The following is a 72,089-nucleotide window of genomic DNA, read 5'->3' as shown; positions in this document are numbered from 1 at the left end:
TTGATTTTAAACAAGGATAAGAGCCACTGCTCTGATACCACTTGTAGGTCCCGAAATCGGAGGATCGATTTTCACTACCAAAGCCTTGTTTATAGCAAACAAAGTTAAGTGTGCGGAATCCACTTAACTAAGCAAATCAAACACAGAACAAAGTAACACACAATGGTTAACCAAAGAAACACACTCGTTTGATTAACTGGATGAGAACAAACTGATACAAACACAGTTTACAGACTTGCAGGGTATTCTCTCATCTCTAACTCTAAACTGTGACTATCTGTGCCTATATATAACAGCTGGGCTAATGTTATCGACGAATCAGGAGATGGGCCGACGAAACAGAATTAAGCCCAAAACAAAGCCCAACAGACGACGAATCACACTTGATTCGTTGTTGACTTTGACGAAACAGGAACAACTTATCAAGGGTCTGTTTCGTCGACATGTGTTCAACGAAACAGACCTATTTCGTCGAAGGCTGCACACAGTTAACTGTTTGCTGCATAACAAACAGCAAAACAACAGGCAACAGATAGTATATACATAATGACAGAATTACCCTTCATATGCGACATGCATTGTTTTACGACCATTACATTACAAAGGAGACAGCTAAGTCAGACACAAGCGGATAGGAGGATATCCGACTTGGTCGACTGCGAATACAGACTCGATAAACTATAAACGACCGTACAAAATACAACGTTAAGTACAAGACTAGTGACAGACACCAAAAATGCATCAACAGTAGCCGGGTTAAAGTTTTAATAGTAGTTTAACTTATGAGGGGATTAAAGAGTTTGGACCCCCGTCATCCAATACCGGTGGGTATTGAAGGAGGTCCTACTAAATTTGACCCAGGTCCTTTGCAGGATCTATACACTGAACAATGGCAAGACTCTTACCAAACCGTTCCCTTCACCCCCGACCAGGTAGCCAACATACCTCCATATAGACCGTGGAGATATGAATGGTGAAAATCTTTTATTTTATATAGACAGTAAAATAATGCCAAGACACCACGGACAAACGATAAGGAAGAATCACCTTCAACATAAGAAACTAGTTATTAAAGTCATTAAGATATAACCAATTAAAAAGTGCAAAAGATTAAAAATAAAAAGTATTACACTAAACACTTATCTTCACCAAGTGATGTAAGAGACTTAGGCAAACATGGCCTTTGATTGTCAAGAACTCTTACGATCAATCTTGGATCCCGAGACGACTCACACACTCTATGATGGACAATGGATGATGGTGGTGGATGATGGTGTTGTGATGGTGGTGGGTGGTGGGTGAAGTGTGAGAGAGGTGGTGTGCCAAGGGATGAGTTGCAAGAGTTCCAAGCACTCCTATTTATAGGCTGAACAGAAGCTCGGGCACGGCCCCGTGTCCATCCTCCTCTCTTTCTTCATTAAATGCAGTTTGTCTGCATTAGTTGACCACGCCCCCGTGTCCGCTGAGCACGACCCCGTGTGCAGAAGCGTTTCTGTACTATCAAGATTTGCCTGGATTCTGCGAATCTTATAGTTGACCACGGCCCCGTGTCCACTGAGCACGACCCCATGGTGGGCAATTGAAGCTTCTACAACTTTGTCTTTTCTGCTGACACTTGGGCACGCCCCCGTGCTCATTGAGCACGGGGCGTGTTCAGCCCTCTGTTTCCTTGTTTTGCTTGGGAAGATGCTGTCGGGAGGCCGGGCATGCCACATTTGTTCCTTTTCTTGTATTTATGTTAGATTTAGCTGCCTTTTTGCTTCTTTTGTTTATTTGAGCTCATTTAATCCTGAAAATACAAAAGGAAGACAAAAGCACACTTTTTCCAACATTAGTACTAAAAAGGGTTAGTTTTATGCCACAATTGATGTAATTTATATGTTGCATTTTGTGCACATCAAATACCCCCACACTTGAATCTTTGCTTGTCCTCAAGCAAAACTCCTTATAATGTGGCTTTTTCACTCCCAAATTGTCACACCCCAACCGATGGCGGAATCATCAGGGCGCGGCACTAAGCGAAACAGATTGTTCAGAAGTTTCCATAACAATTATCATTACTATTCAATTTAAATAATACGTCCCATACCGTATCTCAAACAGTAAACAAATTATTACAGACAAAATCCAGGCAAATGTTTCTGTTCCGATAACTCAGATTTTAAATACAGCAATTGTTTATTTGCTTCTAGAGACCCATAATTTGACCACTACAGACAACTATTTGTTGGGCTCTAGAGCTTTATTCTAGCCTCGCTTTCCTAGTAGATAAGCATCTTAAACACCTGTCACATACGTTAAAATAAAGTCAATACATAAAATGTAAAGGTGAGCATACAAGTTTGATAATAGCATATTGGGTTCGAAATAGTTTACGCATAACCAGCACGTACACAGAGGAAAATGATGCATGTTATTTATCGACACGGATCAATCGATACCAATGACTGCGGGTTGACTGCCCGAGGCAGTTCGTAATACATGATCACCGCTGTAATCCATGCAAATAATTGTCCTTAACAACCCCCGCATGAGCGGGTGCTGAGTCCAAACTATAGTACTATCGTTGTTAAAGCAGGTAGGCAACATTCCATGTGTAAACATAACAAACAAGCATTCATTAAGTCACGTAATACATGCGGTAACGGTTAGCGTTTTTAAAATATTGCGTAGTGTGTTCGATGTGATTTCATATATGTAACGTATGTAACACCCAAAATTGCATAAAGCAAAAAGGGATCGAGTATACTCACAGCGGTTGATGGATTGAAGGGAGCGCTTGAGAGTAAGGTTAGCCTGAACAGTTCGCTAGCATAATGATAAGCAACGCGTAAAATGAAAACAATTGTTGGAGGATCGGACAGCGGGTCGATCGGACGGTAGTCCGATCGGACGGCTGACCGTTCGGTTGACAGTCCGTTCGGACAGCTGTCCGGTCGGACGGGAGTCCGATCGGATGGCTGTTCGAGTGGATTGTTTCTTCCCTTGAGTAGGATGTGTTTGTGTATGATGGTGACTTTTGAAGTTTTCGTTGTAGCATTTGAAAACCTTGAAGTATTCTTTGCCTTTCAGGTCGGTCGATCGAATGGTCGTTCGATCGGCCGGCAACCCAATCGGCTAGGTACCTCACTAAAACAAGTTCTCAGCAAGGTGTCACCTGGCCGGACGACTGTTCCATCGGGTGGCACTCCTAGTGCATCGAACAAGCGAAAAATCGATTAAGTGTTGAAGTCAAGTATCTCATGATCCAAAGAGTAATTCAAGCGGACGGTAGTCCGATCGGTTACCCATTCGTTCAATACCCAACTTCAAACAAGTTGATTCAGTGTGGAACCATGTGCTATCTGATCGGCTGGCCAGTCGATCGGCTGACTGTCCGATCGGCTGGCTGTCCGTTCGGACATCAGTCCGATCGGTCAGCACCCTGACCTGGTCGGCCTGTTCGTCTAACACTTGGTTGTTTTGATTGTTTGTCGTTTTATCGAGGTATTTTGACAACGAGTCAAACCATAGAACCTCGTCTTTACTGGGTTCTCCTGATCGGACAGGAATCACCCAAATCCGATTGATGAACGGTTCGAGACGGTGTTTAACGTCTAACCCTAAATCGGTGAACCTCATGGATAGATTCCGGATCTTGAGTCACACAACCACCGAAATGGTTAGTAAGTCGGCACAAGCTCCGTTTCTATCGGTTTTGGAGGTATTGAGTGTAAAAGAGTTGAAAGAAAGTTGGAAAACCATCTTTCAATCCCTTTTTACCGTGAATATGTTTAGATCCGTGAAGGATCTTTGTTTGTTTATGTGGAAATCGGTTAGATCCAAGTTATTCTTGGTGGATTGAGGCCAAAACATGAAGTTCTTCAAGAACCCATGATGACATCATCCTAGAACACTTGAATCTTGATGATTTCACGGTTAAAAGTTAAGATTTGAAAGATAGAAAGGTGTAGGAGTGCGTGTAGATCAGGAAAGTACAAGATTTAGGACGAAATCTTACCGGAATCGAGAGAAATCTGAGAAAAAGTGAGCTGAGCGTGCTGGTCGGATAGAGGTTTCCAAAAGTAGAAAGTTTGACAATAACAGGGGTATTTATAGGATGCTAAAAGGGGTAAAGGCTGGCCGATCGGTCGGTCAGCACGATCGGACAGCCAGTCTGATCGGACAGCAGTCCGATCGGCTGGCTGTTCGATCGGCTCGTAGCCTGATCGATCAGCTGCCTGATTCGAGTGTTTGGTGCGACGATTTTTGATATTTCGATTTCGATTGCGAGTGATGCGAATGCGATAGAATTTCCTATTCAAATTACTTTTAATCCCAACTACTATATCAACATACAAGTATCCCTATTTCGTATTCGGTTTGCGATTGCGATTCGATTGCGATTGAGTTCGATTGCGATTCGATTGATTACCACACATAACTTAAATAAACACGCACAAGTAACACATAAGGCGCACACACACGTATAACAGTAACCCAAATTGCGTATATTCGAGTTTGCGAGCGCGATGATGATTAAATTAGTTTGATTTGCGTTTAATTAACTTTATCGCATTGTTACTTCCTATTATTCACACTCGTAAAGCGGTTCGTATTGAGAATATACTTCGATTACTTTGATTGTAATTAAATACTCCACATAATACAACTAACGTAAAAACATAAAACAGACTAACTACAGTAAAAGAAGTCACAATAGTAATTGAGCAAGGGGTGACAGATCGCAATTAGCGATCTTTTCTTCCCTTGACTTCAGTCTTGACTTTGACTTTGACTTTCGGGAACACGGGGTGTTACAGCCTCCCCTTGTTTAGAGAATTTCGTCCCGATATTAGGTCGAAGCCGTATTAAACAACTGCGGATACTTCGCCTTCATGTCGCTTTCGAGTTCCCAAGTGAACTCCGCGCCTCGTTTGCCTTCCCATCGGACTTTCACAATAGGAATGTGCGAGCGTCTGAGTTGCCTGGTTTGGCGGTCCATGATTTCGACAGGCTTTTCCATGAGGTGCAGTGTTTTGTTTATTTGGAGTTCATCGAGCGGTACAATTAAATCATGCTCAGCCAGGCACTTTCGGAGGTTTGACACATGGAAAGTCGGGTGGACGTTACTAAGTTCCTCCGGTAGTTCGAGTCTGTAGGCGACTTTTCTGATCCTTTCCAGAATCTTAAAAGGTCCAACATATCGAGGCGCTAGTTTCCCTTTCTTGCTGAATCTGACCACACCCTTCCAAGGTGATACCTTTAGGAGTACGTAGTCTCCAACGTCAAATTCAAGGGGCTTGCATCGTTTATCGGCATAACTTTTCTGTCTACTCCGAGCTTTCAACAAGTTGTCTCGAATTTGGAGGACTTTGTCAGTCGTTTCTTGCAATAGCTCAGGACCGGTTAATTGCGAGTGACCGATCTCGTGCCACACAATAGGCGATCGACATCTTCTTCCATATAAAGCCTCGAATGATGCCATTTGGATGCTGGTATGATAACTGTTGTTATACGAGAATTCGACTAACGGCAGGTATTTGTCCCAATTACCACCGAAGTCTATGACACATGAATGGAGCATGTCTTCAAGAGTACGAATCGTTCTCTCAGTCTGGCCGTCAGTTTGAGGATGGAATGCGGTACTCAGATTAGGCGTAGTTCCAAGAGCAGCTTGAAACGTTTCCCACAATCGAGAGGTAAACCGAGCATCACGGTCATAGATGATGTCACGAGGCGTTCCATGATTACAAATGATCTCGTCAATGTAGATTCGGGCTAATCGTTCTACCTTGTAGTCTTCCCGTATTGGCAAAAAGTGAGCTGATTTGGTCAAATGATCAACGACAACCCAAATGTTGTCGTGGCCTGATGACGTGTGCGGAAGTTTTGTTATGAAGTCCATAGCTATACTCTCCCATTTCCATATAGGGATTGGGGGTTTCTCGAGTAAGTCAGAGGGCCTTTGATATTCAGCCTTGACTCTTGCACAAGTCAGGCACTTCCCAAGATAGAGAGCGATATCCATTTTCATTCCCGGCCACCAGTACTTGTAACGAAGATCCTGGTACATTTTATCGGCACCGGGGTGAATAGAATACCGAGATTTGTGGGCTTCGTCCATCAAGATCTTTCGTAGTTCGGTCCGCTTAGGGATCCGAATTCGGTCCAGAAAATAGAAAATCCCATTCGATTTGCATACAAGCTGAGCTCCATCGTGATAGATTATTTCCCTCTTCAAGGTGCGTTCATTAAAACAGGAGTGCTGGGCTTCGCGGATGAGAGTCTTGAGATCGTATTGGGTTTGGGTATTACGAATGCTGAGCAAATAACTCCGTCTGCTGAGCGCGTCGGCAACGACATTTGCTTTTCCTGGGTGATAACGAATCTCACAGTCGTAATCGTTAAGAAGTTCTACCCATCGGCGTTGACGCATATTAAGTTCTTTCTGATCAAAGATATGTTGCAGGCTCCTATGATCGGTGAAGATCGTACACTTGGTACCATACAGGTAGTGTCGCTAAATCTTTAATGCAAAAACAACTGCGCCTAGCTCGAGATCATGGGTTGTATAGTTCTTCTCGTGGATTTTGAGCTGTCGAGAAGCGTAAGCTATAACCTTGTCTCGTTGCATGAGAACACAACCGAGGCTGAGGTTGGAAGCATCACAATAGACAATGAAACCGTCGTTTCCATCGGGCAATGTGAGAGTAGGAGCATTGCAAAGCTTATGCTTGAGGGTTTGGAAAGCAGACTCTTGTTCAGTTCCCCAAACAAAAAGCTTATCTTTATGCGTAAGGGCGGTACGCGGCACAACGATCTTTGAGAATCCTTCGATAAATCGTCGATAATAGCCCGCTAGTCTGAGAAAAGAACGGACTTCAGACGGGTTCTTTGGCGTAATCCAACTCTTAACTGCTTCAATCTTCGCAGGATTGACATGAATACCCTGACTATTAACTATGTGACCCAAAAACTGAACCTTCTCCAACCAGAATTCACACTTTGAGAACTTGGCATAGAATTGATTCCCCTGGAGTAGTTCGAGAACCAAACGTAGATGTTGCGCGTGTTCGGCTTTCGATTTGGAATAGATCAAGACATCGTCGATGAACACGATGACGAAACGGTCAAGATATGGTTTACACACGCGATTCATTAGATCCATGAAGACCGCGGGTGCGTTGGTTAAGCTAAAAGGCATAACAATGAATTCGTAGTGGCGGTAGCGAGTGCGAAAAGCGGTTTTGGGTATATCCTCCTCTTGAATACGTAGGTGGTGATAGCCTGAACAGAGATCGATCTTCGAGAAACACGTAGCACCTTGTAGCTGGTCAAACAAATCGTCAATGCGAGGCAGGGGATAGCGGTTCTTGATGGTTAGCTTATTCAATTCCCGGTAGTCGATGCACATCCTGAACGACCCATCCTTCTTTTTAACGAAGAGGGCTGGCGCGCCCCAAGGAGAGGTGCTTGGGCGAATAAAGCCTTTCTCAAGTAATTCCTGGAGTTGATTCGAGAGTTCACGCATTTCGGACGGCGCGACTCGGTAAGGAGCTTTGGCAACAGGGTTGGCTCCAGGAATGAGGTCGATATGGAAGTCGATATCACGACTTGGCGGTAGTCCAGGAAGATCATCAGGGAACACCTGAGGAAATTCACGGACCACTGGAACGTCTTTGACTTCTGTCTTCCTTTTCTTTTCCTTCTCCGCTACTACAACATTGGCCAAGAAAGCTCTGTATTCCTTGCGGAGATACTTGCTAGCTTGGCCGCAGGACATGAGTTTGAGACCTTTCGAAGCAGTTTCACCATAGACACATAGTAAATCCCTATTCACGAGCGAGAATCGAATCATCTTATCGAAGCACACAACTTCGGCATGGTTCTCCCGAAGAAAGTCCATGCCTATTATGACGTCGAAACTTCCGAGCTGCATCGGAATAAGGTCGATTGGGAAGATGTGATTGTTGAGCTCAAGGGTACAATCACGTAGAACAGAATTGACGGCGACGGTTCTTCCAGTAGCGACTTCAACATCGAATGACGAAGGCAGATAAGAGCGCTTACGACTAAGGAGCTTTTCAAATTCGAACGATACAAAGCAGTTATCGGCTCCAGTATCAAACAAACACGATGCATAAATACCATTCACAAGGAACGTACCATTAACCACGTTGTTGTCAGCCTGGGCTTGACGAGCATTGATGTTGAAGGTTCTGGCGCGTGCTGCTTGTTGCTGCTGGTGGTGTTGCTGGGGCTCCTGCTTCACGACCCTATTGGGGCACATGTTCGCAAAGTGGTTGGGGTCACCACATGCGAAGCAAACTCGGACGATGACCGCGGGTGCCTGAGTTGCTTGATGGCCTTGCGGAGCCGGGAGCAGAGCTTGATGAGCAGTGGCTTGAGCTGGGGTGTTGCGAGGATCAGTACAGCAGTTGATAGTGAAGTGGCCGTACATGTTGCAGTGAGCGTAGAAACGACAGGCAAAACCCACCGGATGGTGATAAGAGCATGTTGGGCAAACTGGGTGGGGGCCTGTGTATGCACGCTTTCCTGGTGGTGCATAAGTAGTTGGAGCTGGACGGTGATGGGGCTGCTGCTGGGCCGGTACAACTTGGAGAGGAGCAACAGTGGTAGTGACTGCGCAGTTCTTGTTGCTGGAGCTGCTGTTGTTGTTCTTGTTCTTCTTCCTTCGGCGTGAGGACTTTGATGACTGAGATGCGGTGGTGGTGGAGTCAGCAGTTGGTGTGGCGGTAGATTGATGCAGGTGCTTCGAGGTTTTATCCCAGACACCGGCCTTGACTTGCTTGTCGTTGATTTCAGCGGCCAGCAACTAGGTTTCCTCGATCGTCTTAGTCTTAACCGCTTGCACGAAATCTGCCATACAGTCAGGCAGGGCTCGGATATACTTCTTGATTGCCATGTCAGAAGTCTTCACCTGATCAGGGCAGATGATACTGAGCTGCTTAAATCGAGCAGTTAAAGCAGCGTTTTCACCATCCGTCTGCTTAATGTGCCAGAATTCATCTTCCAACTTCTGGCGTTCATGAGGAGGACAGAATTCTTCCAGCATGACCTCATTGAGTTCGTCCCACGATAGACCGTATGCTGCATCGTTTCCTCGCTTGTTTCTCTCAGCTGTCCACCAGTCTAGTGCGCGGGACTAGAAGACGCCAGTAGCGTTGAGAGTACGAAGATCGTCGGGGCAACCGCTCTGTCCTAGAGTAACCTCAATGGAATCAAACCATTGGAACAACGCTGTAGGGCCTCCCTCGCCAGTGAATTCTTTTGGCCCACAAGCTTTGAACTGCTTGAAACTGAAGGCAGTTTTGGGAGTAGCTTTAGGAGCTTCGGTTCTCGACTCCTCAGATGATTTGTTGACGTTCTCGTAGACATCACTGACAACGTTTGCTACTTGTTTGGCGATAATAGCAGCAAGACTTTTGTCTCTCTTTTCTTGGCGAGTAAGTGGGTGGCGGGATCCAGATGACATTGTCTGCAACAGACATCGTCACAGGACTCAACACAATGTATTCGAATCTCACCTCACACGTCTACTACTTACTAAAGCTCTGGAACACAGTCACCCAATCACATATCACAGAAACACGTAGACACATAAGCACATAATCACATAAGCACATAAGCACATAAGCACGTAAGCACGTAGGGCACAAAAGCACGTACATATTTAGTCATAGAGGCAGTTAGAATACAGAAACCTATCATTCAAGTCTGCGATTGTTCGATCATAGCGGTCGCGTTTAGCATAGCGAGTAGTATAGCGAGCATCATAGCGTACGGTGTTTCCTTATGGCAGTAACGATTTGCTAGCGTTTTGAGATAGAGAAGCAATGCAGGTTGTGTGTGTCGATCGAAGTGTGATAAAAAATCGAATAAATCTCAAAATTTTAAACACATAAACAGTTAAACACATATAAATACATAAAATCAACGAGTCATCAGAGTCAGTAGTTGCGGGCTCAGAATCGAAACACATAAAAAATCGAGAGATAGATTGTCGGTGGCTATTAGACATTGACTACCCAAAGCGATTCGACCTCAAGGATCTGTCGTACACATTTTGACTTTCAGGATAGGGCCTCTGCCTCGATTCTTGGGCATCCGGCGCACATCCCTCTTGTCCTACTGTGAGTTCAGGTCGTTGGAGTCCGTCGAGACTTTGGTGAGAGTTTTGGTAAAACCATGGACAAGCCGTCAAGGTTAGGGTTTCACCGCTGTCTTGACAACTTCCCCTTGATTTTAGTAAAATAGAGGAGGTTATTCATCAAAATATGGATTTCACTCCTGGTTTGGTATAATTCTCCTTGTTAAACAAGCGTTCGTTATTGAAAAAGAATTTGATTCGCTTGCTTGTATGAAAGGTGAAACTGTTCCACAAATGATTGAAAGATTTTTCCTCCTCAAACTTGAAATGGAGAGAGTTGGTGTGTCAAAAATAATGAAGAGATCATTGATAAGTTGATAAAACAGCATTGATCAAGCAATTTAGTCAAGAGTTTGCGGTTTTCACACCTAATCTTGACTAAATCGCTTGCTCATTATTGAAAATTCGAGTGCGGTGATAGTGTGGCGTAGGCGAGAATGGAGAAAATTAGCAATAAGCTCATACAAAATCCCTAAATGGACATGCACGAGTCGGTCTATTGGGTCCTAACTATAGTCTAGGTCTCTAAGACATCGACCCGGACTAGGTCGAGTCTTGCCTAATTCCCTATAGTTATGGCTCTGATACCAATCTGTCACACCCCAGCCAATGGCGGAATCATCGGGGCGCGGCACTGAGCGAAACAGATTGTCCAGAAGTTTCCATAACAATTATCATTACTATTCAATTTAAATAATACGTCCCATACCGTATCTCAAACAGTAAACAAATTATTACAGACAAAATCTAGGCAAATGTTTCTGTTCCGACAACTCAGATTTTAAATACAGCAATTGTTTATCTGCTTCTAGAGACCCATAATTTGACCACTACAGACAAATATTTGTTGGGCTCTAGAGCTTTATTCTAGCCTCGCTTTCCTAGCAGATAAGCATCTTAAACACCTGTCACATACGTTAAAATAAAGTCAATACATAAAATGTAAAGGTGATCATACAAGTTTGATAATAGCATATAGGGTTCGAAATAGTTTACGCATAACCAGCACGTACACAGAGGAAAACGATGCATGTTAATAATCGACACGGATCTATCGATACCAATGACTGTAATCCATGCAAATAATTGTCCTTAACAACCCCCGCATGAGCGGATGCTGAGTCCAAACTATAGTACTATTGTCGTTAAGGCAGGTAGACAGCATTCCATGTGTAAACATAACAAACAAGCATTCATTAAGTCACGTAATACATGCGGTAACGGTTAGTGTTTTTTAAATATTGCGTAGTGTGTTCGATGTGATTTCGTATATGTAACGTATGTAACACCCAAAAGTGCATAAAGCAAAAAGGGATCGAGTATACTCACAGCGGTTAATGGATTGAAGGGAGCTCTTGAGAGTAAGGTTAGCCTGAACAGTTCGATAGCATAATGATAAGCAACGCGTAAAACGAAAACAATTGTTGAAGGATCGGACAGCGGGTCGATCGGACGGTAGTCCGATCGGACGGTTGATCGTTCGGTTGACAGTCCGTTCAGACAGCTGTCCGGTCGGACGGGAGTCCGATCGGATGGCTGTTCGAGTGGATTGTTTCTTCCCTTGAGTAGGATGTGTTTGTGTATGATGGTTTGACTTTTGAAGTTTTCGTTGTAGCATTTGAAAACCTTGAAGTATTCTTTGCCTTTCAGGTTGGTCGATCGGACGGTCGGTCGATCGGCCAGCAACCCAATTGGCTAGGTACCTCATTAAAACAAGTTCTCAGTAGGGTGTCACCTGGTCGGACAGCTGTTCGATCGGGTGGCACTCCTAGTGTATCGAACATGCGAAAAATCGATTAAGTGTTGAAGTCAAGTATCTCATGATCCGAAGAGTAATTCAATCGGACGGTAGTCCGATCGGTTAACCGTTCGTTCAATACCCAACTTCAAACAAGTTGATTAAGTGTGGAACCATGTGCTATCCGATCGGCTGGCCAGTCGATCGACTGACTGTCCGATCAGCTGGCTGTCCGTTCGGACAACAGTCCGATTGGTCAGCACCCTGACCTGGTTAGCCTGTTCGTCTAACACTTGGTTGTTTTGATTGTTTGTCGTTTTATCGAGGTATTTTGACAACGAGTCAAACCATAGAACCTCGTCTTTACTGGGTTCTCCTGATAGGACAGGAATCACCCAAATCCGGTTATTGAACGGTTCGATACGGTGTTTAACCCGAAATCAGTGAACCTCGTGGATAGATTCCGGATCTTGAGTCACACAACCACCGAAATGGTTAGTAAGTCGGCACAAGCTCCGTTTCTATCGGTTTTGGAGGTATTGAGTGTAAAAGAGTTGAAAGAAAGTTGGCAAACCATCTTTCAATCCCTTTTTACCATGAATATGTTTAGACCCGTAAAGGATCTTTGTTTGTTTATGTGGAAATCGGTTAGATCCAAGTTATTCTTGGTGGATTGAGGCCAAAACATGAAGTTCTTCAAGAACCCATGATGACATCATCCTAGAACACTTGAATCTTGATGATTTCACGGTTAAAAGTTAAGATTTGGAAGATAGAAAGGTGTAGGAGTGCGTGTAGATCAAGAAAGTACAAGATTTAGGACGAAGTCTTACCGGAATCGAGAGAAATCTGAGAAAAAGTGAGCTGAGCGTGCTGGACGGACAGAGGTTTCCAAAAGTAGAAAGTTTGACAATGACAGGGGTATTTATAGGATGCCAAAAGGGGTAAAGCCTGGCCGAGCGGTCAGTCATCACGATCGGAAAGCCTGTCCGATCGGACAGCAGTCCGATCGGCTGGCTGTTCGGTCGGTTGGTAGCCTGATCGATCAGCTGCCTGATTCGAGTGTTTGGTGTGACGATTTTTGATATTTCGATTTCGATTGCGAGTGATGCGAATGCGATAGAGTTTCCTATTCAAATTACTTTTAATCCCAACTACTATATCAACATACAGGTATCCCTATTTCGTATTCGGTTTGCGATTGCGATTCGATTGCGATTGAGTTCGATTGCGATTCGATTGATTACCACACATAACATAAATAAACACGCACAAGTAACACATAAGGCACACACACGTATTACAGTAATCTAAAATGCGTATATTCGAGTTTGCGAGTGCGATGATGATTAGATTAGTTCGATTTGCGTTTAATTAACTTTATCGCATTGTTACTTCCTATTATTCACAGTCGTAAAGCGGTTCGTATTGAGAATATACTTCGATTACTTCGATTGTAATTAAATACTCCACATAATACAACAAACGTAAAAACATAAAATAGACTAACTACAGTCAAAGAAGTCAAAACAGTAAATGTGCAAGGAGTGACAGATCGCAATTAGCGATCTTTTCTTCCCTTGACTTCAATCTTGACTTTGACTTTGACTTTCGGGAACACGGGGTGTTACACAAATGGAATGGGTAGAAGAGAAGGTTTTTGGGCTTGTCATAGAGTGTCGGGATTTCCAAGATTCTTTATTAAGTTTTATTTTTATTTATTTACAATCCTATTCGTCATGATTTATTAAAAACATTACATAAGATAAATTACTTATTAGGGCATAACATGCCTTTTTAAAATTTCATTTATATACAAGTTCACATACCTCACGGGGAATCACTCAACACTCGGCCGAAGTTGTATTTTAGTGAATCACTCGAGAGCGGCATGGAACTTACTCCTACCATAAGCTTGCCAAGCAATCAATCCTCCTCCTTTTTAACTATATACCTTTGTAAATATCAAGAGGACTTTTTGGGTGAAGGGTTAGGCTTGGGCTAAAGGTGGGTGATTGGGTTAGTGGTTAGTAAAAGGGCGAAAAGCGTAAAAAGCATCGGTTTTTGAAAGACTTTTTATTTTTGACAATTTATTTTATTTTGATGAACCATTCAAAGAAAGTTATTTTTGATAAACCTGTTTGTTTATTTGGTTTCATCATCATATATTTTTTTTTCATAAGTCATAAGAAAAACCGAGCTTTGTTACTAAAAGAAAGGGTTAAAATGAAAAAAGGGTTTAGGTGGGTAAAAAGGGTGTTTGTTTTGGGTTAAGAAATGAAAAGGTTTAGGCTCAAAGGGGTTAACTATGGGGATTTTGGGTAGGTGGTAAAAAAAAAGAAAAATAATGGTGTAGAAAGAAAAAGGGTTAGTCCTAATGCCTCCATCATTTACTTACTCGGGTTTAAGTTGGTAAGGACCGGGAATGCATTGTCGTGGCAAGTTCTAGAGTTGTAAGAACCAAGCGGCTATACACACAAGAAACGAAAAATGAGCAGTTAGTTTAAAGATATGTATTTGTATGCTCAATAAAGGCTCAAAACTCACTTTTGTGGGAATGGGTTTTTATGTGATCTATATATAATCAAATTTTAACTAAGCTTATCATGCCGTTTCATAATTTTCTTATGTTAGTTCTTTTTATCACGACGCTGTCGGTTGTAAATTTGTAAAAATATAACCTTGTTAGAACTTGAAATTCCCAAATTAAACCTAGACAAGTAAAAAGAAAATGAAAAATTTTGAAAAAAATTTGGGATGATTAGCGGTTCCAATAGAGTTTTGTGTAAGGCTTGTTAATTAGGACTTGTAAGATTCAAGGTTTTAGCATCCCCCCACACTTAAATTACACATTGTCCTCAATGTGTCCCAAAAATAAGTTTTTAGGTTGATTGAATGTGTAAAAGGGTGTTAAAAAGCAAAATTTTGTGTTACTGGGCGCCTGGACACGGCCCCGTGTTCAGGTGCCAGTAACAAGAATTAGTAAAAAGAAACAGAAGCCTTGACACGGGGGCATGTTCAGTGAGCATGCCCCGTGTCCAGTTACCTGAACTGGGTATTTTCTGCATACTGTGCAGCACGGGGCCGTGTTGGGCGGACACGACCCGTGCTGAACTTGCGGTAATGAAGAAATTTTGTCGGGAAGCTCTGTTTTCGTGCATGGGGTGCTGTTTCTCATTTCACTTGTCATCCTTCACCATCCCGAGCGTGTTTTATTCATTAAAACATCATCCAAACACCAAATTAACTCAAACCATCATTCATTAAACCATAGAGAGAATTACATAATTTTCCTAGTAAGTTAATATTCTAGATAGATAGATCAAATAAAAACATAAGAAGTCTAAACCAAGAAGTTCTAGCCTAAAATTTATTCTATTAGCAAAATTTCCGAAAAGATAATTCTCTCGGTTGGAAACGGCTTGAAGAACTTCCTCCTCCGGATTATGGGTTCCTTAAACGTCGGCGAGCCACTCTTCTATCTCCCTTGGGAGAAGGAAGGCGGGCTCGTTGGCATCGGTTTGAGGGGGTGTAACTTCCACCGGGGCTTCTTGCAAGTTTTCAAAAGAGGGTTCCGCGGGGATGTCATCCCATTCGGTGGGGTTGTTGACTCCTAATGCTAGGTTCCAATCCTCTTGAGGGAGGATTGGTTCCATAGGAGGTGTTACAAGAATGTTTAACCTCTGGTGCAAGAGGTTAATCTCTTGAAAACTGTTTTCCAGCCCTACCGTAAGATAATTTATACGGTCTATAAGGACCTCCTCCACCGAAGTCATCTCGTCAAGAGCTTCACGCAATGCCATTACGTAGCGTACGAGAGTTGCTTCAATTGAAGACCTTCTTTCCCTTCGACTGTTTCGGGAATGTGCAGAAGAAGTTCCATTGTTTTGACTTGACATTCTAAAACAAACCAAAGAAATAGTTTATTTTGATGAAACAGTACGTTGGACACGGCCCCGTGCTCAATGAGCATGGCCCCGTGTTCACCTTTCTGCAGATTTTTGGAGCAAGGAACCTTGTAGTTTTAAATTATTTTTCCAACTTATGAAGCATTTTTTAGCAGAAATAGCTTAAAACAATGTTAAACAACTTATTTTTAATAAGATTCCTTGAACAAAACTCAATAAAACATCACAATAAAGCTTGAAATCTTAAGCTTCAATGGAGGTTTTGGAGCAAGAAAGATGAAGAAGAAGGTAATAGATAAAAGAGGAAAGGACAAGATGGTTGTTAGAACCTTCTTTTAGCAAATATCTAGGATGGTATGTGAGAAGATTCCTCCCAAATCTCTGTCCTTGGATGGTCCAAATGTGCAGGATTCTTGGCTGCATTTATAGAAAACGACAGCATGCTGGACACGGCCCCATGTCGGCTGGACACGGCCCCGTGTGCAGGCAGGATCCTGACACACTTTGTTCGTATTCTGACTGAAAGTCAGAAGGGAATCTTTTGGTGGACACGTGGGCGTGTTGACTGAGCACGGCCCCGTGTCGAAAGGCTGTTTATGAAGTTTGTCTATTTTTAAGGAATTTATCCGTATCGGGTGGTTCCTTACTAGACGGAACAACCCCAAAGTGCCTAAGATACCTTATTTGCTCTAGATTAAGACGAGAACGCAAGAGGTTGTCGGTGAGGGTGATTCCTATGCTAAATGTAGGTGGACAAGTCCAACCCTTTCCCGGGCTCTCGTTAAAGAAGGTGTATGCCGAATCGCTCAGGTCTATGTATGCATCGAACGAGGTCGATGGAGAGTCCTTCATGGCACAATCGGCACAGGGACGACTATCGCCCAAGTCTTCGTTAGAGTTGAAGGTAACGTCGGGAACAACGAAGTTGTTTTTATTTGAATGCGATTCCAATAATTCTTCTTGGTTATCGTCTTGAGATGAATTAAGGAAATCCATCTTAAGTTCTTTTAACCAATTAAGAACTAGATCTTCTAATTGAAAAAGTTCATCAAGGAGCATTTCTCCTAGAAGGTCTGGTTGGGCGCATTCGAGGGAGAGATAAGGATTATTTTTACTTTCGCCCCTCTTAAGGATACAAGGAAATGATGGGTCTATATAGTGGGGCTTATGTAGGATCGATGTATGACCCGAACGAGTCATTTAGAAGAGCTTTATACCCGAATCAAAGGCGGAATCAGTGAAACGGACTTAGAAATGGCTTGATACTATTTAATTTGTCACTATTATTGATTTGATACTGAATTACAAACTGGACAAATTTTGGCAGCACCTTGTTACAAAATCTGGAACCGTTGCCAAATGAAAACACAAGTGTCCTATATATACCAGTGGGATTCCGCTCGAAATGGACCAGACAAGTTCAAGCGGAATCAGATAACATGTTGATTTTGCTTGAAATGGTCAAGGACAGTTTCAAGCGGAATCTGATTATTCTGATTTCGCTTGAAATGTCACTTGACACTTTCAAGCGGAATCACTTCCTATAACCTGAAAATCTGTTTCTCGAACCTCGGACACTGATTATCCTATTCTATCCTATTACATGATACAAGACGAAGTCAATAGACATAGTGCACTAACAGACTCCCCCTTGGATATTGACGAAGTCTTCAATGACTAATCTCTATCATGACACCTCTTCAGTCTTGATCAGTCTTCATGCTCTTTCCAAATTGTCTAACATTGTAAGCATCCATCAATCTTTCTCTTTGATCAGCTTCTCTTTGACTATTATACCAGGATCTCATCACTGGATCTATCATCAACAGCTTCATCAGGCTCCCCCTTTCATCAAGCTTCCGTGCTTTTAGGGATCGTCACCTATCTTTCCGGTTACAAACTCCCCCTAACTTCAAGCTTATCTTCAGACTCCCCCTTAGACTCTGCTCTTGGGATCATAGTCTGGATTATCTGCAATCACTCAAACATCTATAAATATAATGTTTCTCAAATCAAACTTCTAAACTACTCCCCTATCAACAAACTTCATTAATTTGGCAGTTTCAGCGAACAGAATCAGAAAATAGCTCTATAACAATATAAGCATCCAAAATACCCCACAGTTAATCATCCAAGTCCAAACTAATGACCTTGGAGATATAACAAACTGTTCTTGAATTTTTGATAAAAACCTCAACTTTCAAATTAATGAACTTGTTTTATTTTCAGAAACACAATCAGCTTACTAAGATTTTGAAACTCAGCATCTCAGACATCGGTTGTCGAAAATAAAACGGAATCAAAAATCTTTTTGTATTTTCTGAAAATATAAAGCAATAAAGAAATATTTACAAACATATTTACAGACAATATTTTTGTTTGAGTATGCGTCAGAGGATCATATCAGTTTTTGACAAGTCACAAGTGCCGTTAAGCTTAGTTACACATTAAGTATTAAACAATTCACTTAGATTGTCGATGTATTGATCCACTAAATTTTCACACAAATTTCAACTGATTCAGGATACGAATTAGATGTTTTAAGAACTTAAACTCATTCATGTGTCCCACCTCTTGAATATACTCCCGTACCCAGATCCCAATATTCAGTCTTACAGGTGAGTATACCACAGATGATATCTGTAAGGGGTTAAATGCGAGGGCCGTGAGAGCTCAGGTGAGTATACCACAGATGATATCTGTAAGGGGTTAAATGCGAGGGCCGTGAGAGCTCAGGTCGGTACTTCCGTATACGCAGAGAGATGACGGCCTCGTCTTTTCGGTGTGTCCCCTTTAGAGGATCTTTTTACAGCAGCACACGATTATCATTTCGCAATATTTCATCATTTTTTATGCTGAGGGTGGTGCTATGTTTCAAGCAATGCGAAAAGTATTATTCGAGGACTAGGTCAGAACTTCCATTCAGCAGAAGTCCCGGAATAATACCCCAGATATCACTGAGTATAAAGACCTAGTATCTTAGAAAGAGGGACCCTTCAAACGAGATTTCAGGGGTTACCTATATATCCAAGTAGTGTTCCCCACCACATAATTGACACCACGTACCATAAGAGTACCGAAAGTAAAAACTATCATTACCACTGATGTTTGTGTCAAAAGTTACCAACCGTCGGGATCTTACGGTTCTGTGTTCAGTAACTGAATCTTGGGCACGGGGCGTGTTGAGTGGGCACGGCCCCGTGTTCAGCTTACTGTCTGACGTAAAACAGGATTGCCAGTTCCAAAGATTGGGCACGGGGCGTGTTCAGTGGGCACGGCCCGTGCTGAGTTCTGCAGAAGCTGAAAAATTAAGAAAATCCTAAAAAAATAAAAAAAAAATTGATTAGGCCGCTAATTCCTAACTTTCTTAAAATCCTTGTGTCCCCGGCAACGGCGCCAAAAACTTGATGTGCGTTAGGTGTAATATAATTTAGGTATTTATTTTAAGCCCTTTTACACTTTTTTAGCCAAGTTTTAAATTTATAAAACACGATATTTACTAACACTAAACACATATATGGGCAAGTGCACCCATCGTGAGCGTAGTATAGTGTTGGTAAGATACTGAGGTCGTCCAAGGACACAAGAGCTTTTAGTACCGGTTTATCCTCAACGTCTAATCAAATCAAAATGTTAGAAAAAGGTTTTTTAACTAGAAAAAAAATAAAACTAACTAAAATGCTGAAAATAAAAATAAAAGTAAAAACAGATAGCCAAGATGAATCACTTGGATCCGACTCGTGTGTAGTGTAACCTTTGATTATTTTTGCACTTTTGCACTTGTTTAAGAGATTATCTTAGTTATTGTAGTAGGCCCCTCTTTTGAAGGTGACGTTACCCTCAACCCAGTAGTTTGAGTCAGTAAGGATACAATCCTAAAGGGTCGGATTATTGAAAGATAATTAATTAAGTTATTAATGCATAATGTGGTAGGCCCCCTTTTTTGAAGGTGACGTTACCCTCGGCTAAGTAGTTTGAGTCAGCAGGGATACAGTCCTAAGTAGCCGGGTTAAAGTTTTAATAGTAGTTTAACTTATGAGGGGATCAAAGAGTTTGGACCCTCGCTATCCAATACCGGTGGGTATTGAAGGAGGTCCTACTAAATTTGACCCAGGTCCTTTGCAGGATCTATACACTGAACAATGGCAAGACTCTTACCAAACCGTTCCCTTAACACCCGACCAGGTAGCCAACATACCTCCATATAGACCGTGGAGATATGAATGGTGAAAATCTTTTATTTTATATAGACAGTAAAATAATGCCAAGACACCACGGACAAAGGATAAGGAAGAATCACCTTCAACATAAGAAACTAGTTATTAAGGTCATTAATACATAACCAATTAGAAAGTGCAAAAGATTAAAAATAAAAAGTATTACACTAAACACTTGTCTTCACCAAGTGATGTAAGAGACTTAGGCAAACATGGCATTTGATTGTCAAGAACTCTTACGGTCAATCTTGGATCCCGAGACGACTCACACACTCTATGATGGACAATGGATGATGGTGGTGGATAATGGTGTTGTGATGGTGGTGGGTGGTGGGTGAAGTGTGAGAGAGGTGGTGTACCAAGGGATGAGTTGCAAGAGCTCCAAGCACTCCTATTTATAGGCTGAACAGAAGCTCAGGCACGGCCCCGTGTCCATTGGGCACGACCCCGTGTCCATCATCCTCTCGTTCTTCATTAAATGCAGTTTGTCTGCATTAGTTGACCACGCCCCCGTGTCCGCTGAGCACGACCCCGTGTGCAGAAGCGTTTCTGTACTATCAAGATTTGCCTGGATTCTGCGAATCTTATAGTTAACCACGGCCCCATGTCCGCTGAGCGCGGCCCCGTGGTGGGCAATAGAAGCTTCTACAACTTTGTCTTTTCTGCTGACACTTGGACACGCCCCCGTGCTCATTGAGCACGGGGCGTGTTCAGCCCTCTGTTTCCTTGTTTTGCTTGGGAAGATGCTGTCGGGAGGCCGGGCATGCCACGTTTGTTCCTTTTCTTGTATTTATGTTAGATTTAGCTGCCTTTTTGCTTCTTTTGTTTATTTGAGCTCATTTGATCCTGAAAATACAAAAGGAAGAAAAATCACACTTTTTCCAACATTAGTACTAAAAAAGGGTTAGTTTTATGCCACAATTGATGTAATTTATATGTTGCATTTTGTGCACATCATAGGACCTGTAGCCTATCAGCTACAACTGTCAAAGGAAATGGCAGGAATACATGATGTATTTCATGTATGCAATCTCAGAAAGTGTTTAGCCGATGAATCCTTAGTAGTACCTCTTTAGGATATAGAGGTAAATGAGAAACTTAAGTTTGTAGAGAAGCCTCTACAAATTGAAGACAGGAAAGTCAAGAACCTCAAACACAAGAGATTAGTTTTGGTCAAAGTAAAATGGGACTACAAAACAACAACAACCACAACCACAACCATACCCAGTAAATCCCACAAATAGCAGAGCTACTTATAGGGTCTAGGGAGGGTGGGATGTAGACAGGCCTTGCCTCTATCCCTAGGGATAGAGAGGCTGCTTCCAGAGAGACCCTCGGCTCGAAAACGAACAACAAACCAACACAACAAGTCAAAGAATATAGTAAGAATACAGAAATAAGAAGTCGCCCATTACCAAGAAAGTGATCAGAGTGGCACAATATAATGTAAATCATGTATCATAGTATACAACATCATTTGGCCATAAACACAATGTAAATCATGTATAATAGCATACAACATCATTTGGGCATAAACACAAGAAGGCAATCACTGGAAAAGTCCCTTAAAGAATAAGAAAAACCTACGTCCCTGAAATCCACCTAAGACCGCTATAAGTCCTTAACCCTAATCCTACGCCTCCACGAAGTCCTATCGTGGACCATGTCCTCAGAAAGATGCAACTCTAGTAAATCGTGCCTAATCTGCTCATCCCATGTCAGTTTGGGTCTGCCTCTTCCTCTCCTCCCCTGCACAGTAAGAGTTTCCACTACTCTGACTGGTTCCGTCGCTTCCCTCCGCTTCACATGCCCAAACCATCTCAATCTCCCCTCCTTAATCTTCTCCGATATACTAGCCATTCCTAGTCTTTCCCTAAAAACCTCATTTCTTATCCGATCTAACCTTGTGTGTCCACACATCCACCTCAGCATCCTCGTCTCTGCTACCTTCATCTTGCGCGCTTGTGTCTTCTTGATAGCCCAACAGTCTGTTCCATATAGCATAGCTGGCCTAACTGCTACCCTGTAAAATTTCCCCTTTAGTTTAATTGGGAACCTCCTATCGCACAATACCCCACTGGCTGCTCTCCATCTACACCAGCCAGCCTGTATACGATGGGTTACATCACTATCTATGTCACCATCTCTTTGAACAAACGACCCTAGATACTTAAATCTAGTTACCTGCAGGACCAATTGATCCTCAATGGTGATTTGGGTTTCATCGTCAATGGCTACACCGCTGAAATCACAGTGTAGATACTCAGTCTTAGATCGACTAATCCTTAGGCCCTTGCCCTCTAAAGCTACTCGCCACTCCTCTATCCTCTCGTTCAGGCACTGTTTAGTCTCTGCAATCAACACAATATCGTCTGCAAAAAGCATGCACCACGGAACTGTCTCCTGAATCAACTTGGACAACTCATCCAAGACAACCGCAAAAAGAAAAGGGCTCAACGCAGACCCCTGGTGGAGTCCTACCTCCACAGGAAAGAAGTTTGTATCTCCTACAGGCGCGCGGACAGTAGTCTCTGTTCTATCGTACGTATCCTTAATTATGTCTATATACTTCCCCGGTAGCCCTCGACCCTCCAAACTATCCCAAATCAGTTGTCGTGGGACAGTGTCGTATGCCTTCTCCAGGTCGATAAACACCATATGTAAATCTTGCTTCTTCGCTCTATATTTTTCCATCAGCCTCCTTAGAATATGTATCGCTTCTGTAGTTGACCTCCCTTTCATGAATCCAAATTGGTTTACTGAAACCTGAGTTTCTCTTCTAATTCTAGTATCAATTACCCTCTCCCAGAGCTTCATAGTGTGACTTAGCAGTTTGATTCCTCTGTAGTTCCCACAACATTGAGCGTCTCCTTTATTCTTGTATAAAGGCACCATGACGCTACTCCTCCACTGATCTGGCATTTTCCCCGTCTTGAAAATACAATTGAACAAAAGTGTTAACCATCGGACTCCTTCTTCTCCCAAACACTTCCACGCCTCAATCGGTATGTTGTCCAAACCCACTGCCTTGCCTCTTCCCATCTTCCTAAGTGCCATTCTCACCTCGTCATGTGTGATCCTCCTGCAGTAAAAATTATTTTGTTGTCGTCTTTGAATCCTGGGATTGATGCTATCATGTTGGTATGCCCTACGGTGGTTGAAAAGATTATGGAAGTAGGTTTGCCATCTCAACTTAATATCTTATGCCTTGACTAAAACACGTCCATCCTCTCCTTTGATAAACTTTACTACGCCTAGATCTTGTCTTCTTCGCTCCCTAGCTTTGGAAATCTTGAACATCTCATGCTCCCCCACTTTCCTTTCCAAACGTTCATACATTTGTTTATATGCTGTGTTTTTTGCCTCGGTCACCGCCTTTTTCGCTTCCCTTTTTGCCTTCTTGTATATCTCCCTTACCCTCAGCCGTTCCTCCTCATCTGTGCACCTCAAAAGATCTCTAAAACTCTGTTGCTTATCCTTTATTTTGGTATGCACGTCTTCATTCCACCACCAAGACTCCTTATGCCCACTAGACTTTCCTGTTGTGACCCCTAGCGTCTCATTCGCTACCGTAGTGATAGTAGTCGCCATAGTCTCCCACATCCGGTTAGCATCGTCACCTAGTTGCATCGATGTCATCGAGTTAACTTTATCTCTAAACATCATAATTTTTTATCCCTTCAAGTTTCCCCAGCGGATCCTAGGTCGGGTTTTCCTCTCCCCCTCAGTTAGCCTTACTTTAAGGACTAAATCTGCTACTAGCAAATGGTGTTGAGCCGCTGCAGTCTCCGTTGGTATAACCTTGCAGTCCATCCACATCCGTCGATCTTCCTGCCTCATCAGGAGGTAGTCGATTTGTGTGTTGCGTCCTCCGCTACTAAAAGTGATCAAATGAGATTCTCTCTTCCTAAAGAACGAGTTTATAATACCTAGGCCGTTGGCTGCAGCAAAGTCTAGAAGGTCTCTACCTGGGTCATTTCTATCGCCAAAACCAAAACCCCCATGTACCAACTTAAAGCCATCACGATCCTTACCAATGTGCCCATTAAAATCTCCTCCTATAAAAATTTTCTCCTCCCTAGGTATGGCCCTTACTACTACATCTAGACAATCCCAAAACTCTCTTTTCTCTTGGTCTCCTAGTCCCACTTGCGGTGCATATGTGCATACAACTGTCACTACTTGCTCACCTAATACTAACCTTAACACCATAATTCTATCGTTATGTCGTATCACCTCAATTACATTCTTATGTAATTCTATAGATACCAAAAATCCTACTCCGTTCTTGGCCCCATCCGACCCGGAATATAACAACTTGTACCCATTACGATCTACTGCTCTCTGTCCTTTCCACCTAGTTTCCTGAAGGCACACTATATGAACCCTACGTCTTTTAAGTACGTCTATCACTTCCAACAATTTACCACTAAGAGTTCCTACGCTCCAAGACGCCACCCGTAAACTACAGCCTCTAACTTTACCCTTACCTGCACCTCTCGTCCTTGGACATGATCTCAAGTAAACGTCATGGTTTCTATTGTCTATGCTTACAACTAACAAGTAACAACAGGTAACAAACAATCGGCAACACAGAGTACACAAAGGGCAAAACTACCTACTCTTTTTCTTTTTCTTTATCTCTTTTTTTTTTTACTTTTTCTTATTTTTTCTGATGATTACTTGAACCTTAAAGTTAAAAAAAATAACACACGCAACAAAATCAACAAAATCCAACCAAAATATCACAAGCTTGTTGTATATTCACAAATTTTAGCCTAAAACTGAATAGAATCAACAATAAAACCGTTCAACCTTCTGCCTAAATTCACAAAATCGGCACATAAAATCAATCAGAGGACCAGAATACACATAGGAGCTTGAATCAGAGATGCAGAGGAAACATCCACACTTGTTCCAGTAGACCTCGAGGACGAGTTCTAAAACAAGGTGGGGAGGATATAACAACCCTCCTAAAATATTTCCGACACTCCTAATATATATTTAGAATGTCCCTATATGTCTTAAAATACACCCCGTATACAAGAAATGGCCCTAAATACATTTAATTTTGCAAAAATAAAATAAAAACAATAAAATATAGGCGCTCGCGGGTCGCGAAGCCTTTAGCTAGCTCTGTCGCGAGCCGCGACAGCTAGGCCACAAGGCCGCCCCGGAGCCACCACGTGGCACGATCGTGGCAGACCTACACTTGTGAGTGGATCAAGCTAGGCCCTACACACCCTACGTCGTGGGCCGCGAAGGCTTTGCCTTCGGCTTACACGGGGCGCGGCAAACTCAAGATCAGACCCTATAAATAGTTTCGATCGGCCTCAGTTCACAAATCGTTCACATCTCGTTTTTCTCTCTAAAATTCTGAATAGTAGACATTATGCCGGGCGTTATACCCCCCTAAATAACGAAGTTCTGCCTCGTTGTAAGTATCATAACCCCCGGTTACGTATTAGATATGCTGCCCGATTGATCTAGCGCTCCGTAACGTCTGTTGAGGCTCTGCCCGACGTAGTCGTTGGAGTTCTGTCTCGGGGAGGTATAACTAATGTAAATATTGGGTTATTATACTAACACGTGTGCATTATTTAAAATTATAGATTATAGCCAGGAATCCACAAGAAATTTACCTAAAGTAGCAATGTGAGTAATCTCCTTTTTGTGAACCTTTTTGCAAACTGTTTTTACAAAACCTCAAATGTTTTACATTATATTAAACAGTGATTGAGTATTTATATTATACAATTATCGTCGATATGTTGGGGTTTTGTATACAAAATTTGTTACTACATTGTGAGTAGTAACATGACCACAAGTCGGGTTGACAGTACCGTTGGTGGTAATTAAAGTAGAAAAATAAACAAATGTAATTGCGAGATCGCCCTCAATAACTGTAACTGATAAAACCTGTCTTGATTAAATTGGGATTCACTCACCAGTATTTCCCACTGGCAAAATGTTTTTAAACGCGTTTCCGGTAACAAAATGTGAAAGTCAAATAGAAGCCAGCTGGACAACACTGAAGGCTTGGAAAAGTGGCTATAGAAGTTAACTAAATAAAGAAGATGTTTTTATTTAATAAAATAGGGTTTATCCCTATAAACATGTTTGTAATAGAAACTTGAGAATTTCCCATGTGTTTAATATTATAAAAACGTGGTATTTTACTCTGATAAAATATTTCCTAACTATGGTGCTGATGTAAATTCCGCTGCCAAATTGATAAATACCGATACCACTGATACTGGCCGCGGCCGCCCGTTCCTGGGTAATTAGGGGACGTGAGTTGCGACAAACACCGACACGGCCTTTACCATTAACTAGCAACTTATTAAGCAAGGCCAACGACCAATGGGGTGGTGGTCCATTGGTAAAGACAAAACCTTTAAAACACCTTGATTGGGAAGAGCAAGGTGTTAGGTTCAAGTCCCACAAACAACAGGAGATTAAAGAAATTAGCCGTTAAAAAAAAAAAAAAAGGTAAGCAAGGCCAGTAAGCCCCAGTGAGATTTTTTTTTTTTACATTGCATGGGTATGGGCGTATGGCCGGGGTTTAAAATAAACAAAACATAAGTTAACAATAAAGTGATTGAATTAACACTTAAAAAGATTTAAGATAAAAAAATAAATTCCTAAACAAATATTAAGGCAATAACGAAATAAACAATAAAAAGGCAAACAAAGAGTCATATTTTTTAAATTTAAAAAAGTATGAATAAAATAAAAGTTGTCATATGCCCAAAATAATATTGATACGTGTTTCATAAACATAAATACTAGTTTCGATAATACCGATACATGCATCAATGTTTTTTTTTGACCGGCATCATTTTGGTACCAGTACTCAGTTTACGATACCATATAAAATAGTTTATTTTGAGTAAATCTTCGTTTTCAATAAAATTTATATCTTAATGTTAGAAGAAAGTTAAATACTATTGTGTATTCATTTATTTTTTTAGTTAACAAACACAAACTATTAAAAAAAATGAAAAATGGCTTATTTAAAATATATAGATTTAAAGTGGGAGTGAAATTGAAACTTAAAAAACAAATTTAAAATCACAAACATACTTTATTGACTCATACCTCAGCACTTGTACACGAACTCGAGCCTAGCTGAGTTCGGGCTTGAAAAATTACCTACGAGCCGAGTTCAAGCTTTAAAAACAAAGCTCAAATCAAACTAAGTTTGGGCCTTTATAAATTAAACTAACTCGAGCCTAGTCAAGCTCCAGCTCAACTCGATTCGTTTGCACCCTAATATTCACATCTTTTACCGGATGTTGAATAATTATATGTGAAAACATATATAACAAAAGATATTTGAAGTCACACTAAATAAATTTATAATAAATCTAATTTGGTGGAAACTTACAAGGATATAGTAAAGTAGAACGGGAGAAAGGGGTTGTGAGGGACTGAGATTTAGGATGAAATAAAACGTTTTGAGCACAATAATTAAACTTTTTTTTACAGTTATTGATAACATCAAAAACTAAAATACATAAAATTTAACATACACTTGTGTATTATTTTTGCCTTTTATTTGAGTGAATTGCAAATTTTGTCCTTTTTTTATCCCATTTTTCAGACGGTGTCATTTTTTTTTACCAAAAATGTTTTATCACCAACAAATGTTCCGATTAGAAACTCCGTCGTGACACGTCGCGGCCCCACCGCGGCGTTGATGGTCCGGTATAATATTTGTATCTCTGTATTGCAACCTGATTAGAGGGATCTGATTTGAAAAGTTGAGTGTAGAACGTGAAAATTAGTGTAATGACCTGCAATGTGTAGAGGTGTAGATCTTGAAACTGTGGCGATGACGTAGGATCGTCGGTGATGGTGATGGTGAGGTTAAGAACTTTTTGAATAGTGGCAGTAGATTATAAAATTGTTTTGGTGGTGGTGGTGGATTCTTATATTTTATTTATTAAAATAAAATTAATTAATATTAGAATGGTTTTCTAATCAACTGGGTAAAAAAAGACTAATTTACTCTTTACTTAACGGTTAAAATTAACAAAGTTAGGCCTAAAAGATATAACGTGTAAGATTTTGAAACGATAGGTACAAAATTCGTCAATTTTAAAGACAAAGGACACCGTTTGAAAAGTGGTATAAAGATAAATGACAAAACTTGCAATTCACTCTTTCTATTTTAAAAATCAAAAAAATTAAGATGTATTATTATTATTTTTCTTGTGATATTTTTATACGTTATTTAATGAATTAAACTAAAATGTTAACACTTTAATCCACTACTGTATATTTTAAATTTAATACAATTACAACTAAATTAATATATGAAATATAATAATTCTATTTGGCTCACGCATCGAGCCAGACCTAGTTTGGACTTGGCTTATTTAAAAATTAGTCGAGTCGGTAAAACTCGTTTATAACCGAACCGATTTCAACCCAATCTTTTTTCGAGGGAGGCGCATCCACCGGACCGCTTTATTTAGAACTTGCATTTCTTCACTTTTATACAAAATAAAATATTAATAAAAATTTATGAGGCGCATCCACCGGATCATCCTACGCTCGTTTAACTTATGAAAGCATGAGCTTTAGCTCGACTCGATTCAATCTTTGTTTCTAAAGTTCGAGCTCGACTCGTAGGTAGTTTTTATTATATAATAAGTAATTTGTATTAATTAAAATTTTTATTTATAATATATGTGTGTATATATATAATTTAGTTATTTTTCATAATTTTATAAATAATAATCATTGTTCTTTATATAATATATATAATATTTTAATTAAAAATTATATGAATAATCGGTTCGTTTAACCTCGTGAGCCAACTCAAGCTCGATAAATGAAGCTCGGGTTCGGGCTTATCTTGATTCGTCTTTTTTAGCCGAACTCAAATAGCTTGAAAATAGTCGTTTACACCCCTACCTATCACATAACAAGCTGTGATTGGATGAATAAACAGTGTCCGCTACCCTCACAAAAAACCACACCTATATTTATAGTATAATATATAAATATTACTATATTAAAACGAAAGAATTATCATTTCAAAGCATAGATTGTGACATTTTAAACCATCGCTAGTGCTCTAGTGCTGGTCATAGGTATTAAGTTTCACATATGGTGGGTCTGGGTGAGTTTTCCTCACAGGTCTCAAATTTGAGTCTGTGTGATAGGATTTCTCAGTTTAAATTGAGAATTTATTGTGCGAGAGGGCTCTCTAACATGGACCCAGTTACAATAACGTATGCTAAACCTCCTGACATTCGTGAAGAATTCAGACATTTATATACTCTTAAAATGAAAGGTCGGTGGCACCGACAAATGACCATTCTACCCTTTGACAAACAGACAAAACACGGCAGGCATATGAAAAGAATTGTTCCTCCATAGCCGATTCAGATCAAAACCTAGGGTTTCGTTTCGGTGAAGAAGAAGAAGAACCTGAAATCATAATCATGTGGAGACGATCATCTTCCAAACTATTAGCTCTCCGATCTATTGCCAGACCTAATCGCATCGTCACTCCGTCGCCATCTCCCATCACTCTCCTCCCTTCCGCCACCGTCCTCTCCCGTCACTTTTCAGGTCCGTTTCTCCCCTCAGATCTCTACTTTTTAATTAACAATCATCTCATCAATCACAACCATCACACAAACGATCAATCACACCGGTTTCTGATCTGGTTAAAATCGGGTACGGTTCGGGTTTGAGCAGGTTCAGTTTTGGTTTGGGTGACGTAGAAGGATGGGGTGTCACGGCAAACAATGGCGGCAGCCGCATCAACCGGAGTTAACGCCGGCGACGGTGGGGCACCGTTTTTCGGTGAGCGGCAGACTACGGGTCAGCACGCGACTCTGGTATGTTGTTTTCAGTTGGCGTTGTTAGATCCATTTTGTTGGACTTAAATTTGACGTTTTTTTTGGGTTTATTTTGGATTCGGATTGTTCGATTCAGTTTCACGACATAAGATTGGGGACTCAGTTTTGGTACAAGATCGGTTCGGCTCGAGTTTGGTGTTCGAGTCAAGGTTTGATTCAACTCAGTTTGACTCGGTCAAACCGAGTCAAGCTGTTAAAAAAAGAAACCAACATACATTTGTGATTTGTGAATATTTGTACGATTGTATGAAATATGTTTGTATTGACATGAATACTTTGTTAATCAAGGTACTGGAAATGGAATGATAAAATCTCTTCTCGATTCAGCTGGTCAACCCTGTACAGCTGCTTATGCTATGCTTGCTGTCATTCAAGGTGTAGTTTTATATGATATTTTCTTTTAGAAATCTGCTTTTGTTTATTAACTGAAATTCTGTTGCATAATCCATTTTTCGCAGGGCATAAACGCTCTCTGGATGTAGCCACAATCTGGCAAGGGCAGTCTAGATTTTTCAGTGTCTTGATGCTTGCATGGGGTACAATTAAAGTAGTTAACTTTTACATGCTCATCTTTTTAACTATAGTTTTTTCAACATTAGTAACTGCTTTTCCGTGTTTTACAACTTACTTCACGGTTATGCATGTAGTACTAAATTAAGAATGCTTATTCTATGTTATGTTTTTTCTTTTCTAAAGGACTGATAGCTGACATAGATATCGAGTCTGAGCAGTATCGGTGGATGGGAAGTGCTTGAATGGATTTATATGTAAGTTTCGTTGGTAATTCTATGTTTAATGACGTTAACGCCACGAACATAATGTGTCTAACAAAGTCAAAAAACGTGTAACGTGTGCGGATTTAATCTTTATTCTATTGGTTTTCAAGAATACAAAACCAAGAACTCAAGAAACAATTTTTTATGTGCACAGGTTGATAGAAGATACAAACAATATTATCATCAAATGCAGATAATTATATCATCATTACAAGTAATTGCTGAAGGTAGAGCAGCAAAAACCTACACATCACTCGCACTCGAGACCAATTCATGCCGTTTTCGGTGCTTGAGAGATGCAATCGACAGCCAGGTAACACGTTTTCAATAACTTTTTTTCAGTAAAGAGCCGGTCAAATATAAAGTATAAATACGTTTTCATTCGACGGTGACATATTTTTTTTTTAGTAAAGAGCCGGATCAAATATAAAGTATAAATACGAGTTAATTTAACTTTCGACGCCGCTGCAACGCGCGGCGGGTCAAAATTCTAGTTTCAAAAAAAAAAAAAAAGATAGTGACATTTTAATTGGTTGCATAAATATGTCTTGAATTATTAGTTCTGTGGTAACTTCCTTCCGGTCACATGCATGGTCAAAACTCCTTGAGTTTTTTATTGTCACATCCTTGATTCCTTGGTCTAATTATCCTCTTATACAATTACCAACCAAATAACTACCAACCGCTGCCCCAACATAAATAAACCGTCATATAGCAATTGGAACGCCACCGTCTCAAATACTTGCAATTATCCCACCGATTCATTAACTGTTATCATCCATCACCCTCATGGAACCGGCACAACCATTCATCAACCGACATATCTCCTTCCACCATCGTTCCACCGTCGTCAGCAACCGTTTCTACCTCTATATAACCCTCACACCACCAGAATAATTGCCGGTCATGTATCCACCCATCTGAAACCTTTGCAGACTCATGGTGTGAGGGGAGTTATATTCATAAATCCAGTCACTCAATTTCCGATTAATATAACCCTTCCGCCGCAAGTAATTTGCAACAAACTCCAACGTAGTCGTCACCGGATTCCGCTCTGATTTTCATTGTACTCCACCGGCATGAGTTCAACAAGAAGAGACGACCGATGATGGTTTTATTAATTGGATAATATCGCAACAAAACTTCATCGTCAATTATCATGTAAGTAAATCTATTTGCCGTTCCAAAAAAAATTAAATCTATTTAGTTTTCTCCCTTGCATTCAGTTTGATTTAATCGTCCAGAAATCTGTAATTTTGTTATTGTTTTTACCTAATTTTTGCCCTTGCATTCAATTTATGGTTTGTTAAAAAAAAAACCAATCATCACTACCATGTAGGTAAAATATTTTTCTCCTTTAAATGCAATTTAGTTTAAACAAATTTCCAGAAATCCACAACCTTTTTTTATTTTTTTGTAGTATTTTTAGATTATTTTAATTTAATTTGCTCATCATCTGTTATAACTTAATTTTCTCTCATACACTCATAATTTAATTTACCAGAATTCTGTAACTTTTTATTTATTTAATATAATCCGATTGTTTAATTTTCATGTTGTTGCAGACCTATAATGGTACAAAGCATGGAGGATTTCTGGAGGTGCAACCTTGCCAAAGAAATTAAAAAGAGGAAGGAGATTGAAGCAAAGTTAAAAGACCAAGAAGAATAAGCGAACCGGTTCAGACAGATCATAGATGTAGCATTCCTACGATAAGAAGACGTTTCATTTGGAGAAAATGATGGAATGGCACGTGGCCGCATAGCGTCTCTAGAGGTCCCTCCGGTTGCGCCTGATGTCGTGTTTTGTCGAAATCGCTATCCTTACGATCCAACAACAATAATACACTCATTTTATGCTTATACTCTATCGTTGGTGGACACACCGTAATGGAACCGATAAAAACATCCATAGACCATCATGACTTTACGGTTGAAGAAGTTCAGTCGTGCTATGGTGGTTGTGGTTCGGTGGTTGTGTTATGGTGGTGGTTCATTGGTGGTGTTGTAGCGAGGGCTCCATGGTAGTGTTGTGATGTCGATGGTGTGATTGATTTCCCTCCTATGCCTTTTAACGCCATTCTTTTGGTATTTGTGTGTTGAGTATATGTGTAGAAGAAACTGGATTGCTTTGAATAATGGAGAAGTGAGATATCAATTTGAATGGTGATATTTGGATCATATACATTGTATTTGATGAGTTGTGTGATGCTTAAACCCACTATTTTACCATTAATCTCTCACCCACTGTTTTGCCACTCCCAATATGATAATTTTCTCTCTCCCTTCTCCTCTTACTACACAAATTATCCGTATCCATGTCGCTTTAGATCATATTTTACTGCGATAGTGGGGTGAATGTATTTTATTTATTATAATTTGTATTTTGAAATAAGACGACACATACAATCTATTTAAACCTTGCATACACATTGTATGTATCTATTCAACTGTATACATATACATTTATTCAAGATCCACTTTAGATTAATTTAACAAATGCATATCATATAATGCCAGAAAGATAGACTAGAAATAAAAACTACAAAAGCAAAATCAATAAAAAACAATATTGCAAATGCTCCGTCATATAAAATGGTTTCCTTATAGAATGATTTTTCCTTTATAGTAATTATTAATATTAATCTGCAAAAAGAAATTACTTTTCCTTTTCTTTTATTTTTCTATTTATAATAGATAGAGATAGCGAGTGCCCCTTGCATAAGGAATCAATGTTATTGCTTCAACTTCAACTTAGTCATTTATTTCATAAAAAGTTTTACATAATAAGTTTTACATAATGGTCCATAACACGCGTGCGTGGTTCAAAGTTTTAACGTTTATACATTTAGTTCGGTTTGACAGTCCGCCGCAACGCGCGGGTTCACGTCAACTTGTGGTGTACTACAAAATGTAAATGCTTTCTTTGCTTGGGCTTGGTTTGGGCTTGGGCTACCATGTAATGTATGTTCTTTATGTATGGTTTGGTTTTGAGTTTTACATGGCAAGCTACTCCAATGTTTACAAACATAAAAAATAATGTAAACTAATGGTTTTTTTTTTTTTTTTTTTAATTTTGAAGTATAGTAGTTCATTTATAAATCAACTTAATGATTGTAACGCGAATACATCTGAATGAAATTTATGGTACACATGTATCAACTTTTGAAAAATTATGTTTATATATATAGAAGAATGAATAAAATAACAAGCTATATTTTAGAAAATGTATACAAGGATTTAGAGATAACACAACTAATGTCTCCCATAAACAGGGCACTATAACAAAATAACCTGGATTATTTTTCCCTTCTTCCATTTTTCTCACCTCTCTATCTATGCGCAAGCACACAACACCCTTTAAGTCCAAATAAACCCGGGGCGGAGTTAGTGTGTTAGCAGGGGTAGCACGGGCTACCCTTAAACCCCGTCTCCATAGTGTAAAAATAACCCTTAACTTCGTCTCTATAGTATAAAAATATCCATCAACTTCGTCTTCGTTATACAAAGGATCCTAATTCTTTTTTGGGATGCCCCTGAATTTATAGGCTAGATTTAATAAACACTTTCGGAATGCAGTCGACGACGCTGAGAACTCATCTTCTCTCGACAATTGTGATTTAGGTTAGATTTCTTAGATATGATATCTAATTTACGATAATTATGAGTTATGAAGTTTGTTTTGCTACTATACCTATGAAAAAAACCAGAAAGTATTATTATTTATATATGAGAAAAACTGGCAAGATTTTTCATATCATTATAAGTTTTTTAGTTGTAGTATGTAGAGCTCATTCGTTATTTTATAATGTTTTAACTAAAAGTTAATATTTAAGGACTAATAAAATGACTTTGGATTCGTGAATCAAAGGTACATAGTTAATTAAGTGAACTGCCGTAAATGTTTGCAAACTTATGCAACAAAATCCATTAACAATATTAAACTTATAGTTCAACAAGCTTATCTAGAAATATTCGAGGTACCAATGATCAAAACCTTCATTTTGTTCTTTTGGCCAGTGACGAACCTAGAAATTATATGTTGTGAGTGTAGATAAGTGGTTCAAGCATATTTTCATGGGTGCGGTTAGGTTTTTTTGCCTAAAAATACACTACTTTTTTTATTCAAGGGGTGCACCCGCCCGCCCACCCACCCACCCAAGGCTCTACTTAGGTCTGCCCCTGCTTCTGCCTAGTTGCATATGCTGATGTGGATTGGGTTGGTCGCCTCAGTACATGTCGAAATACCTATGAATAGTGTGCATTTATGGATGATAATCATGTTTAGTGGTCTTTAAAATGCCAACCTCTTGTGTCTTGTTCTAATTGAAGCTGAATATAATATAATATTGTTAATCGTATCGTGAGCAAGGTTTCACAATTTAAGCGATGTTAAAATATGATCCAAAGTTAAGACTTATAATAGGCGTATAGCTTCATAATCCGTCTATTATCTTTTATTTACTATACATACTAACAAATGAGCTTGAACTAGTTGTATAATGTACTCAAACTATTAGGACTTTTACTCAAACTTTCGTATCTATATCTTATATACTATATAATAAAAGAAACCAATAACAGAACACATGTCACTCATTAAAGCCATCTTTAGTTTTCTTATCTCTATCTCCTACTTAATTATAGATAATTAATATTAATTAAAAGATAATTATAAAATTAAATTTAGTGTAAATTTAAACAATCCGTATAGGAGATAATATAATCTTTTGAAATATTTATTAGATTTCAAAATTATTTATCTTAAAATTAACAAAAGACGTATACAAAATATAAATTAATATAATATAAAGAGTTAAATGTCATTTTAGCCCCTGTGGTTTGGGTCATTTTTTCTGTTTAGTCCAAAAGTTTTATAATAAACAGAGTTTATAAAGATATAACTTTTTATTGATTGTTATATAAAATTACATTAGCTCAACCCGTACAATACGTGAGGTTCTTAAAAATGTAACTTTTTTCATTATTTAATATATAAAATTAAATTTACTTAACCCGTACAATACACAGGGTTCTTAAAGATATAACATTTTTATTATTTAATATATAAAATTACATTTATTCAACCCATGTAATAAATGAGATTTTTACAGATATATTGTTTTATTATTTGGTATATAAAATAACATTTATTCAACCCGTGTAATAAACGAGGTTTTTAAAGATATGTTTTTTTTTATTATTTGGTATATAAAATTACATTTATTCAACCCGTGTATTACACGGGGTTCTAACCTAGTTATTATATATACTCGACCAGCAATACAAAATACCTCGTCATGGACTCTTTTAACATTTTAAGATTTGTAAGTGCGGTTCCTGCCGGGTAACTGTGCTTTATCAGTTCTGGTCAACGGTCAACAAAGTCGAAGCCAAGTCAAGAATTCGGACGTTTTATCAGTTCCGAGTTTATGATGTTAAAGTCGGAATATATTGATTATTATTGTTGTCCGAATTATTTGTTTTGTATCCCGGACAATATGTTTTGACTGTGTTTAGTCCCTAGTCTATATATATATATATATATATATATATGTGTGTGTGTGTGTGTGTGTGTGTGTGTGTGTGTGTGTGTGTTGTATAGGGTATATTAGGGCAACCCTTGAGAAAGCTTGGTGCACCTCTCACAAGATCCCAACCATTCCCCATTAGTGTGTGAATTCTAGAGAGAGAGGGATACTATGTGTTAGTGAGAGAAAGCTCGGTTTAGATCTTTGTGATCTAAACCAGCTTGTAGATGATGTTTTGGTATGTAACCTGTGATGACTGAGCATTTTTTATTTTCTCAGAAAAAATTCCACCACCCAATAGCATGTTGCCACCTAGAGAATCTCCTTATTAGCGGCATCCCAAAAACGTCCGGTACAATCCTCTTCCCGCCGAGCCCCCTTTCTCCTCGGTCCACAGAGACAAAATTTCGTTAATAAAAAGATTCATCTTCTACATCTTTCTATCTTTGGTGTTTATGATTGTTCTTCATGTCTTGAATCAAGTGCAATGTTGATGTTCGTCATCGATCCGGTGCTTTAACAATGGTATCAGAGCTTGGTTACCGATTCGGAATGGTCTAACCGCCTTCCGAATCACCATTGCTCTTGATTTGATGTTTGTTTCCGCCAAATATCTTGAAGACGTGAAGATTCTGCAGAAAACTTGAAGAAAATGAAGCTGTTCGTCGGTTGTGATGGTTTTTTCTTGTTTTCCAAGTTGTTGCAGTTCTAGGGTTTTGATCTGAAAAAGGCTATGTCCAGATTTATGTAAGTGTTATACATGTCCGAGTTAATCTATCAACATCCAGTCTGAGTTTCTTTATTTATGTGTTCAGTGTTCGTGCTTCTGGATTATTGTTGAACTTGTGTGAAGTCACACTTGTGAGATATCCTAAAGCACCTCATATCCGGATTAACTTTGAGAGGTCAGGACTTAGAGGTCAGACTTTACTTAATGGTCAGGTTTTAGAGATCAGGGTTTTCATTTTAAGAGTTCAGGGTTTTCAAACTTTCAGAGTTTAGTAACTAGATCCGAGTTTGTTATTTTAAATTATTCAGAGTCTTTAAATTGTTCCAAGTTTATTGTTGTTTTCAGTGAGTCAGAGTGTAGGATCGTTTTCAGACCCGAACGAGTCGATCAGAAGAGTTTATCTCTAAACGAACGGCGGAAACAGACGTGTAGAGTTCAATTCAGCAAGATTCACACTATAAACTGTTGTATGATTGAATTTATAACGTTTTACAACCTGACAACACTTCAGCAGCACTTCGTTGCACAAACCGGAAAGTTACAAATGGTGAAAGTTTGAAACCTATTTATACTACAAGACCCTTCCGTTTGAAACTCTTCAAACGGACAGGACATTTCAAACTAAACCCCTATTTCAAACTTTCAGCTGCTTCAAACTTTCAGCTGCTTTAAACTTTCAGCTTCAAACTTTCAGCTTCAAGTGTAGTAAACCGAGACTCGATATAAGACGAAGATGACAGACATATGCACCAACAAACTCCCTCTCGGATGTTGACGGAGTCTTCAGTGTCGAGTCTTCACATCTTCAATCTTTATCAGTCCTCTCGAACTCTTTGAAGTATATGACGTTGTAAGAATCCTCAAATCTTTCTCTTCTCTTTTCATCATCATCAACAGACTTTTCACGAACAATCTCTATTCGGATGTCTTCAGACTCCCCCTTTCGATATGCTGGTATCGCAGCCTGGCTTGTTGAAATCACACAGTCTTCAGGTATGGGAACCTGGCACTCTATCTTCAGATAACCTGCACATTCTCTACCCAAAAATAAATTTTCTAATGATAACTTGTAAAAACAATCTCACCAGCTAATGAACCACTTGCAGGAATAATACAATCAAAGAATGATTTTACAATGTTAATCTTTGATAAACCACTTGAAGATATATTTTAATTTTTCAAAACAAACACACTCTCCCAAACCATCTGTTCATCATGTCTAGCACTTGGAATTTTGAAAATTAGCTCTCCAACATCAGTTGTCGAAAATGTTTTTGAATTTTTCAAAATTTATGCTAAAACACACTAAAATCTTTTTGGAATTTTTAATGTAATGAAATGTAGTAAAGAAATATTTACATACAATATTTTTGTGAGTTTGTGTAAGAGGATCATATCAGTTTATGACAAATCACTAACACCGTTAAGCTTTAAACATACTCAGTACTAAACAATTTACCTAGATTGTCAGTATATTGGTCCACTTTAAATTTTCACACAAATTTCAATCGATTCGAGATATGATATTAATGTTTTAGAAACTTAAACTTAATTGTGTATCACTCCACTTGAATATACTCCTGTATCCAGATCCCAATATTCAATCTTACAGGTGAGTATACCACAGATGATATCTGTAAAGGGGTTATGTGCGAGGGCCGTGAGAGCTCAGGTCGATACTTCCGTATACGCAGAGAGATGACGGCTTCGACTTTAGGTGGGTCCCCTTTAGAGGATCTTTTGATTACAACAGCAGCGACTATCAATTTTATTGTCTCATCAGCTTGCTGAGGGCGATGCTATGTTTCAAGCATTTTTGCGAAAAGCATTATCCGGGGACTAGGTCAGTACTTCCATACAGCAGAAGTCCCGGGATAATACCCCAGATATCACTGAGTATACAGACCTAGTATCTCAGAATACGGGACCTTTCAAACAAGATTTCGGGGGTTACCCATATATTCAAGAATAGTTACCCACGAATCAAGCAAGTTTGAATTAGGTTTATATCTCGTTTCAGTTTACTAAATGTGCAAAAAACCTACTGACACATCCGCAGTAAGATCGTTTATCACTTTTAAACTTTCCAATTCTTTAGCATGTTGTGATAGTCCACTGATGTACTATCATTTCCTCTTTTTCACAACAAAACTCATTTTTGATTTTATCATGTTTTTTGCTTTTTCAAATTTTCTTATGTTTTTTGATTTTCTGAAATTTTCTACTCCCCCTAAAATGCAAACACATTAACGAAAATATGAAAACAAACTGTACAGAAACATGACAACCGATATCAAATCGCCTCAATTCGCCATTCGCTTGGCATAAACAATCAGAACTCCCCCTATCAACAAACTATTTTCCCATTTAGATTTCAAAACACTTAAGTTTGTTTTAATCAAAATGGTTTTTCCGGAAAATAAGTTTGGTTGATTTACCATTTGCAAAGATGCATAATCAAATCTTCTAACCACTTGTAATTATGGCCAACACATACCACTAGCAAGCAAACACAAACAAACCTTTTACCGTTTGAATGATTGACGTTACCGAATAAAACTCAAGAAGGATGCCGATTCATGCTCCACGCTTACCAACCTGGGAGCTCCGGCAAGTCCTGAGACTTACTGTTCATAATATGTACCATCCCAGTCACAAACCAGGGATGGTTCAACCTTTTCTTTGTTTGTTTTCTTCTCATAAAATTCTTTAACCCCTTTGACTTTTCGATCAATCATCTTTCCAAATATATGTTTTACCTTGGGGTTAAAGACCTTCTCAGCATCAAATTCCTGTTTATCATTATAAAATTGGTTAGAAATTTCAACATTACCAATTTTCTTTTTATAATTTTCAGCCCGAAGTGATGGAAACTCCTCATCATTCACAATCGGAACTGATTTTTCATCTTTTACATCAGCTTCATATTTTGAAACAACTTGTGGCTCAACTGACTTTGTGGAATCAGTTTCATCGCCCGAAGATAGCTCCTCTGATTTTGACCCATCAGAATCATCACTAGAGCTTTCACCAATTTTCTTAACAACCCATTTCTGGTTGTCAGATTTAGCTCTCTTCTTGTAAAACTTGTTCGAACTCTCACCAATTTCAAATGTAGAATCTTTAAACAATTTTGTTCTATCAATTAGTGGTTCGAACTCAACTACTTTTTCTTTGAGTTTACGAGATACTCCCTGTTTTGATTGTATTGCCTTAGAACAAACTCGGGCAATATGTCCAACAGTGTTGCATCGGAAACAGGTTCTCGTATCTATATTCTCCTCAGCCATCTTCTTCAATTTATCTTGCTTCTTTGCAAGAAATTCATTGTTTAACTGTCTCCAGAAATCTTTCTTTTCTTCTTCCTCAGATGACGTTCGTGAAACAAATGACATTTTGGGTTTAAAATCACGAACATATTTTTCATTTTTCTGTTTTTCTGAAGGAATAAAACCAAGACCTTTCTTTTTGAAATTACCGTTATGGTTTGATTTCTTTTGGAAACCAGAACCAGAACCGTAACCCTTTTTCTTGTTTAATTTTTGTTGTACTCTTGAGGTGTATTTTTTAGGTTTTTCATTAAGACATAAGTCTTTTATTTCAGAAATATTGATTTCTGTGAGTTTGAAAACCTTGTTTATCAATTCAGTTTTGACACCTCTTATTGGAAATTCCTCATCAGAATATAATTTGTCAGAATCATTCAAAGTGTAAGCAACTTTAAACAATTCATCATCCAAATTAGATTTTGATAACAGGAATTCTTTGTCATAGACTATTTTTTCCTGTTTTTCTGTTTGACCCGGAGTGCTTGACTCAGACTTTGACTCTGACGTGGACTCCGACTTTGACTCCTTTATCTCATCGTTTTCTAAAACATGATCCACGATTTTCTTCATCAATTGAGACTGTTGATCAGTGTCAGACGATGTAAACATGACATCAATATTATCGGGCAAGTTTACTGACGACTCCGACTCCCACTGTAAATTTGTTGCCTTTTTGACTCTTTCATCATTTGGATTTCTAGCTAGATATCCGTTTTCCAGCGGGGGTGGACATCTGTTGTAACTAACACCTTGTTTCTTACCAGATGGTGTCTTTTCAGTGTCTTTCTTCTTTTTAGTCTTTTTCACTGGAGTCTTTTCTTCAACCTTCTCTTCAGAAACTTTCTTTTCTTCAGTTAATTCATTTTCTTCAAATGCCTTTAAGCTTTCAGCCATTGGATAAATCCTGTCAATGACATAAGAAGAACATGAGTAACTCTTCAACAAACGGTTAACTCTTTCAGTTTCAATTCTTTGAAGTTCAAGTTTCTGTTCGAGATCAGCACACTTCTCAATATAATTGTTTACAACTTTTTGCTTGACCATAAAAGCTCCTTGAAGTGTTTTCATTGCAGTTGCTTGCTCTTCACTTGTGTTATTGTACATGTTCATCGCTTTGTTGAGCACATCATAAGATTCCTTTAATCTGTTCATATTGTGAATCAAAGAACTATTTTGTTTCTTTACAGCTTCACAATTTTCACAAATTATTGGACTCTTCTTAGCAACAGCTTCTTCATCAATCTTAAACTCTGGAACTTTCACTTTCTTTCGAATCACCGGAGTTGTTTCATCATCACTACTCACCGGTGTCTTTACCTTCTTCTTTTTCTTCTTTGCCTTCTCATCCTCACTATCACTTTCTGCTAACATCTTCAAATGTTTTGCTATCTGTTTAGCATAGTATTCAGTATCATTATCACTATCTTCTTCAACTATAGCAACAAAAGCTGTGTAAGCTTTTTCTTGATCAGGAATATAGTTATCCCAAGTGAAATTCTCCCAATTAAAACCCTCGGGTAACTTTTCATCATCTTGATCAATAACCAAAGCACTACCATCCTTTCTCTTCAAATTAGCTTGATCAACTACACAAGCTCTTTTTCCTGAATCTTCAATTATGTCTCTTCCATGTGCAGTTTGAGCTTGAAGTTTATGTTGTTGAGATTATTGTTGACCAACTTCGTGATAGATGGCTTTCCGATAGTAATCATTGTTGTTGTTGAAAGGATTCTGAGCTCCACTTGCTTCACGGTTAGTGCACTCCCTTTTGAAGTGACCTTTCTCCCTGCAACGAAAATAAGTGACTTTAGATTTGTCAAAACCTAAAGTAGAAACATTTGCATCACGAAGATCATCTCTCCCCGTGATCTGCTTGAATTTCTCAGCTCTCCTCAATACGCTTGCCAAACACCACTTTATGTCCATCAGCTCCATCTCTTCAGCATCTATCTGGTCGTAATCTTCCTTTGTTAGCATTGGATTTCCGAAACGACCTGCAACAAAACAACTATAAGACTCTAAAACCATTCCTAATAAAGACATTTGACTTTTAGCAACTTCCTCAGAATAATCTTGATCACTTTCAAGATTTAATACAATGTTGCACTGAAGTTTTCTTCCATTTTTAGTTGCTGAAATATTCGGATCAAAGGATGGAAATGATGTGAAACTGGTTTTGCTGTTTGATCCTGATGATGAACTACCAGGAGAATTCTTGGCATTGTAAGCAGTTTCTATTTTCGGAGATAGATTTGAAGACTTTTCATTCACTCCTGCTTATAATACAACCCAATATCCTGTTCACCATCAAAGTCTTTCATTCGAACAATCTTTCTCTGTTCCATTTCCTGAGCTTCCAGCTTCTCAATGAATTTGCTCAACGTTAACGTGCTAAAACCCTTTTTTGTTCCTGAGCATCATCAGATAGGTTCCCCACGTTTCATGTGGTAACGCATCAGCAAGCTTTTCAGTTAACTCTTCATTGTCTTTGTTGATGCTTAACCTCTTCATGTTCACCAATAAATTGCAATATCTTTCAATGATTTGTTTGGTACTCTCGTTCTTCAAACCTCTAAACAAATCAAACTCCTTTTTCAAAAGTGACTTCTTATTTTTTACCATCTCCTGACTACCAACAAACTTTGAACGCAACGCCTTCCAAATTGAGTATGAACTCCCGTTGTGTTGTAGCAATACCATAATATCTTCCTTCACAGCTTGTTGTAGCAGACTTAGCATCATTTTCTCATTTTTGTACTTCTTCTTGTCATCAGCACTCATGTCTTTGATCGCAACTTCCTCTTCATCGTCATTTAATGGCCTCACATACTTTGTCTCGACACATTCCCATGCATCAAGATAGTTTGCTTGAACCCAGTTCTCGAAACGACCTTCCCAACCCTTATACTCCTCGATGTTCATGAGTTTGGGTGGTTTTTGCATGGTACCCATTTCGTTCTCCAACATCGTATTTTGTGCCAAACTGATCGGTGTAACTGGAGTAGCAAATGCGTTGTAGAATTCCTCGTCCATTTTTCCGGATTTTCACAACTTTATCACCTTGTAAGAATACCTGACAACAAACAAACAAAATACAATCAGTTTAAAAAATTATCAAATACTAGAATAAGACTGATACTCGAACTGGTGAAAATTCTGTGCGGATTGAAAGTTGACACACTGTGCGGTCAGCAAAGATCCGGATCAAATATGGATGACTTGACTCTTTTACGTGCAAACTGACGGACTTTCAAATGACCTGAGCCTTTGAGACTTTTGAACTCCAAACTGTGCGGATTTGGTAATGAACTGACAACAATTAATACACCATCACAAGTTTACATGTCCAAAACTCACCAACTTTCAAAGCTTTCTTATTAAGCCGAGATGTAAGTGATCGACCACCTTTGGACAAAATGATATTACCAAGACTTTGAGTTTATCAATAATCACATGTAAACTGACCAACTCACATGCAAACACTAATATCAAGATATGGGCCGACAACTCTGATTGTAATACAAAAACTATTGGGCCGAAGTCTTGTTTCACATGCAAATTGATAATGGCCGACACACTCAGTGTTACTAATTTGTCCGATAACAGTTTACATCACATGGGCTTTTTATCAATTCTCCACAGAATCATAATTCAAATCACCACTTCCTATTTGATTATAAATGGCCTACAAAAGTAAATTTTCAAACTCTTTGATTGGACCGGTTATTTAAGTGTATCTTTGATTTAGTGAACTGACACCTCAATTTCCAATAAGAGTCTCATTGGGCCGCCATCATCTTGGGCTTAGCACCCTTGAATGATCTGCTATATTTGCCGACAAATTAAACGATCACATGCAATTCTAAAATCAAGACATGGGTTATCCAACTTTATCTTTTCAGAATACACTTTGGCTGCCTTTAAATCCTAGTGGCCGACAACATACAATTACCCACTAAAAATCTATTGGGCCGCCCAAAGAAATGTGCCACAAGTCTGTAGTGGACCGTTTGACAAATTGTCACCTATATCGTGATTGGGCCGCTTGTTTTAGTGGCCGACATAAAGCAGTTCACATGCAAACTATTTTAAATCAAAGGAATTGATGACAATTGATCTGATCAAGATACGTAACACATGATCTACTGAACCCCTTTCAAACGGGAAACGTGTTTCAAATGACATAATCCAACTCTTTCAAACGGAAAGCTTTCTCAAACTGTATGATATTTCCTCAAACGGACACAAACCAATGTTTCAAACGGAACACATATTTCAAACGATATATGACATTTTCAAACGGAATATAGCTGTTTCAAACGGTCAGTGGCTGTTTCAAACGGTCAGTTCAAACGAAATGAGACCTTCAAACGATAGTTCAAACTAAATAGGTATTTTCAAATGATAGGACAAGATACGTTCAAACGGAAGCCAGATTTCAAGCCATTTTTGCCACTTTTAATTCGAATTTTGAGCTGATATTCTCAAGGGTTTGTCAAAACACCATTACGCACACATTGTGAGAGTTTCAGCCGATTTCAACCGTGAAAACTTGTAATTTTCGAAAAAGAAAGCTGTAGAAACAGAAATCGCAGCTGAATTGTATAGAACTCTTCCTCCTGAGCTCTGATACCACTTGTAGGATCGTTTTCAGACCCGAACGAGTCGACCAGAAGAGTTTATCTCTAAACGAACGGCGGAAACAGACGTGTAGAGTTCAATTTAGCAAGATTCACACTATAAACTGTTGTATGATTGAATTTATAACGTTTTACAACCTGACAACACTTCGGCAGCACTTCATTGCACAAACCGGAAAGTTACAAATGGTGAAAGTTTGAAACCTATTTATACTACAAGACCCTTCCGTTTGAAACTCTTCAAACGGACAGGACATTTCAAACTAAACCCCTATTTCAAACTTTCAGCTGCTTCAAACTTTCAGCTTCAAACTTTCAGCTTCAAGTGTAGTAAACCGAGACTCGATATAAGACGAAGATGACAGACGGATGCACCAACACAGAGTCTACAAATTAATTCCATCAGAGTTTGTATTTTATGTCAATAGACCCGAGCTTATGACATCCATTAGAGTTTATGTGAACATGTTGTTGTTCCGAGTTTAGTATATCTGAGTTTAATAAAGTCCTTCAGAGTTTATCCCCTCCTAGTTTATAAAAAAACATTGTTCGGAGTTTATTAAGACTTTCTAGCAAGTTCAGATTTATTCAGTTTCCGGGTTTACTCGGATTTCCTTGAAAGTCCACACTTTCAGCCCCGGGTTTCTGTTCCGGGTTTTGGTGGTTTCTGGTATTTCTTTAAATTGACACATGTTCCGAGCTTATCTTTAGATATTTTAGTTTTGGGTATCCGGGTTTTCTAGTAAAAAGTCATCCTATAACTGTCCGGGTTTCACTTTAATCTTAATCTGGTTCCGGGTTTGTGTCTGCAAATCCTAGTTTATTTGAAACAACAATATCAGTCAAGAAGTTTCTATGGTCCGAATTTCAGCGACTCCAGGTTTTTAACTTTTATGTTCAGGGTTTTGACATTAAATATACTGTCAGGATTTCCAAACTTCCGAGTTTCCTTTTGAAACTGGTCTGGATCTTTTAATTCACTCTAGGTCCGGATTTGTAATTTCAGTCCGACTTTATGGTTTTAATATCGCTGAGTTGAAAAAGATCTTGGTCCGTGTTTCTTCAAAGTCCGGGTTTAGTATCCAAATAGAACTGGGTTCCGGGTTTCTTTCTCTATGTTCAGAGTTTGTTTTAAAAACATTGTTCCTGAGTTCTGGATAAATCGGTTTAGGGTTTCTTAAAACACTTGCTTCTCCAGGTTTCCTTATAAAGTTTATCCACGTGTTAAGTTGATCCGGGTTTCATTATAACAAAACATCAGTCGTTCCGGGTTTTTAATTAATTCAACATCAGTTTTGTTTTTCCGGAGTTAAACCCTCCATCTTCATCTCTCGCTCTTCATACCTTCTGTGGTATATTCATACTTTGATCCTCTTGCTGACAAAGTGCTAATTGGATGTGTTGCCATTGCCATGATAGAAATGGGTCTTTTGCACTTAGGACTGGTTGCACTCGTTATTATCCGAGATCTTGCTCTAGTTGGTGGTGCAGTATATAGAAGGGCTAACCACTTAGGTTTAAAGTCAAGGAGTTGGTCTGAGTTCTTCAACCTTGATGGGGTCCCCCACAGAAAGTCGAACCTTTAATGATCAGTAAGGTTAATATGTGCTTCCAGCTAGTCTTGGTTACAGGGGTCCTTCTGCAACCCGAGTTTGGTATTGAGGAAACTGAATCATACATTACATAACCTTAGCTGGTTAGTGGCTGCAACAACAGTGGGCTCGACTACAGCTTACGGTACTCGACATCTGACGAGCGGATCGATTTCCATTCAAAAGAATTCATAATCTTTGATACTGAAGGAAATAGATGAATTGAGGCTTTCGGATTGCTGCTGCAAAAAAAAAATACCGCGAATATTTGTATGGTAATGGCAGTCCATTATTATTTATAAGATTCTCGGTGTTGGAATGTGGTCCTTACTAGAATTTTGTGACATTTTTGGACTATTATCGTGCATTGGAGGTGAAGATAATAATAACTTGGTTGGACTTTGACAGTTTACGAAGAAATAGGGGGAGTAAAATAAAATTTCTATTTTCTTCGTAAATCTAAAACTTGTAAAGGCTCGTGTATGATGGAGTTTTGTCATGTGTGTTTATGTTATTAAGCAAGTATTGACGTGATGAAGTTGATTTCTCGGTTGACGACTAGTTAAAGATTGAGCCTTATTAAGTTGCTGTTTAGAGTAGAGAAGATTAGTTTCTTGGTCCTCTCCAGTAGAAAATATTAGTTTCTTGGTCCCTCTTCCAAGACGGTTCCTAGTCAGTTCTCGAAATAATGTGGTGCTTCTTGTTAAGGGGAAGATCAGAGATGAAAGCCATCGGGGATTTAGTGGATTCGTGAAGATTGGAGATTGATTCATGAGATACGTGACGAGATGAGATTATACATGAAGGGTTGAAAACTTTTGATCAAGATGGTGGATGTACTTTTAAAATGTCCAGTTTGTTATTAACTTATCGAACTGAGCTTCATGTCTTTGCGGAATTCGAAGTGTTTAAGGTTGGGCATTGGAAATCCAATGTTCCTTTCTGCTGCCGGTTAGGTTTGAAGATTAATGCGATATTCTTACATCTGGTTGTAGGTGGGTTCGCGTTAACTTGATTCAGGAGTAGATTGAGGGGGAGGATCTACAGTGTTTGATGTTGGATTCTTCCGGTTTCTCAAAGCAGCCTTAAGTGATCGTCAGCAAGTCTTTTATTAGAAGGGTTGAAGATCGTTATGCTCTACCGAAAAGATCAAGTCTCAGCCAAAGTTGAAAGCAGGCATAATAAAAGAAACCAATAAGAGAACACATGTCACTCATTAAAGCCATCTTTAGTTTTCTCATCTCTATCTCCTACTTAATTATAGATAATTAATATTAATTAAAAGATAATTATAAAATTAAATTTAGTGTAAATTTAAACAATCCGTATAGGAGATAATATAATCTTTTGAAATATTTATTAGATTTCAAAATTACTTATCTTAAAATTAACAAAAGACGTATACAAAATATAAACTAATATAATATAAAGAGTTAAATGTCATTTTAGTCCCTGTGGTTTGGGTCATTTTGTCTGTTTAGTCCAAAGGTTTTATAATAAGCAGAGTTTAAAAAGATATAACTTTTTATTGATTGTTATATAAAATTACATGTGCTCAACCCGTACAATACGTGAGGTTCTTAAAAATGTAACTTTTTTCATTATTTAATATATAAAATTAAATTTACTTAACCCGTACAATACACAGGGTTCTTAAAGATATAACATTTTTATTATTTAATATATAAAATTACATTTATTCAACCCATGTAATTTTTACAGATATATTGTTTTATTATTTGGTATATAAAATAACATTTATTCAACCCGTGTAATAAACGAGATTTTTAAAGATATGTTTTTTTTATTATTTGGTATATAAAATTACATTTATTCAACCCGTGTATTACACGGGGTTCTAACCTAGTTATTATATATACTCGACCAGCAATACAAAATACCTCGTCATGGACTCTTTTAACATTTTAAGATTTGTAAGTGCGGTTCCTGCCGGGTAACTGTGCTTTATCAGTTCTGGTCAACAGTCAACAAAGTCGAAGCCAAGTCAAGAATTCGGACGTTTTATCAATTCCGAGTTTATGATGTTAAAGTCGGAATATTTTGATTATTATTGTTGTCCGAATTATTTGTTTTGTATCCCAGACAATATGTTTTGTCCGTGTGTAGTCCCTAGTCTCTATATATAATAAAGGAACAAAGGTTGGGACAGGTGTCTCCTTCACATTCATCTGAGACACGTGTCAACCCCACATTTTATTTGCTACCGTGTTCATCTACCAGACTATCCACGCCTCCCTTTTTCCTTAACTGGGTTTTTGTGTTCGTTTACATGTAACCCTAATCATTTCCCCCAAATTTCAGCCACTTCTCTATTTTGGTTCTCTCCTTTATTCTTAATCGATTCTTCTACATCAAAGATCTCCTTTTTTCTACTCTTCACCTTCATCGCAATCTAAAAGTTATTTGGAGGTTTTTCGATTTATTTGGGGTAAAATTATCTCAATCTTGTGTTCCACATATAAATATTTTCTTTAGGGTTTCCACATAATCCAAAAGCTGACATCCCACAGACCACCTCTTCATCATGTTCTTCAGGTAAGATTTCTTTCATCTCATATCTATTAATTTCATTACAAATGATGATGATTTTGTGATGTATTTGAACTTAATTGCATCAGATATGATGAATTTCATATGATTTGCTTTATCAGTGAGGAATTTTGTGATGTTTTTGAACTTAATCGCATCAGATTTGGTGAATTTTATATGATTTGCGCTAACAGGGATGAGTTTTGTGATGTTTATGAACTTAATTGCATCATATTTGTGCGTTTTTTTAGTTTATTTAGGTATGATGTTGTATTATTCACATCTAATTGTTTTGTTGTTAGTTTATATTATTAGAAACTTTGTTACATCTACTGATGATAATACAAATTGAGTTTTATGTGATTTGCTCAAACAATGATGAAATTTGTGACGTTTTTTTAAACTTAATCACATCAGATTTGTGCGTTTTTTATTTTTTAGTTATGATACTATGCTCTTCACATTGAATGTTTGCGTTGTTAGTTTAAACTTAATCACAAAAGGATTGAATGAGAAATTTTAACCACAAGTACAAAATATTTTGAGCACAAGATGCAAATTACAGTTGAAAACTAAAAAGGATTACAACCATACATTCAAAAATTAGGAGCACTAAGCACGATGTCTTTAAGTTTTCATTGTTTTAACCATCTTTATATCCTGCTGTTATAGATGTTTCGCATTTATTATTTACACATAACCAACTTTCTTTGTTCCAGATTGCAAACAAAATGAATCAGTTTTTCTACGATGTTATGTTACAACCCCGTGGGAGCTATATGATAATAATCTTCATTACAAATTTCTCATATATAATTTTTAGTGACTGTACTGATACAATCAAAAGGAAAAGTCTAAATGTATGGGGGAGAAACAAATTGAAGTGGATTAAATATTTTGACCACTCAAGTAAAGAACCTATTTTACAATACTAATTAATATAATTCAATTGTTTTGTGTTGTGTGGCTTTAAATTTAAATGGTGTACCTGATCTGTGACAGGTTGGTGTTCTTAGAAAAAAGTTGGAATATGTTCGGAAATATAGAAAGCAATATCGGGCGACACACGCCAGTTGTATCGATTGAAGGAATAAAAACTGACTCGGTATTTTTTTCCTTCTCCTTTTCATGTATATTCAATTGCTTGACGCACTTTCATTTATATAGGTTGGATAATATATGCTGAAAAGGGTACATTTTTTATCAATTGACAGGAGTTGATGTTCTTGCTGAGGATCGGTTGTTTGAGCAACACTTGATCCAATCACAAGGAGAGTACAAGTTGGTAATTTCTTTGGAAAAACCTCATACCACTATATTGATTGCATTTTGGTTTTCTTTTTATATATTGATTATAAAATGATTAATAGTGTTAATACCATTTATATATATTTGTGTAATTTTTAATATTGTTAATGCATTTTACTCTAGATGAAGAACGGAAATGAGTTTCTACTAACCGACGTTGTTCAGTTTATTTAAAAACTTTTTATAATGGTGTATTTTCAACTGATACATGCTTGTCAATGGAGGCAAGATGTTAAAACTCTCATGCGTTATTCTTTTTATCTTGTTGGTAAAGGTTGAAAACTAGACGAGTTGGGCAAGGGGTCAAAATGGGTACTGATAATGTGTGGGTCAAAACAAGTCAAGCTGAGATGACCCACCAACACTTTTAGTCCAATTTTTAGTACTTTTTAATTCCTGGAGTTTCTGTAAGTGTATAAATTTTCAACACATCTGCTGGAAGTGAAGGTTGGGTAACAGTTCACAACAGGTTTGGGTCAAATGGTTAACTTTTACATGGGTGATTATCACCAGTATCAAACATATGAATAAAATTCATTAAACACGTACTTTTTCTTAAACAAGTCTTATCGTGTGTTAACAGTTTCAATGAGGGTTGTTTCAAAGACGAAGATCCGCCACGTGACTCGGAAATGGAAGGGTCAAATTCAACGCAGCCCTAAATGCACAAAGGTCTTGATCGGGCCTAACAAACACCGTAGAGTCGTCGTTGTTTACTACCTCTGCCGTAACGACCAACTTGAGCATCCGCATTTTGTTGAGGTTTCTCTTTCCTGTTCTGGCGGACTGTATCAAGAGTTACAAGACGAGATGGCCTCAAAGTTGTTATTCTAGAGTTACAAGTCTAGATGGCCTCAAAGTTGTTATTCTAGATGGTAATCTTTCAAATACAACATCAAATGTTGTATACAAAGATGTTTTTAGAAATTTGTAACGTATTTTTATATATTTTTTTACATCTTTCATGTCAAATTACTTAGTTTGTTATTAATTTACTTATTTTTATTATTTTATTTTACATTAAATATTAATTTCTGTTATTTCATACTCTAAACAAACATTTCATAGGAACATTTTAAAAACGGAGATGCCGACTTATATTTCCTGAACAACTTAATAAATTGAAACTTGTGTTCATAAAATGGAACTAGCAAATATCAAAACATTATTATTTTAAATAACTTGGGTTCATGTTATTTTGATTTTAAAAAAATCATACATCGCATTTATTATAATATGTTTTAAATTTTATTTTTTAACCCGTGTATTACACGGGATATAAGCTAGTCTATATATATATATATATATATATAGGATAATGCTAGGTAGAAAACTCTAAAAATTTGAGAAAATCCTAGAAAACCCAACCTCCCGACTTTTTTTTTTTGAAAAAAATAACACATGTAATATACCTGTTTTTAAGAGTTTTGAGCCAAAAAAATCAAAAAAGCGCCGAGTGGTTTTTTTTTAAAAAAAATAAACAAGTTTCAGCAATTTTTTCACTAACATGTGTTAGACAAAAAAGTGCTGAAACTTGTTTATTTTTTAAAAAAAAAAAAACACTCGGCGCTTTTTTGATTTTTTTGGCTCAAAACTCTTAAAAACATGTATATTACATGTGTTATTTTTTTCAAAAAAAAAAAAGTCGGGAGGTTGGGTTTTCTAGGGTTTTCTCAAATTTTTAGGGTTTTCTACCTAGCCCTACCCTATATATATATATATATATATATATATATATATATATATATATATAGGGGGCTGCTAGAATGAAAACCACCTCGAGTTGTAAGAACCGCGAGAACTACACCCCACGGGTGGGCGTTCACCACGATTTTTTTTTACAACTAGATGTGTAAATTATAAACACAGCCGTAAAAAAAAAATTTAAACGCCGCGGCCGAGGGGGTAGTTTTTTACACCACAAGTTTGGTATTTTTAATTTTTTTTCTTTTTTCTTTTTTTTCACCAAGCTTCGATCTCTGACCCAACCATTTTCAGATTGTACAGCTCGTCTTCCAACTTGTGAATATCTTCACGTGTACAATACTCCCTCTTGATAAGTTCCTTGAAATCGTTCCAGGGTGTGGCGTTAGCAGCTGCCAACCCCAGAATTTGCACCTGCGCGTTCCACCAGGTTAGCGTGATTCCTTCCAAGGTGCCGGTGGCAAACTTGACCTTGCGAGCCTCAGGGCACTCGCACATTTCGAATACTGATTCTAGGTTTTCAAACCAATGGAGGAGTCCCACTGCCCCCTCTGTGCCGCTGAAGGTACTTGGACGACAGTCCATGAAGTTCTTAAAGGTGCAAACTTGCTGCGCTGGTTGACCTATTGTGTACGAATAGGGCAAAGTTTAAATACAAGGGCTAGTTTAGGAGTGTAGGATCTAAAGATCCTAGCGTAAGTTATGACTACAGGATATACTACCTGCTTGAGCAGCTGCAAGTGCCGCAGCAACTTGAGCTTGAACGAGAGCCTCTAGCTGGGCTTGAGTCATGTTAATTCTTCCAGACATGATCTTCATAGTAAAAAGTACCGTAAGTGAGAGTGGTTCGCGAGTAGGGCGATGACAGAAAAGTGTAAGCACGTAGGGATTCTCATGCTATAGTATCATGTGTATCTAAACGTAATGCGAGCAAAGTTCTAAGCAGTTCTAGCAAACAGGCAATAAACATAAACCTTATTACCTAGGATGTCGAGTCTTGCACGTGGAGCGAAGCGTCGTTGTGGATCGTTGATAGCACTGTTCTGGTTATAGTCCGGTTTTAATAAAAACATTTTCCCATATTAAAACCAAGTTCTCTATAACCAATGGCTCTGATACCAATCTGTCACACCCCCAAAATCCACTTGCGGAGTACTACCGCTTGGGAGCGTGACATGACCAGGATCAGGCCACCAATTATATCAAACATAGCATTTAATAATAATCATAGACATAATTGATGTTCAAAACCAAACGTTGTATATGTAGCGGAAGCATTAAATGTAAAACCCAAAACATAAGTATCAATGTGTGAATGTAAAAGTGTTTAATAAGCATTCACGAGTTCTTGTCCACAACGACCCGCTTCTCCTCTGGTGCAAGCTCCAAGTATACCTAAAGTCCTGCAAGGCATGCAGCAAATAATCAACAAACTAGTTGAGCGAGTTCACAGAAAGTAAGTTCATAACATAGTGCATAAGTTTAGCTAGTGGGGGCTTCCCATACTAGTGTGTACTAAAGGTGGGGGCTTCCCAAACCTTGTGTTTATATTACCGGTGGGGGCTTCCCACGTTTATCCTTACTAATGAGGGCTTCTCATTAGTGGTACTTACTAGACTAACTTCCAACCATGCGTTCTTCTTTACCGAGAACAGGAATACGTACTGGGTCACGTAGGCTTTACGTGACGTGCCCTTCCCCGAGGACAGTGGTACGCGTGGGGGGCTACGTAGGCTTTACGCAGCGTGTCCTTCCGACCCGGAAGACAGTAGAAGGTATTGGGTTACGTAGGCTTTACGTAACGTGTCCTCCCGACCCGGGAGACAAATGGCAAATACTGGGTTACGTAGGCTTTACGTAACGTGTCCTGACTATCCTGAGGACGATGGTCTATAGTCTAGTGAATGCGTAAGTACGAGTAACTCTTTCAATATCAACATATCCAACCCAATTCCCAACCCGGGAATCCCATGCCTTGGCTGTGTGAACTCACCTTGGTTTGCTCGGCAGATACACAAAGAGAAAAGACTCTTGAACTAACAGTGGTCAACCACGTCCTAACAGGGTTACCACACAAGTCAGGTTCGGTTCAAACAATGCACGTATACATCATGGCAAACACGTATGCACGTAAACAGTCAACACGTCATAACTCCACTTGTGCGATTCGGATGGTTGGGCCGTTGGACTTGTGTGAGCCCAACCACCTTGTGCGATCACATAACTGAGCCCAATCTATACCCGGCCCATCATACACATAAACAGTTTGAACATTCACGGCCCAAACAATTATCATACAAATTGTGCGATCCAGTTCATGTTGTGCGACCAGATTAAATTAGTCCAACAATAATGCCTAGCCCAAATATAACCTACGGCCCAAAATAACACGAAATAACTTTGTGCGATCCAGCTGATCTTGTACGATTCAGCTGGGTTGTGCGATCCAAGGTAGTCCGGCCCATGCAGCTTGTGCGATGGGCGTCTTGGGCTGTCCGGCCCAACATACAGCCTTGTGCGACTGGCCCATTTGTGCGAGTGGACCACCTTGTGTGATTGGACCATATTGTGCGATTGGACTTCTTGTACACCAAGAAGTCTTGTGCGATCGGTTTAATTGTCCGGAAATCATGCTATTCGGTTACATCATTTATCGGTTTCCTTATTTATCTTTCAATCAACATAATTTCAGTAAATCAATTGGCATGATATCGATCAAACAGTGCAAACATAAACTAACTCATAAGAACCCTAATCAATTCAACATGAACAACATTCATACGAACAATAATCTATATATATTTACATGAACATATATCCGAGAAATCGACATCATCCGAGGCACATAATTGAGCCGACTATCATGAACATTATCATTACCATTTGACTTACATCATACAATCCGATTTATGTGAACATTCACCATTCATGAGAACCGATTATCATTACCAATTAACATCAACATTCAATCAATATTACTAACATACACCCTAGTTACATCGCATAACAGAATGATAACAATTAACATGATATCACATATAATCGAAATATATCATCAACACTAACCGGTTGGAAATCAAAGAGAGAGGGACGATGATCTTCTGTGCCTTGTGCCGTCGGGTTCGAGCAAAAGAGAGAGGGAGAGAGCTAGGGTTTTGTGTGTGTAAAGTATGTTGTAACAAATGAGGTGAAACCAAGTCCCTAAAGGTGTATACACGGTTTAGAGGGGTGGGCCGGCCCTTACATGGGCTGTCCTATTGGTCCGCGTACAAGGTGTGGCCCAAAATGGACTTGTGCGACAGTCTTGTGCGGTTCGGGTTATGTAATGTTGTGCGTTCGGGCCAATAACATACATACATATAATATACACAATGCACATCATTCATTCAATTATATAATCAAGTTCACATAAGTACGTAACCTCATAATATTCATTAACTCAAAGTGTCATAGGTACGTAACGTTACATCAAAGCAAGTCTAAAGTTCGAGTTGTCACATTGTTCGTCGGTTGTGATGGTTTTTTCTTGTTTTCCAAGTTGTTGCAGTTCTAGGGTTTTGATCTGAAAAAGGCTATGTCCGGATTTATGTAAGTGTTATACATGTCCGAGTTAATCTATCAACATCCAGTCTGAGTTTCTTTACTTATATGTTCAGTGTTCGTGCTTCTGGATTATTGTTGAACTTGTGTGAAGTCACAGTTGTGAGATATCCTAAAGCACCTCCTGTCCGGATTAACTTTGAGAGGTCAGGACTTAGAGGTCAGACTTTACTTAATGGTCAGGTTTTAGAGATCAGGGTTTTCATTTCAAGAGGTCAGGGTTTTCAAACTTTCAGAGTTTAGTAACTAGATCCGAGTTTGTTATTTTAAATTATTCAGAGTCTTTAAATTGTTCCAAGTTTATTGTTGTTTTCAGTGAGTCAAAGTCTACAAATTAATTCCATCAGAGTTTGTATTTTATGACAATAGATCCGAGCTTATGACATCCATCAGAGTTTATGTGAACATGTTGTTGTTCCGAGTTTAGTATATCTGAGTTTAATAAAGTCCTTCAGAGTTTATCCCCACCTAGTTTATAAAAAAAACATTGTTCGGAGTTTATTCAAACTTTCTTGCAAGTTCAGATTTATTCAGTTTCCGGGTTTACTCGGATTTCCTTGAAAGTCCACACTTTCAGCCTCGGGTTTCTGTTCTGGGTTTTGGTGGTTTCCGGTTTTTCTTTAAATTGAAACATGTTCTGAGCTTATCTTTAGATATTTTAGTTCTGGGTATCCGGGTTTTCTAGTAAAAATCTCGTCCTATAACTGTTCGGGTTTCACTTTAATCTTAAACTGGTTCCGGGTTTGTGTCTGCAAATCCTAGTTTATTTGAAACAATAATATCAGTCAAGAAGTTTCTATGGTCCGGATTTCAGCGACTGTTTAAACAGTCCAGGTTTTTAACTTTTATGTTTAGGGTTTTGACATTAAATATACTGTCAGGATAATTAACGCAGAATAGCCCTACATTGAGATGTTAATACGGATATTAATCTAATTATAGAACTACCATCTTGGCCTTGTTTTATGATAACATTTGGCTAGGTCTTTGTCCCTTTTTAGATTTTACCATTTTAATATAATGGCAGATCTTTTTATTATTTTCATTTATTTTATGTTTTATGCATATAATTAACAATAATAAATAAAATGAAAATTTTTAACTAGAACATCTCATCAATTGTTTTAACAAACACATCATTTGCCCAAACGGGACTTCTACGAAAACAACATGCCCGCGCAAGGGCGAAAAGAAAATAAAACAAACCCACGCAGAGGCACATAATTGAGCCGACTATCATGAACATTATCATTACCATTTGACTTACATCATACAATCCGATTTATGTGAACATTCACCATTCATGAGAACCGATTATCATTACCAATTAACATCAACATTCAATCAATATTACTAACATACACCCTAGTTACATCGCATAACAGAATGATAACAATTAACATGATATCACATATAATCTAAATATATCATCAACACTAACCGGTTGGAAATCAAAGAGAGAGGGACGATGATCTTCTGTGCCTTGTGCCGTCGGGTTCGAGCAAAAGAGAGAAGGAGAGAGCTAGGGTTTTGTGTGTGTAAAGTATGTTGTAACAAATGAGGTGAAACCAAGTCCCTAAAGGTGTATACACGGTTTAAAGGGGTGGGCCGGCCCTTACATGGGCTGTCCTATTGGTCCGCGTACAAGGTGTGGCCCAAAATGGACTTGTGCGACAGTCTTGTGCGGTTCGGGTTATGTAATGTTGTGCGTTCGGGCCAATAACATACATACATATAATATACACAATGCACATCATTCATTCAATTATATAATCAAGTTCACATAAGTACGTAACCTCATAATATTCATTAACTCAAAGTGTCATAGGTACGTAACGTTACATCAAAGCAAGTCTAAAGTTCGAGTTGTCACATTATCCCCAACTAATTGGAAATTTCGTCCCGAAATTTGGTATGCACTCACTGAGGAAGCTAGGTAAACTGTATTGTTCACTGATTTTCCTGGGGTGTCACATCCTCCCCCCGTTGATCTGGAATTTCGTCCCGAAATTCCGAAGTAGTAGCTTCAGCCTCAGTAGTGGTAGCATTGGTTTCGAACAATTGGGGGTACTTTTCTGTCATCCTGTCTTCGCGTTCCCAGGTGTACTCTGGGCCACGTTTGGAGTTCCAACGAACTCGAACAAGAGGGATTCTCTTGCTTTTGAGGACCTTCACATCCCGGTCCGTGATTTCTACTGGTTCCTCGACGAACTGCAACCGCTCGTCGATAGTGAGTTCCTTAAAAGGAATGATGAGGTTTTCATCTGATAGGCACTTCTTTAGGTTCGACACATGAAAAACATTGTGAACTGCCCCGAGTTCAGCTGGTAGGTTCAACTTGTATGCTACCTTGCCAATCTTTTCTATGATTTCGAATGGTCCGACGTACCGCGGATTCTGTTTGCCCCGTTTGCCAAAACGTACCACACCCTTCCAGGGTGAGACTTTCAATAAAACCCGGTCCCCGACCTGAAATTCCAAAGGCTTTCTACGCTTGTCCGCGTAGGCTTTCTGACGGTCGCGTGCTGCCGCCATGCGTTGTCGTATCTGTGCAATCTTTTCTGTGGCGTCCACTACAATCTCTGGACCCGTGATCTGACTATCCCCCACCTCTGCCCAACAGAGAGGTGACCGGCATTTACGCCCGTACAATGCCTCGAATGGAGCGGCTTGAATGCTGGTGTGATAACTGTTATTGTACGAAAACTGCACCAAAGGGAGGTGCTTTTCCCAGCCGTTGCCGAAATCGATAACGCATGCCCTAAGCATGTCTTCAAGTGTTTGAATCGTTCGCTCAGACTGCCCATCCGTCTGAGGGTGATATGCTGTGCTCATGTCTAATCGTGAGCCGAAAGATTTGTGCATCGCTTGCCAATGTTCTGACGTGAATCGTGCATCGTGATCCGAAATAATGGATGTGGGCACCCCGTGCCTCGAAATAACTTCTTTTAGATATACGTCTGCGAGAGTGGAGAACTTGTCCGTTTCCTTTATAGGTAGGAAGTGTGCAGACTTGGTGAGTCGATCCACGATCACCCATATGGTATCATTCCCACGCTGGGATCTAGGTAGGCCTGTAACGAAATCCATGGAAATTTCTTCCCATTTCCATTGCGGTATCTTAGGCTGCTGAAGTAGGCCAGCTGGTTTCTGATATTCAACCTTGACTCTCGCACAGGTCAAGCATTTTCCAACGTATGTAGCGATATGGGCCTTCATGCTAGGCCACCAGTAAGTAGTGCTAATATCGTGGTACATTTTGTCCGACCCTGGATGTACCGAGTAGCGAGACTTGTGAGCTTCATCCATCACAAGTTCGCGTAGACCGCCATAAAGTGGGACCCAAATACGCCCCGTTACATAGTAAGCGCCGTCTGCCTTCTGTTCCATTTGCTTTCGTGAGCCGCGTAAGGCTTCAGCCTTGACGTTTTCGGGCTTCAATGCTTCTATCTGAGCATTTCGTATCTGTGTAGGAAGGCTAGACTGAATTGTAAGCTGTAGCGCTCGCTCGCGCCGAGGTAAAGTGTCTTTCCGACTGAGGGCATCAGCCACAACGTTGGCTTTGCCCGGATGATACTTGATGGCGCATTCGTAATCATTCAGTAGTTCAACCCATCTTCGTTGACGCATGTTCAAATCCTTCTGCTTAAGGATATGCTCGAGACTCCTGTGATCGGTGTAAATCGTGCACCTGGTACCGTACAGGTAGTGTCGCCATATCTTAAGCGCGAAAACAACAGCTCCCAGCTCTAAATCGTGCGTCGTGTAGTTGCGTTCATGAACCTTGAGTTGACGAGAGGCGTAAGCGATAACCTTGTCGCGCTGCATTAACACACATCCAAGTCCCCGAATGGATGCATCACAATATACCACGAAGTCATCTGTGCCCTCAGGTAAAGAGAGGATAGGTGCACTGCAAAGTCTATCCTTTAGGTGCTGAAAAGCAGTCTCCTGGGGCTCTCCCCAGCGATAGGTGACACCCTTCTGTGTCAGTAGCGTAAGCGGCTGCGCAATCTTCGAGAAATCCTTGATAAACCGTCTGTAGTAACCTGCCAAACCCTAGAATTGGCGTATTTCCGTTGGCGTTCGCGGTGCAGGCCAGTTCCTGATCGAGTCTACCTTGGATGGATCGACATGGATCCCATCCTTGTTCACCACATGGCCTAAGAAGTGGACTTCACGAAGCCAGAAGTCGCATTTAGAAAGTTTAGCGTACAGCTGTTCCTTCCGAAGGAGTTCCAAAATAAGGCGAAGATGCTGCTCGTGTTCCTCCTGACTCTTGGAGTAAATCAGAATGTCGTCGATGAATACTATGACGAACTTGTCAAGATAGGGTTTGCACACCCTGTTCATAAGATCCATAAATACAGCAGGCGCGTTCGTTAACCCGAATGGCATGACGAGAAACTCGTAGTGACCATAACGAGTTCTGAAGGCTGTCTTGGAGATGTCCTCATCCCGGACTCTCAGCTGATGGTACCCCGACCTCAAATCTATCTTCGAATAGTAGCACGACCCTTGCAACTGGTCGAATAAGTCGTCGATGCGCGGAAGAGGATAACGGTTCTTCACCGTCACCTTGTTCAGTTCACGGTAGTCGATGCACATCCTGAACGTACCGTCTTTCTTTTTCACGAAAAGTACTGGAGCTCCCCAAGGCGAAGAGCTTGGACGAATGAAACCCTTTTCCAAGAGCTCTTGTAGCTGCTTTGACAGTTCCTCCAATTCTGATGGAGCTAGACGATATGGTGCGCGAGCTATGGGTGCTGCTCCTGGAGCGAGCTCGATTTGAAATTCGACCTGACGATGAGGCGGTAAGCCAGGTAAGTCTTCAGGAAACACCTGAGGGTAATCGCGTACAATCGGAATATCCTCCAATTTCTTTTCCTTTGCCGATGCGTCTGTAACGAGTGCCAGAATGGCAGTGTGACCCTTACGTAAGCATTTCTGAGCCTTCAAGAAGGAGATGATGCCGACCACAGCACCACTCTTGTCGCCTTGGACTTCGAGAGGTTCCTGACCAAAACGAGGAATGCGAATAACCTTCTCGCTGCATAAGATTTCTGCCTGGTGTTGGGATAGCCAATCCATCCCAATCACGACGTCGAAGCTACCCAAAACTATGGGAATGAGATCAATAGAGAAGGCTTGGCCAGCTAGGATAAGATTACAACCCTGAACTACGTGCGTGGCTTCTAGACTTTTACCGTTAGCTAACTCTACTACATGTTTGGTGGGTAAAAGTGTTGGTGCACGTTTTAGCAGTTGACACATTTTCACAGACATATAGCTTGTATCCGCACCCGAATCAAATAAAACAGTAACGTAAATATTGTCGAGGAGAAACTTACCCATAACTACGTTGGGATCGTTCACTGCGTCTCCTCTTCCCAACACGAAAGCTCGACCTCTCGCCTCGTTGCCATTATTGTTGTTGTTCCCACCGTTGTTATGCCCATTGCCCTGGTTGTTGTTGTTGTTGCGGTTCTGGTTCTGGTTCAATTGAGGGCAATCGCGTTTGTAATGACCTTCAGCCCCACACTGGAAACATCCCCGGTTTCCACACTGTGGCTGCTGCTGCTGGTTCTGTGGAGCTGGTTGCTGAGGCTGCTGATTCTGATTCGCAGGCCGTGGACTCCTACAGTCTTTGGCCTCGTGACCCATCTTAAGACACCTTTGACAACGACCCTTGTTACACGGGCCATTGTGATGTCTGTGGCAATTGTGGCACTTAGGTTGACTTCCCTGATATCTCCTCTGTCTGTGACCACCAGAGGATTGCTGACTGGGACTCTGATAGTGGTCAATCTTCTGCTGCTGAGCTTGTGGCTGAACAGTCGCTGAACCCCTGCTGGAATCTCCATCCCATTTTCTTTTGCTTTCGCTAGTAGTAGCAGGAGTAGCTGAAGGTGTGACTGTAGCGGTAGTGCTGACATGCTTAGGCAGTTTATTCTGATCCACTGCCTGGTCGGTGATACGATGAACGAGACGCTGGATTTCCTGGATGTTGTCGAGGTTAGCCGAAGTAACATGGCTCTGGATTTCTGGTGCCAACCCCTTTAGATACATCTCGATGCGCTTGTATGGAGGGTCCACCATAGTTGGGCACAGTACGGCCAGCTCATTCGACCGTTTAGTATACGCTTCGATCTCTGACCCAACCATTTTCAGATTGTACAGCTCGTCTTCCAACTTGTGAATATCTTCACGTGTACAATACTCCCTCTTGATAAGTTCCTTGAAATCGTTCCAGGGTGTGGCGTTAGCAGCTGCCAACCCCAGAATTTGCACCTGCGCGTTCCACCAGGTTAGCGCGATTCCTTCCAAGGTGCCGGTGGCAAACTTGACCTTGCGAGCCTCAGGGCACTCGCACATTTCGAATACTGATTCTAGCTTTTCAAACCAATGGAGGAGTCCCACTGCCCCCTCTGTGCCGCTGAAGGTACTTGGACGACAGTCCATGAAGTTCTTAAAGGTGCAAACTTGCTGCGCTGGTTGACCTATTGTGTACGAATAGGGCAAAGTTTAAATACAAGGGCTAGTTTAGGAGTGTAGGATCTAAAGATCCTAGCGTAAGTTATGACTACAGGATATACTACCTGCTTGAGCAGCTGCAAGTGCCGCAGCAACTTGAGCTTGAACGAGAGCCTCTAGCTGGGCTTGAGTCATGTTAATTCTTCCAGACATGATCTTCATAGTAAAAAGTACCGTAAGTGAGAGTGGTTCGCGAGTAGGGCGATGACAGAAAAGTGTAAGCACGTAGGGATTCTCATGCTATAGTATCATGTGTATCTAAACGTAATGCGAGCAAAGTTCTAAGCAGTTCTAGCAAACAGGCAATAAACATAAACCTTATTACCTAGGATGTCGAGTCTTGCACGTGGAGCGAAGCGTCGTTGTGGATCGTTGATAGCACTGTTCTGGTTATAGTCCGGTTTTAATAAAAACATTTTCCCATATTAAAACCAAGTTCTCTATAACCAATGGCTCTGATACCAATCTGTCACACCCCCAAAATCCACTTGCGGAGTACTACCGCTTGGGAGCGTGACATGACCAGGATCAGGCCACCAATTATATCAAACATAGCATTTAATAATAATCATAGACATAATTGATGTTCAAAACCAAACGTTGTATATGTAGCGGAAGCATTAAATGTAAAACCCAAAACATAAGTATCAATGTGTGAATGTAAAAGTGTTTAATAAGCATTCACGAGTTCTTGTCCACAACGACCCGCTTCTCCTCTGGTGCAAGCTCCAAGTATACCTAAAGTCCTGCAAGGCATGCAGCAAATAATCAACAAACTAGTTGAGCGAGTTCACAGAAAGTAAGTTCATAACATAGTGCATAAGTTTAGCTAGTGGGGGCTTCCCATACTAGTGTGTACTAAAGGTGGGGGCTTCCCAAACCTTGTGTTTATATTACCGGTGGGGGCTTCCCACGTTTATCCTTACTAATGAGGGCTTCTCATTAGTGGTACTTACTAGACTAACTTCCAACCATGCGTTCTTCTTTACCGAGAACAGGAATACGTACTGGGTCACGTAGGCTTTACGTGACGTGCCCTTCCCCGAGGACAGTGGTACGCGTGGGGGGCTACGTAGGCTTTACGCAGCGTGTCCTTCCGACCCGGAAGACAGTAGAAGGTATTGGGTTACGTAGGCTTTACGTAACGTGTCCTCCCGACCCGGGAGACAAATGGCAAATACTGGGTTACGTAGGCTTTACGTAACGTGTCCTGACTATCCTGAGGACGATGGTCTATAGTCTAGTGAATGCGTAAGTACGAGTAACTCTTTCAATATCAACATATCCAACCCAATTCCCAACCCGGGAATCCCATGCCTTGGCTGTGTGAACTCACCTTGGTTTGCTCGGCAGATACACAAAGAGAAAAGACTCTTGAACTAACAGTGGTCAACCACGTCCTAACAGGGTTACCACACAAGTCAGGTTCGGTTCAAACAATGCACGTATACATCATGGCAAACACGTATGCACGTAAACAGTCAACACGTCATAACTCCACTTGTGCGATTCGGATGGTTGGGCCGTTGGACTTGTGTGAGCCCAACCACCTTGTGCGATCACATAACTGAGCCCAATCTATACCCGGCCCATCATACACATAAACAGTTTGAACATTCACGGCCCAAACAATTATCATACAAATTGTGCGATCCAGTTCATGTTGTGCGACCAGATTAAATTAGTCCAACAATAATGCCTAGCCCAAATATAACCTACGGCCCAAAATAACACGAAATAACTTTGTGCGATCCAGCTGATCTTGTACGATTCAGCTGGGTTGTGCGATCCAAGGTAGTCCGGCCCATGCAGCTTGTGCGATGGGCGTCTTGGGCTGTCCGGCCCAACATACAGCCTTGTGCGACTGGCCCATTTGTGCGAGTGGACCACCTTGTGTGATTGGACCATATTGTGCGATTGGACTTCTTGTACACCAAGAAGTCTTGTGCGATCGGTTTAATTGTCCGGAAATCATGCTATTCGGTTACATCATTTATCGGTTTCCTTATTTATCTTTCAATCAACATAATTTCAGTAAATCAATTGGCATGATATCGATCAAACAGTGCAAACATAAACTAACTCATAAGAACCCTAATCAATTCAACATGAACAACATTCATACGAACAATAATCTATATATATTTACATGAACATATATCCGAGAAATCGACATCATCCGAGGCACATAATTGAGCCGACTATCATGAACATTATCATTACCATTTGACTTACATCATACAATCCGATTTATGTGAACATTCACCATTCATGAGAACCGATTATCATTACCAATTAACATCAACATTCAATCAATATTACTAACATACACCCTAGTTACATCGCATAACAGAATGATAACAATTAACATGATATCACATATAATCGAAATATATCATCAACACTAACCGGTTGGAAATCAAAGAGAGAGGGACGATGATCTTCTGTGCCTTGTGCCGTCGGGTTCGAGCAAAAGAGAGAGGGAGAGAGCTAGGGTTTTGTGTGTGTAAAGTATGTTGTAACAAATGAGGTGAAACCAAGTCCCTAAAGGTGTATACACGGTTTAGAGGGGTGGGCCGGCCCTTACATGGGCTGTCCTATTGGTCCGCGTACAAGGTGTGGCCCAAAATGGACTTGTGCGACAGTCTTGTGCGGTTCGGGTTATGTAATGTTGTGCGTTCGGGCCAATAACATACATACATATAATATACACAATGCACATCATTCATTCAATTATATAATCAAGTTCACATAAGTACGTAACCTCATAATATTCATTAACTCAAAGTGTCATAGGTACGTAACGTTACATCAAAGCAAGTCTAAAGTTCGAGTTGTCACATTGTTCGTCGGTTGTGATGGTTTTTTCTTGTTTTCCAAGTTGTTGCAGTTCTAGGGTTTTGATCTGAAAAAGGCTATGTCCGGATTTATGTAAGTGTTATACATGTCCGAGTTAATCTATCAACATCCAGTCTGAGTTTCTTTACTTATATGTTCAGTGTTCGTGCTTCTGGATTATTGTTGAACTTGTGTGAAGTCACAGTTGTGAGATATCCTAAAGCACCTCCTGTCCGGATTAACTTTGAGAGGTCAGGACTTAGAGGTCAGACTTTACTTAATGGTCAGGTTTTAGAGATCAGGGTTTTCATTTCAAGAGGTCAGGGTTTTCAAACTTTCAGAGTTTAGTAACTAGATCCGAGTTTGTTATTTTAAATTATTCAGAGTCTTTAAATTGTTCCAAGTTTATTGTTGTTTTCAGTGAGTCAAAGTCTACAAATTAATTCCATCAGAGTTTGTATTTTATGACAATAGATCCGAGCTTATGACATCCATCAGAGTTTATGTGAACATGTTGTTGTTCCGAGTTTAGTATATCTGAGTTTAATAAAGTCCTTCAGAGTTTATCCCCACCTAGTTTATAAAAAAAACATTGTTCGGAGTTTATTCAAACTTTCTTGCAAGTTCAGATTTATTCAGTTTCCGGGTTTACTCGGATTTCCTTGAAAGTCCACACTTTCAGCCTCGGGTTTCTGTTCTGGGTTTTGGTGGTTTCCGGTTTTTCTTTAAATTGAAACATGTTCTGAGCTTATCTTTAGATATTTTAGTTCTGGGTATCCGGGTTTTCTAGTAAAAATCTCGTCCTATAACTGTTCGGGTTTCACTTTAATCTTAAACTGGTTCCGGGTTTGTGTCTGCAAATCCTAGTTTATTTGAAACAATAATATCAGTCAAGAAGTTTCTATGGTCCGGATTTCAGCGACTGTTTAAACAGTCCAGGTTTTTAACTTTTATGTTTAGGGTTTTGACATTAAATATACTGTCAGGATAATTAACGCAGAATAGCCCTACATTGAGATGTTAATACGGATATTAATCTAATTATAGAACTACCATCTTGGCCTTGTTTTATGATAACATTTGGCTAGGTCTTTGTCCCTTTTTAGATTTTACCATTTTAATATAATGGCAGATCTTTTTATTATTTTCATTTATTTTATGTTTTATGCATATAATTAACAATAATAAATAAAATGAAAATTTTTAACTAGAACATCTCATCAATTGTTTTAACAAACACATCATTTGCCCAAACGGGACTTCTACGAAAACAACATGCCCGCGCAAGGGCGAAAAGAAAATAAAACAAACCCACGCAGGGGTCAACTAAAAGACATGCCCACGCAGGGGCAGAACACAAAATGACAAGCCCACGCAGGGGCTGAGTACTGAAGCAAAAAGTCCACGCAGGGACTCGATTACATCTAAAATAAATAAACAACAAAAGGTCTTTAATGACCCCTTCTCTTGGACTTCCCTTTGATCAAATCTGATAATCCCTTGAAGAAGCCACGAGTGTTACTGCGCTCGGTCCGGATCTCCCGTTCACAACGGTCCAATCTTTCCAGGACCTCTTACTGGCGCTCAGGCGGGATCAACTGTGGCTGCGGCAGCTGATATAGAGGTTGTGGAGGTGGCGGACGCTGGTACCCATAGGTTGGGTAACCAGTGGTCCAAAGACCACCATAAGGTCCCTCTGGGTGACTAGCATTGTAGTCCCATGCCTCCTGGTACGGGTCTACATCAGCATAGTTGTAATGGGTATGTGCCGGCAGCTCAAAGGGGTTATACGCTGCTGATCCGGCGTAGGCAGGGATTGGGTTGTCAAAACCCACTTGTGGCGCCATAGGCGCAGAGTTGACCTCAGGAATGGGGTTTGATGGACCCCCCATTTGTGGTTCTTCTTCTTCCTAGAGTGGCGGATAATGACTGCCACTCGAGGGCTGGGGAGTGCTGATACGGACACCCCCTCGCACGGACATCCGTGCGTTTGACCTTCTCCGCCTCGGTGGCTCCGGAGGCGGCTGCTGCTCTACTGGCGGTGGTGGTGGTGGCGTAACTACCCTGAATCGAGAATCCTCGGAAGGATCTTGCTGCTGTTGCTGCTGCTGCTGCTGATAAGGGGACGAGTGCTCGGACGGTGTGAAATACCAGTCCCACTGTTTGAACCTCTCCTGGTAACTGTCGGGACCACGATAAGGTGATCCGTGAAAGGATGACCCGTTGGAGATTTCGATCGGGTGGTTTGGTGTTCCGGACGCTGGTTCCACGGGGTCCGTGTCTTCATCCATATCGTCAGCATGATCTCCTGAGAAATGATCCTCAGGTCCTAGGGGGTTCTGGAAAAATGTTAGCCGGGTTGAACCGGCTCTGAAAGACTGGGGTTGGGTCGCCATACGAATGGTGAGAATTCGATCTTTGTAAAGGTATGAATGAAGGTGGTTGGTCATTGGGCTCATTTTCTGAATTGGGCCCGAAAGAATGCAAGTATGAGGGCGAAGAACTGAGAGAGACTGATCGCCTCCCAGACTCAACATAGAGTCTCCACGGCTCTTGCGGGCTCGTACTCATAGTAATAGAGGGTGTTCGCCGGTGCGATGGTCCGGCCTCGTGATCATGACCCGTAACTGGGCCCTTACCTCGTCCTCGTAGAAATCTTGGCGGCATTATGACCTGCAAATATGGTTAAGACAACGACCAAAATATATAACATAAAAGACCGAATAAAACAAAAACAAAATAGAGTTTGTCCTATGTTCGATGTCTAGACTCGGAACTCGAAGAATGTGCAATTCGTGTACTGAGATTAAACACAAAAGGCTAGTGTTTAATTCACTCAGTGTTGGCTCTGATACCAACCAGTCACACCCCTAGTTTCCACATGTCACTGGTGGGCTCGGTGGGGGAGTATCGTGACGTAGTTGATATCATCATAGTCAAACAACACAAATTATAATGCACAGCGGAAGCATAAAGATAGATATATTTCAACCAAACAAAGTGTAATATTCAAGTATCACATTGTAGCTGAAATAGATCCACAGGCGGATCAATATAAAAAGGAAAATTGTTCAACAGATGAATGGCATCCCAAGCTTGCGAGACTCTAACGATGCTAAGGAGTAGCCAGCCTATTACGTGTAGAACCTGCACTTAATCTTTTTGGGGAAAATACATCAGTTTACACTGGTAAATACAATTTAACTGACTCATTTTGAAAATGTTTTAAAAATTGATTTGAATGCACATGGCACAAACTCTTTATAGCTTGGGGATAATTAATCAAGTCTAATCATGTAAAATAATTACATGTTCGTTATGCGTTCAGTCGCCCGGTTCATGCCGGGTTTAAGTTTAATTGACACACCACAACCAATTGATGCCGTTATAGAAGAATTTCCACCTATGGATGAGAATTCGGAATTAGAAATGGATAATGCTGTTTGGACTCCTACCGAAGCTGGGACTCAAGCCCAAGGCATGGATCTGGTTCGAGAAAGGGTGGACGAAGACTTGGTTGAGCCTGAACCCGGTCCTTTGAGGGATCCCGCGGGAAAACCAACGGTTATACCTTAATAAATATGGACACATTGTCGGGTGTACGCCTACACCCGCGTGTCAAGGCCGTGGCCATTTCGTAAAATGATGCCAAGGATATCCGAGACATGGTCAGTAAGCTCGCAAAGGCGTAAAACAAAAAAAAACCAGTTTTTAAACTGGTCACATTGATAATACCTGTGACACCACACCCAGATAAGGATGCACCATACACAATTGATACCAACTTACCAGTAAACACTTACGTTATTGATACAGACGGTAATGTACAAAAGTTGGAAACTTAAAGGTACAAAGTTTGGTCAAACTACTATTAGCTGATCACGCAAAATTTCCACCAGATAAGAAAGTTTGAGATACTTTATTTCACTAGTCACGCCTATCCGAGATAAACAACCCGCCCAAGACTAACCATCATTTCCTGTGACACATGCTTAAAAGGCGTCAGATATTACACTGGTGAGTTTATGAATATACACAATTTACAATTCATATTATTTAATCATGACTTGTACCCGCCCATGTTATCATAACCCAACGTTACCACGTAACTTACATAACCATACAGTTAATGCCCACTACACCACAGGTGTAGTACCGACAAATCCCGCCGTAGCAGCACGTATAAGGGACCACAAATATCATGTGTATGTCATGCTCAGGTTATATACATGCGTACAACAGTCATGCCATATTATTACAGTTTAGGACAAGCATGTTCACATTTGAAAAGCATTCATAAAACTCACCTCTTGTTAGTAGCTAACCGTTGATACAATTGCTAGTATGATCAGGTACTATCTCAAGGTCCTGACACAATTTACATAATCCTAAGTTAGGTAATGGTACACCTAACTAGTCATTATCATGGTTGGATATTGGTTAACCTTACCTTGTTTAAGCATGGTTGATCAGTCCATGCCTAACTAAGGCTAGGCTACCCAATACCCGCCCCTGACAATAACCCTAGTACCTAAAAATAATACTAACACTACTTCCACTAATATATTATTACTAATAATAAAACTAATATTAACTACTAAAAATAAATAATAAATAACTAAACATAAACTTAAACGAGAGTATACCTCAAGACTATCTACGGCACGTTGATGTAGAGTTTCCCCTACTCCTGCTCCTACTCGTGCTCCAAAAACGACTACTAAGAACACCCAACAGGGTATCGTATACGCGAGATTCTCAATACTAGAGCGTTCCCGTTAAAATTTTGGTGTATCTAAAATCCTACAATTTAACTCCTATATATATGTGAAGCAAGCAGGCACCTCAATTCCTTTAGGGCGATGTGGGCCATTGACGTGCTTGCTAGCTAGCTTGACGTGCTAGCTAGCTAGCTTAGTTATATTAATTCAGCTGCTTCACTCGTTTTTCTTGTATAACTTTTAAAATATGACGTTTTATAAAACGATGAATATGTCATTAGAACGAGCATATTTTTATCTACGTTTTAACCTAAGTTTCATTAAAAACGGAGTAAGGTAAATAAAATAATATATTTAATTATTAATATTAAACGGTCTCTTATAATAGCCAGGGCTTGTACAGATGTCTCATATTTCAACTAACCATTTTACTCGTTACTTAGTCGTTCAACAATATATAAATTATAAATTTTAAATATAATTTTATTGGTTCACAAAACAGGATGTTACAACTCTCCCCACCTTATAGAAATTTCGTCCGCGAAATTTAAGCAAAGAGATGTGGATATTTTTGTTTCATCTCGTCTTCTTTTTCCCATGTCTCTTCAGGTCCTCTCCTTGCATCCCATTTGACTCGTACTAGAGGAAACTCCCTGTTTCTTAATTCCTTTATGCGTCGATCTATGATCTGAATGGGGCGCTCTGTGAAGTTCAACTTGTCATTGATCTGGATCTCCTGCCAGGGTATCTTAAGTGACTTGTCCGCTAGACACTTTCTTAAATTTGACACGTGAAACGTGTCATGAATTCCTTGTAATTCTGTTGGCAATTTTAACCTATATGCTACAGGACCAACTCTTTCGATTATCTCAAATGGTCCAATATAGCACGGACTTAGTTTTCCTTTCTTCCTGAAACGAATGATACCTTTCCAAGGCGAGACCTTAAGTAATACCTTGTCGCCAACTTGAAATTCTAAGGGTCTTCTTCGTCGGTCGGCATAACTTTTCTGTCTATCTCTAGCAGTCTTCATTCTTTCTCGGATTTGTATGATTTTATTAGTAGTTTCATCAATAATTTCGGGTCCAGCTAATGGATTTCTACCAATCTCAGTCCAACAAACTGGGGTACGACACTTCCTTCCATATAGTGCTTCAAACGGAGCCACCTTGATGCTTGCGTGATAACTGTTATTGTATGCAAACTCTATTAGAGGTAAATGCTCATCCCAGTTTCCTCCAAAGTCTATCACACATGCCCTAAACATGTCTTCCAGTGTTTGTATGGTTCTTTCACTTTGGCCATTTGTCTGTGGGTGATAAGCCGTACTTAAATTTACTTTTGTTCCCTATTCCTTTTGGAAGCTTTGCCAAAATCTGGACGTAAAACGGCTATCTGTATCTGATATAATGGAGATAGGTACTCCATGACGGGTGACAATTTCTTTGACATAAATTCTTGCTAATTTATCCATTTTATAATCTTCTCGTATTGGCAAGAAATGAGCAGACTTAGTTAAACGATCTACTATAACCCAAATAGTATCGTGACCATTCTTAGTTCGTGGAAGTTTAGTAATGAAATCCATGGTTATCATCTCCCATTTCCATTCAGGGATCTCGGGTTGGATTAAACATCCTGCAGGCTTCTGATGTTCTGTTTTGACCTGTGAACACGTCATGCATTTTTCCACATATTCATTGATTGATTGCTTCATCCCTGGCCACCAATATTCATCTCGAATATTCTTGTACATCTTCGTACTGCCAGGATGCATTGTATACTTTGATCTATGTGCTTCTTCCATCACCATATCCCTGAGTCCTCCCACAATAGGTATCCAAATCCTATTGTGGAGTCTTAGTATTCCATCTTCTCCTTCAACAAGTAGTTCTTGTTTTCCCACCATCCTTTCTTTTTTAATCTGCTCAACTTTCAGGGCATGTGTCTGTGCATCCTTAATTCGTTCTAGTAAACCTATTTTCATTTCAATTCTAGATGCACGTATTCTTAAAGGTTTAACTTTGTCCTTCCGACTAAGGGCATCTGCTACTACATTAGCTTTTCCTGAATGGTAACGAATTTCACAATCATAGTCATTCAACAACTCCATCCATCTCCTCTGTCTCATGTTCAACATCTTTTGCTCAAATATATACTTTAGGCTTTGGTGATCAGTGTAGATCACACACTTAATTCCATATAAGTAATGCCTCCATATCTTGAGGGCAAATACTACTGCTCCGAGTTCTAGATCATGGGTGGTGTAATTTCTTTCATGTATCTTTAACTGTCGAGATGCATAGGCGATAACTTTGCCTCTTTGCATCAACACACACC

General features: G+C 39.6%; 1 protein-coding gene and 2 long non-coding RNA genes across 3 annotated transcripts; 2 read left to right on the top strand and 1 right to left on the bottom strand.

Annotated features, from left to right (window-relative positions):
• Positions 1-23,688: 23,688 nt before the first annotated feature.
• On the bottom strand, positions 23,689-24,228 carry LOC110919956 (craniofacial development protein 2-like). Its single transcript, XM_022164201.1, has one exon. It carries the CDS (start codon positions 24,226-24,228, stop codon positions 23,689-23,691), a length of 540 nt encoding a protein of 179 aa, XP_022019893.1.
• A 5,950-nt stretch (positions 24,229-30,178) lies between these two features.
• Positions 30,179-30,653, top strand: LOC110917524. Its single transcript, XR_002580620.2, has 3 exons — positions 30,179-30,272; positions 30,356-30,433; positions 30,594-30,653. It is a non-coding gene; the product is annotated as an uncharacterized LOC110917524 (long non-coding RNA).
• Positions 30,654-31,344: 691 nt separating this feature from the next.
• LOC110917565 lies at positions 31,345-32,853 on the top strand. The gene is made up of 2 exons (XR_002580661.2): positions 31,345-31,834; positions 32,239-32,853. It is a non-coding gene; the product is annotated as an uncharacterized LOC110917565 (long non-coding RNA).
• The last annotated feature ends 39,236 nt before the right edge of the window (positions 32,854-72,089 follow it).

This window comes from Helianthus annuus, chromosome 16, assembly GCF_002127325.2.
Source record: "Helianthus annuus cultivar XRQ/B chromosome 16, HanXRQr2.0-SUNRISE, whole genome shotgun sequence".
In the NCBI taxonomy this organism is placed as follows: domain Eukaryota; kingdom Viridiplantae; phylum Streptophyta; class Magnoliopsida; order Asterales; family Asteraceae; genus Helianthus; species Helianthus annuus.
Note: the sequence above shows the minus strand (reverse complement) of the source record. Positions and strands in the feature narration are given on the sequence as shown.

Bases quoted from the DNA above. Each gene is read 5' to 3' on its own strand.
- LOC110919956 (XM_022164201.1), bottom strand. From the start codon at position 24,228: ATGGTGTTAAGGTTAGTATTAGGTGAGCAAGTAGTGACAGTTGTATGC.